The sequence below is a fragment of the Gobio gobio genome (assembly GCF_949357685.1).
Source record: "Gobio gobio genome assembly, chromosome: 6".
Classification (NCBI taxonomy): Eukaryota; Metazoa; Chordata; class Actinopteri; order Cypriniformes; family Gobionidae; genus Gobio; species Gobio gobio.
The window spans coordinates 25,709,573-25,781,661 of record NC_137102.1 but is presented as its reverse complement, the minus strand read 5'-3'; the positions used below and the strand labels follow the sequence as shown (position 1 = coordinate 25,781,661).

Below are 72,089 nucleotides of genomic sequence, written 5' to 3'. Positions count from 1 at the left end.
AAGGAGGAGGAAACTGAGGAGGACGAGGATTAAACAGAATTGGAGGATTTTTTTTTTTATAACTTCAAACCAAACGAGACAGGAATGGTTAAACTTTGGAGCGGTAAGGTGTCTGTTGCCTTTTGTTATGAATCAATAACCTAATTATCACCGTGTATGGTTAAGTGTTTACAATGCACTACCGGTAGCCGGTAGACACTGGAATTTAGCCTGAATTGCCGGTATTTGTTGTTAATGTTCTGTATGCATACCATAATGTTATGGTAACTGTACGTTTTCAATAAATGAACCTAGTATTTTATAGGTTGAAATAGACGCAAAATCTCATTTTTAGTCATTCTACTGGTAGTTTGATTTGCTCAAATAGAAATTGAGGCCTGCCTCTAATTCTGGCCTCCTTCCAATAAAGGCCTGGACCGCGATGCGCTTGAGTAAAATAAAGGCCCGGGCCTATATTAGAGGATTTACGGTAAACAAGATGTTTATTTGGTATTTAACAGGCTAAATTGGCTTTTGGCTAATGAAAACAAGTCCGCAATCTGAAATTAACGGGAAATTGAATTGGAAATTAAAAGGCTGAAAGGTGAAATTAAAGGCAAGAACTGCATATTCTGCAATCCAAACAAAGATGTTACTTAAATCAGCATTTGTTTTTAAATTCAGTGTAAAGAAAGTCTTTACCAGTGAAATTCAATAAAACAAAGTATATAATTGTTCCAAAATTATAAATCAAATAACGTTTAGTGCAACGAAAAAAACTAAGATGCTACAGCAGGTGCTTTTTAAATCAAATTAAGTCAATGTAATTTTAAGGTAAAATAAAAGGTAACACTTTAGAATAATGGTCATTAGTTAACATTAGTTAATGTATTAACTAACATGAACTAATTGAACAGTAACATTTGTTACTGTTTTTGTTCATCTTTGTTAACGTTAGTTAATATAAACACAGCTGTTCATGGTTTGTTCATGTTAGTTCACAGTGCATTAACTAACGTTAACAAGATTTTAATAATGCAGTTATCTCTCATTAGTAAATGTTGAAATTAACATTAACAAAGATTAATAAACGCTTTATAAGTGCAGTTCATTATTAGTTAATGTTAACTAATGACCATTATTCTAAAGTGTTACCAAATAAAAAATATCATCCTATAGGCTACAGAACTTATAGTATTTCATTTCTAAAGTGCATGCATGTTCTTCTTTAGGCTACAAAAAGAAGTATTTCGGCTTTTTCACAAGTTAGTCTGTTTCGTTCTCATCCGATCCAACACGTGAGAAGCTGAGCTGAACAAACGCTCACTATCTACACTTGTGCAGGGCACGGAGAGGTAAGCTCGCACAACTTCAGCTCGCGCAGGAAAGCGGCTCTTCATTCCCTTCAGCGCATCTCGTCTCTTCCCTCAGTTCTCCAGGTTCCGTTTGTAACACAAGTGACATGTTCGCGAATGATTGCAATATAGGCGTATGTGCACGCGGGCGCACTTCCGGATAAATCGGCAGAAAAATACAAAGAAAAACGGTTTTTGGCCAGTCAACCGGTGCATCCCTAGAAGTATATGCTAGTAACTACAACAGTTCACTGAACTGAGACGTTCTGAGAAAACTGATGAGAAGTGAACTCCGGTCCATCCGTCTCTCTGGCAGCAGGCTCGTGCCTGCTCGTGCCTCGTAGACCTCGTTAAACCACGCCCCCTCCGCTACAAGATCTGATACTCATTTCAAATGCAAAGATGTCAGCCAATCACAACAGTGGGCGTTTTTACTGAAGTCTCACAGCAGACACCCCTCTTGAAACAGGGCATTCAAGCCAGAGGGCAAACATCAATATAGAAAAAATGCCTTTTATTTCTAAATTATGACATTTTATGATGTAAAAATCTCACTAACAATATAAGTACACCTCAGGAAACATTGTAAAATAATAGAAAAATGCCATGCCATGGGACCTTTAAAAAACCCTCTAAAGCGAGGGGAGTACAACCTACGTCACCTGCTTCGGGGTGGCCGCCTACCTTTTCATCCAGCGGCCCGCCATTCATGCGAGGGCGTCAGCCATTGACAATGTTTGGGCCTCAGGGGAGCATCTAACCAAACCGTCTTGCAGAAGGTTGCGACGTACAGCTCAACCCGAGCCCTAAAGAAGGTGGAGCAGAAGACATAGAGCAAGGGTGAAAATATCATACAAATATGCAACCCACCGGCCATGCCATCCTCCAGGATGAGGCGGGGGCTGCCAGAAGGTGGTGGCCACACAAGCTCTGAAAGGCGGGGTATAGCAAAACTAAAGTCTAATCGCACACAAGCGAAAGACGCTTAACCCCACCCCACGACCACTGGCAAAGTCGCTATCCCTGCTGCAACACCTACACTGCATTACAAAATAACCCCAGAATGCAGAGAAGGGGGCGGGCCTTGGTCGGACGACTCTGTAATAAGAGGAGGCTGAACCAAGGATGCAGAAAACAAAGCACTGTTCTTATACTTAAAAGACAGGCCCGGGGCGACAATACCTGCCTTTAAAGGAAAGCGCCCCCCAGCCCTAGCGAAGCCTAGGCCAAGTGGTGCGGTGCTAAGCCTGCACTAGATAGTAGTAGTAGTAGTAGTAGTAGTAGTAGTAGTAGTAGTAGTACTTTATTGATCCCAGTTGGGAAATTAAAGTGCGTTAGCAGCAATACATGAAGACAGTAAAAAGTACTCACAATTCACATAAAAACTTACTATACACATATAATAAATAATTATATGTATTTAACTGCATTAAGTACAGTTATGCGACAGATATAGTAACCTAATTTCTAAAATGAAGAGTTAATGGTACTTCGGCACAGGGATGAATTGTAAAGTCTCACAGCAGTAGGCATAGATGACCTCCTGTAGCATTCTCTGTTGCACCGTGGCTGGATCAGTCGGTTGCTGAATGTGCTTCTCATTCCAACAAGCATGTCGTGGAGGGGGTGTGAGGTATTGTTTGTAATGGTCAACAGCTTGGCCATTATTCTCCTCTCTGTAACAACCCCAAACATTTCCAGATCTAATTCAATGACACAGCCTGCCTTCTTAATAAGCTTATTCAGCCTTTTGGCATCTCCAGCTTTAATCCCCGTGCCCCAGCACACTACAGCGTAAAACAGGGCACCAGCAATGACAGACTGATAGAACATGTGAAGCATCTTGCTACACACATTGAAGGACCTGAGTCTTCTCAAGAAATAGAGTCTGCTCTGGCCCTTCTTGTAGATCGCTTCTTTGTTTTTTGTCCAGTCAAGTCTGTCATCTATATGGATCCCTAAATACCGATAGGAGTCCACTATCTCTACATCGCTGCCGTGAATGGAAATAGGTGAGGGATGATCTTTCTTCCTTCTGAAATCGATTACCAGTTATTTTGTTTTAGTTACATTTATTTGTAGATGGTTCACTCCACACCACTTCACAAAGTTGTTGATCAGTGCTCTATATTCCGTCTCTTGCCCACCCTCAATGCAACCAACCACAGCGGAGTCATCTGAAAATTTCTGGAGGTGACATAACTTTGAGTTGTAATTGAAGTCTGAGGTATATAGAGTAAATAGAAATGGAGACAGGACCGTTCCCTGAGGAGCACCCATGTTGCTCACCACCCGCTCAGACACACAGTTCTGCAGTCTCACAAACTGTGGTCTGCCTGTGAGGTAGTCCATGACCCATGAGATTATGGAGGAGTCCACCTGCATAATATCCATTTTCCTTCCCAGTAATGCTGGTTGGATGGTGTTGAAGGCACTGGAGAAGTCAAAAAACATTATTCTCACAGTGCTACCAGCCCTGTCCAGATGTGAATAGACCCTCTGCAGCATGTAGATGATAGCATCGTCCACACCCACCCGTGGTTGGTAGGCAAATTGTAAGGGGTCTCGCACTGAATCAACTAGACTACAGATCTACTCAGGGCTCGGGAAAGAAATATTATCACCCCTTACATAAAAACAGCGACCATTCCAAAGCCATTCCAAAGCCCCACAAGGCTGGGCGCAGATCTCACTACAGCTCATGCATTAGTGCTTACCTGGTTGTGGATACTTTACACTTTAAGCTAGGAAAACACAACTAGCCCCAGCGCGTCACAAGCCCGCGGGCAAGAGCAGCAACTTCAACTACTCACATAGATGAGAGAGATAACACGGAGAGTTATTCTCTACTAGCTAAAACTAGGTCTACTAGCACGCGGCTATTCTCTACTAGCTAAAATATAGCATTTAAGCACCAACATATAATGTTGCAAAAAAGATTGTTCTTAGCTACTCACGGGAAGCTGCAGGCCCTGCGGTGTCCGACCATGTTCCATAATCCCCAAACCCTCTCATGAGAGCGAAAGAGGGTCCTGAAAAATATAAAATAATGTTTCGCCCTTCTCAAGGGGGACTCCCCCACTCGCTCCTCCGGTGCTTCAAATTTTGAAAAACCAGCCATCATGCTAGTGTCAACCACCATCCTGAGGGGGCGCTCTCACAGACCAGCCAGGCGGGGCCTAGAATATCATCATCACGGGCCCACCCCAGGCTGATGTAAGAAATGCCTGGGGAGAAGAAGAAGTAGAGAAGTGAGGGTCAATGCAATTCTTACTTCAAGAAGGAGACCCATCATCAATGCTTTTTTTTTTTTGACTGCGATTGTGATATAGAACTCCTACTTCCCCCGGGAGTCCACCTCTGTGCGCCCCACCCTTGACTGCGGGGCCACTGAGAGGCGATGCTGGCCCTCGGGCCCCGTCTTCGGTTCTTGGACCGTGACACCTCCCGCCTGCCAGGGACCCGGATCTCAGTGGTATGCAGGTCCTCAGACGCTGCCGAATGCACCTCAGCATGCCAATAGGTTTGCTTCGAAACATCATTTTGAAGAATTAGATGGCAGGGTTGGAGCTCTCAGTATCCTCGCCCACCCAGATACGAGACACATACCCATATTCTCTTATCCTCCCAACGTCAGTGATATACCACTGATGTCAGTGAACAAGCCGAATATGGGTTATTCCATGCCCTCTCTATCTAAATAGGAACTTGAAGATCAAGAAGGAATGAAAAAGCCCAACTGAGCCAATGATTATGGACGGGGAGAGACCAATCGCTTAATCTAACACGAGCGATCTCTCCTCTAACGCACCATCATGGCAGCCGCAGGCTTTATATAACATTCAAAGGCTCATGTTTATATAACATATATGAATTATAACATTCAAAGGCTCCGCATACACAGTCGGGATGGCCGAGAAGATTAATCTCCCTTCTCACCGCCATCCCTAGAGCACTTGCAGTTAAGTCCCGTCAGCCGCCTCAGCGAGCTCTATCCAAGAAACCCGTGACACGCGTCCGCGCATGGCATGAGCGGCATGAGCGGGACCGCATCATCAGTCTCGGATGCCAAACGCTCTTCACCCAAATTTCAACCCAAATCACTAAACACTGTCAACACAACTCGCTGTGCAGTCTCTGCTCCTTATCTTCATCCAGACGGCGAGAAAAACATGACGACAGCGTAGGCAAACCCGGCATTGCGATGTTCATCACGGTGCTGAATAATATCTTGTACGGCCATAAAAATGTATTTTGAATTTGATGCAAGTAGATTAAAACAAAGGCCAGTAACATGCATAATGTATGCCTATCTGAGTGTGGTATAACTTATTAGCAAATAATAAAAATTGCATTAGAAGATAATTTTTTTTTAAATCGTTTAGTTATAATTTAATTAATTTAAGGACTGACACAATTTGTATAGTAAACCACTGTTTAATAAAAAAAGCTATTTTAAATGTAGTTTTCTCTCCCCTGCTGTACCGAACTGTGACTTCAAAACCGAGGTGCATACCAAACCGTCAGTTTTGTTTACCATTACACCCCTAGTACATTGTATTTATTTAAAGCATTGACAGGTAAATTTGATTTATGTATTTTACTGGCGTCAAAATCAGGCATGTATAAATGTCAGGAAATGTTCTTGTCAATATTGAACACCGAAGACGCCAAAAATTGGGACAAATGGTTGGAACCCCTGTTGTTCGCTGTGAGGGAGGTCCCCCAAGCCTCCACGGGGTTTTCCCCCTTCGAGCTACTGTATGGACGTCAGCCCCGAGGGGTCCTTGATGTCATGCGGGAGGTTTGGGAGGAGGGACCGTCGGAAAGTAAGAACGAAATTCAGTATGTCCTGGACCTGAGAGCAAAACTCCACACCTTGGGGCGGCTATCAATGGAGAATTTGCTACAGGCCCAGGACACACAAAGCCGGCTGTACAACAGGGGAACCCGACTGCGAGAATTTACACCGGGAGAGAAGGTACTTGTGTTATTGCCCACGTCCAGTTCAAAGTTACTCGCCAAGTGGCAAGGACCGTTTGAGGTCACACGACGAGTGGGGGATCTCAATTATGAGGTGGTACGAACGGATAGGAACGGAGCACATCAGATTTACCATCTCAATCTCCTAAAAAAATGGAATGAGGCGGAGTCAGTGTTGCTGGCGACGGTAGTCACCAACGAGGATGATCTCGGGCCAGAGGCGAACCTCAAAGGCCGATCAGTCGCGCTGGCCCCGGGGGAAGATCACCTCTCGCCCTCCCAGCTCACTGACGTTGCTAAATTGCAAGCAGATTTTGCGGATGTGTTTTCGTCCCTGCCCGGTCGGACCAATCTCATACAGCACCATATTGAGACCGAGCCGGGCGTGGTAATTCGCAGCCGGCCATATAGGTTACCGGAGCACAAAAAGAAGGTGGTCCAAACAGAATTAGAGGCGATGCTGGACTTGGGAATAATAGAAGAGTCCCACAGCGATTGGGCGAGCCCGATAGTTTTGGTTCCTAAAACGGACGGCTCTGTGCAATTCTGTGTGGATTATCGCAAGGTGAATTCCGTGTCGAAATTCGACGCTTATCCAATGCCGAGGATTGATTAGTTGCTTGATCGGCTTGGTTCGGCTCGTTTTTATTCGACGCTGGATTTAACAAAAGGATATTGGCAGATCCCCTTAACTCCCTTATCCAAAGAAAAAACTGCTTTCACAACGCCGTTCGGATTACACCAATTCGTCACGCTTCCGTTCGGGTTGTTCGGGGCACCCGCCACCTTTCAGCGACTGATGGACCGAATCCTTCGGCCGCACACTGCATATGCCGCTGCTTACTTGGATGATATAATCATCTATAGTAATGATTGGCAGCGGCATATGCAGCATCTGCGGGCAGTGCTGAACTCGCTGAGAGGGGCGGGGCTGACGGCCAACCCGAAGAAGTGTGCGGTTGGGCGGGTGGAGGTCAAGTATCTGGGCTTCCACTTAGGGCACGGGCAGGTGCGTCCCCAAATTAACAAGACTGCAGCTATTGCAACCTGCCCGCGTCCAAAGACCAAAAAGGAGGTGAGGCAGTTCCTGGGGCTGGCGGGATATTATAGAAGGTTTGTACCTAAATATTCGGACCTCACCAGCCCGCTGACTGACCTCACTAAAAAAGAGGCACCAGATACGGTCCAGTGGTCGGAGCCGTGCCAGCAGGCTTTTACCCAAGTTAAGGCTGCTCTGTGTGGCGGGCCGCTCTTGCATTCTCCTGATTTCTCTCTGTCATTTCTGTTGCAGACAGACGCGTCGGACAGGGGGCTGGGTGCGGTCCTGTCTCAGGAGGTGGAGGGTGAGGAGCGGCCGGTGCTGTACGTGAGTCGAAAGCTCTCCAAGAGGGAGACCAAGTACAGCACCATCGAAAAGGAGTGTCTGGCGATTCGATGGGCCGTTCTCACCCTCCGTTATTATCTCCTGGGGCGGGAGTTCACCCTCTGTTCGGACCACGCCCCCTTGCAGTGGCTCCACCGCATGAAGGATACCAACGCCCGGATCACCCGTTGGTATCTAGCTTTACAGCCTTTTAAGTTCAAGGTGGTCCACAGGCCGGGTGCACAGATGGCTGTGGCTGACTTCCTCTCCAGGGGGAGGGGGGGAGGAGGCTGCAGGCCGGATGGCTCCCCGGCCTGGAGCGGGCGGTGGGGGTATGTGGCGAGGAGGGCGTGGTTTTGCGGGGTCTGCACAGACGGAGAGAGTGAGGAGACGAGCGGTGAGAAAGTAGGTCAAGTGCATAACAATGAACACCTGTGTTTGATTGCAGTGATTGGCGCGGAGAGACCGGATAAAGCCGCTCCCAAACAGAGTGAGAGGGAGAGAGAGAGCTGGAAGGACACGGACGTGAGAGACGAGCTGCAGAGAGGAACTGCCGGAAACAAACCGTTGAGAAACCGAGAATCAAGTTTTGAGTTAAAGCCGTGCAAGGTGCACGCACGTTTAGTGAACTGAAGTTATATACAAATAAATATTGAGATCCGTGTCCAAACCAGCCGACCCCTTGCCTTCTTCCTCTCACACACACGAACCATATCACATATATATATGCAAGCTAATAGTGAGGCGTGACCATATAGCTTTTCTCTGCCTTGCTAGTGAGATATAAAACTCAGTAACAATATTAACACTAAAACATAAATAATATATAATTTATTCATGTTACGTATCAAGTCAACTGAACCCTAATAACTTTACCGAATGCACGGAGCATATTTGCAATGTGCAAAACGACAAACATGACATTTGAACGTCCACATTATTGAGTACTGTTCGTTTTACAAGAGAATTTTTAAAACATCTTTATTCATATTTATTGCATGCTTGTAAATAATTATATGTGCTCCAAAATAGGAAATGAAAACTAAAATATACTCACCGTTTGGAGCCCCTTGAAGTCCATTATATGGAGAAATATCCTGGAATATTTTCATCAAAAACCTTAATTTCTTTTTGACTGCAGAAAGAAAGACATTGACATCTTGGATGACATGGGGGTGAGTAAATTATCAGCAAAAGTTTATTTAAAAGTGAACTAATCTTTTAAGGTAAAGGGTTTTGTGAAAAATATACAGTCTACACACATAGTGCAATATGTGTGTAGACTGTATATTTTTCACAAAACCCTTTACCTTACTGAACGGCATTATAGAGAAAATTGTGCCTTATGAGATCAATGCACTGTACTGTCATTCATAAAAGGACATCATATCTATTATGAAACAGCGTGTACAGTCATAACTCCACTGAAATCTCCATGCTAAGCAAGCGTTCACAATATAAAATCCATCTGCAGTTTTTACACGTTTTTAAACGTATTACATATGAGAAATATTGATATTCCGTCGATTTTGTATAAAATAATCATCAATCCTATTGTTTTCAATAACTGCGCACGCAGCACGATTCTACTATGGAAAAGGCATACGCGGTCAGGGCAGTTAGTCTCGTGTGTAAAACAAACCCACACATATATGATTAAAGGGTTAGTTCACCCAAAAATGAAAATTCTGTCATTAATTACTCACCCTCATGTCGTTCGACACCCGTAACCTCCGTTCATATTCGGAACACAAATGAAGATATTTTTGTTGAAAGCTGATGGCTGATAAAGGCTTCAGATAGGCCTCAATTGGCATTCAGTACATTTACACTCCCAAGACCCATAAAAGGCACTTTAAACGTCGTTACAAAGTCCATCTCACCACCATGACTCTACAATAATTTTACGATGCGACGACAATAGTTTTTGTGCGCAAAAAAAATCAAAATAACACCTTTATCCAACTTGTTATTGTCTTCCGTGTGTGCCTCCACGACGCATGCGCGAGAATATGACGTAGCGCCAGCGTTTCGGGAATCCATGAAATGCACGCTTTAGTCCCATTTGAGCACTACGCAGAAACCTAAAGTACGATCAATGTAGAATTCAACAGCTTAGATACGAGCGTCTTCCTCTGCTTGTAAACAAATCGCTTCTGGGTCATGTGTCCGAACGCCGGATCTGCATCATATTCTCGCGCATGCGTCGTGGAGGCACACACGGAAGACAAGAACAAGTTGGATAAAGGTGTTATTTTGATTTTTTTTTTTGCGCACAAAAACTATTGTCGTCACATTGTAAAATTATTATAGAGTCACTGTGGTGAGATGGACTTTGTAACTACGTTTTAAGTGCCTTTTATGCGTCTTGGGAGTGTAAATGTACTGAATGCCAATGGAGGCCTATCTGAAGCCTTTCTCAGCCATCAGCTTTCAACAAAAATATCTTCATTTGTGTTCCGAATATGAACGGAGGTCTTACGGGTGTCAAACGACATGAGGGTGAGTAATTAATGACATCATTTAAATTTTTGGGTGAACTAACCCTTTAATGTGTACCATGCTTTTTTATTTTGCTACTTCGCCATTTTGTTTTTACACATTTCTCATATTTGTGTTATTGCTACTATTTGTGTTATTGACCTTCCAGTAATAAAAAAAAAGACTTATTGTGGGAGTATTTTTGTATTTTCAAAATACTAATTACTTGTATTTTATTTAAATAAATTTTTCACATCAGTATTTTGTATTTTATTTTGTTACATTTCATGAGCCAGTATTTGTAGTTTGTAACAAAATAGTTTTTGATGTATTTGTGCCCTATGGGCGCCACCATTATGTGTTTACAACACAGCACCAGGGAACCGAAGCCTGCTGTATTTACAACACAAGATCACCCACTTCTCCTGATATATGTGACATTACGTGAGGGAACAGCCTAGACTGATCGTACGCGTCAAAGGGTAGAAAAATATTGTGTTATTTGATCGGTAATGTTATCACGGGCCATTATATGTTTACAACACTGATATCTTGCTGTTATATATATTAGTTATATATATTAGTATGCAATTACAAACTATGTTTAGTTTTTGCTAATATTTTTGTGGTTGTGTAATGTAATTTGAAGTGTATGAAACCTAAAATAAGTCTCTCACTCACTCAGTCTTCTGCTCAGCGCCAGTCAGCGTGCTAAATCAGATTTGAAATTTTGAATTTGGCAGTTGATCACTGGGCGTTCTAATCACACCAGTGTGATCATAAGTGTCAAAGGGTTAAACTCTGCAGCTCGTGACAACACATTGATGTCCTAAGACAGTGGTTCTCAAATGGGGGTACACGTACCCCTGGGGGTACGTGAAGGCACTCCAGGGGGTACTTGAGATTTTAAAATATAGCCTACATATATTTAAAAAGTAGCATCCATGCAAAAATCATTTAAAAATAATTATTTCATAAATATTTGGGGAAAATATAAGTATAAGTTCCTAAAATGAATTTTATAATTCAGTAGGCTATTCAATTTCATTATCCTAAAAACCCAGAGTCTCCCCCATACCAGGATAGTTTGACCCAACCTGTCATATGCCGCCTGGCATCACCTGTACATCACTGGGATCAACAATAGGGTGACCGTTTCCCGGAGACAGTCCCGGTTTTTAAAGTTCTGTCCCCGACTGGAGTTGTCCCCGGAAATGTCCCCGTTTTACACCTCGCTCCAAACCACGCAGATAGCGCACAAACCAACATACAGCTGCTACGCTGACTCTACTTGGTAGCGCGCTACTAACTACTTCATGAAGAACGTTTAAAAACAATGCATCATGAAGCTTCGAAAGCATTATGAATCAGCGAGTCGAATCATGATTCTGATCGCGTGTCAAACCGGCAAACTGCTGAAATACGTGACTTTGGCGATCCAAACCGCTGAATCGACTGATTCATAATATTTCGAAGCTTCATGATGCCTTGTTTTGAAATCGGTCATCACTATATAAGTCGTTATTTAGTTTTTTTTTTTGCGCACAAAAACTATTATCGTCGCTTTATAAAGTTATTGTAGAACCACTGTAGTGAGATGGACTTTGTAACGACGTCTTTAGTACCTTTTATGGGTCTTGAGAGTGTACAGTGCATTGTGCCAATGGAGGCCTTTCTGAGCCATCGGATTTCAGCTAAAATATCTTAATTTGTGTTCCGAAGATGAACGGAGGTCTTACGGGTGTCGAACGACATGAGGGTAAGTAATTAATGACAGAATTTTGATTTTTGGGTGAACTAACCCTTTAAGTTGAATTTCAAAAGAACACTGAACACAAAAGAAGATATTTTGAAGAATGTCAGTAACCAAACAGTTGATGGTCCCATTGACTTCCATAGTATTTGTTTCCCTTGCCAAAGAAGGCAAGTGAACCAGGACTGACTCTGCTGCCCACTTAAAAAGAAATACATGTGCATGATTTTGCCAAGTAAGACGTGTTCCTGGATCAACATATTTTGTCGATCCTGAAACAACATTCCTGTCCTAACCTATCCCTATCCCTACCCCTAAACCTAACCCTACCGATAAACAATTAAGAATGGTGTAGAAGCACCTAACCCATGTTTGTAAGCCTATAAACTTGACACAAACTCTAAACTTGTCCATCAAATCTGATTGGTTGATTGGAATGTTGATCCAGGAACATGTTCTACTTGGTGAAATCACATTCACCGCTGAGTGATCTACTATTTTATTGTCTTTGTGTCTTGTAGATACTGCACTGCTGCATTATACAACAGTTAGATCCTGTCCAGTAACATTTTTGGACAAGCAGCATTCATATTTCATATCACTGGACATTTTCAATGTTTGTATTGTCGTGATTTTGACTATTCTTTTCTAGTTAAGTCTCATTCCTAAATTCATAAAACTCTACATAGACATCAGAATGAGACTTTTTAAACTCTAGACACTAAATAGCACTCCTGCATTCAGGACATACTGTTCTTGATTCTTAATCATATCTTCTGTTCTTTTGATGTTTCCATTTTTCCCATTGGTTGGGTTGGCTGACAGAAACACTGGAACTTTCCAGCAACAGATTGGTGGCTATATCATAGATCTCGATCCATCCCCAGCCCACCTGATGTTAATAATGGGGCTCTTTTTTATTTTGATGACATGTTGTTGTCATCCATAATCAATCAAAACTCAACCACACCCCTCATATCCTGCGTGAAAACCACTTAAAGGGGCATTAGCCTACTATAATGCAATACTAGCTCATACAAATGACCGGAGACATATGAGGTCTTTCACATCTGTCCCCATTCAGTCTAGCTAGGGACATTATTAAGATTTGTGGCCTTCTCGGTTTGCTAAAATGACCACTTTGAAACTCTTATGAATTAATGTCAGCCATGGTTGTTTCCCAGGTAGTGTTATTTATGTAAAATAGCTGAACAAACCAAATTCAATATTAACACCGCTCTTTAAATCCATTTTTCCATTAAATCAGATTTTTAGATGCATGCAGGTTATACTGTCAAATTTAAACGGTTACTTCAGTGATTTAGCATTAAAACCAGCAGCCATATCACCCTGCAGCCCAAGACTGGTTTCCCACTGAAGCTAAGCAGGGCTGAGCCTGGTCAGTACCTGGATGGGAGACCAACTGGGAAAACCAGGTAGCTGCTGGTAGAGGTGTTAGTGAGGCCAGCAGGGGGCGCTCACCCTGTGGTCTGTGTGGGTCCTAACACCCCAGTATAGTGATTGGGACACTATACTGTAACAAGCACCGTCCTTCGGATGAGACGTTAAACCGAGGTCCTGACTCTCTGTGGTCATTAAAAATCCCAGGATGTCCTTCGATAAAAGAGTAGGGGTGTAACCCCGGCATCCTGGCCAAATTTGCCCATTGGCCTCTGTCCATCATGGCCTCCTAATCATCCCCATATACAGATTGGCTTCATCACTCTGTCTCCTCTCCACCAATCAGCTGGTGTGTGGTGTGTGGTGGGCGTTCTGGCGCAATATGGCTGCCGTCGCATCATCCAGGTGGATGCTGCACATTGGTGGTGGTTGAGGAGATTCCCCCTTCTATATGTAAAGCGCTTTGAGTGCCTAGAAAAGCGCTATATAAATGTAACAAATTATTATTATTATTATTATTATTATTATTATTATTATTATTATTATTATTATTATTATTATTATTATTATTATTATTATTAAAAAAGTGAGTGTTTAAACTTTTCAATGAATTCCTATGAAAGTTAAACTTCCATGATCTGATAAAAATGATTGTATTACTATGAATATCAAAACGACGGTGGGGGCGGTGTCGCGGTGGGCAAGAGATGTAACCAGTAGCCGTGGATTTGGGAGTGGCCTCGTAGGACAGCGAAGCAAGTGCATTCTGGAAGTTGTTGTCTTTCATCCACATGAGACAAAAATACATTTTCTGTCTTTTCTCAGTCTAGAAGGCACCAAATTCAAAAATAATTTCACATTTCTACTACATAAATGACCCAGTTTAAATACACATTCATCTTCCCAGCACTGAAGTACCCCTTTAAGATTCATACTTATACAGCTGACTTGCAAGTGGTCTGTACACACAGACGTAGGGGAGAGCGGGGCACAACCTAACGCTTTTTGACTTTCTCAGTTTGTGTAAATCCACTTGGGGTTCAGAGTATTTATTTTTTCCCACATTAATTGCACACATGTATAGTACAATTATGTGGTTTTGTTTCATTAATACAGTGTATACTTTTTTCTTGATTTACCCTGAAAGAATGGAAGTGAAATGTGACAACATGCCCCGTAGGTGGGGTACATTGTAACATGTGAGGGGCACATTGTAACATGACCAAATGACAGCTTAAAATGTTATCTGATATAATAAAAAAATATCCAAGACAAACTAAAATATTTTGTCAACAAGTTACAATTATTAAATTTTTTAAATAAAATAATGGCATTTTTTAATCATTAAAAATATACTCATTTTTGAGTTTGACAACACTCAGTTTCAGTCAATCTCATGTCAATCTTGAGTACCTACAGAGTAGTATTGCATCCTTCATATCTCCGAAAAGTCTTTAGTTTTATCATATTTATAAAAGAAAGACTCGCTGTACCGAGTCTTTCCGAAAAAAACAGAGCGGCTGGAGGCATATCATGTGGGAGGAGCTAAAGAATGACGAGCTCGCGCAGCTATTGCGTTGAGAGTATCTGAAAGCTGTGACATCCTTAAACGCGGAAAAAAATGTTATCCTAAATAAACCATGACTGTCAATCAGATTTAGCCATACATATATGATCCAGAATCAGATCTAAAGGCTGAAATTGAACAGGAGAAGCAGCAACGACGACTACAGCAGGACGTCTCTATGGTAGTATGTACTGGAACTTATATATGCTTAGTGGCTTGTCATGCGCGAGTTTTACAACATTTGTGAGTGTTTACTCATGGTTTATGAGGACATGATTAGTGGTTTATGGACTATTATGTTACGCTTGCTACTTCTAACATTAAATCACATGTGATCACGCCCCCTTGTCCCTCCTTTATATTAATTCAAGTGGAGGTGACGTATTTCCTGTTCGAGAGTGAAGCTCCACTCACCCATAGTCTGCAGCCAGATGCTTCTCGAAACTTGTGAGAAACTGGAAGGAGTATTTTTGGCATAGAAATACTCCATCAAACGTCCAACTTAATTTTTGAAACGTTATCCATGTTTAGCATGGGAATCCTGGCTGTATCAATATTACCATTATTAATAATATTACTATTATTATTATCATTTCTATTACAACTTCTACTAATATCATTACTATTAATGGCTGTATCAATATTAACATTATTATTATTATTACTACTGTTATTTTTTTTGTCCTCTTCCTGATCCTTTAACCTCCCCCCAATTCCGGATGAAATGAGTATATTTGTTCATATGTTTATCATTACTACTACTGCTAATACTATTATTACTATTTATCATTTCTTATTAATTTGATTTATCATTATTATTATTGTTGTTATTATTATTACTATTATTATTAATATTGCTATTACTTTTGCTGTTGTCACCTTCCTCATACCCCATTTTCCTTTTTTTGGGGGGGGGGATACTATTACTATCTTCATCATTATTATTGTCATTTAAAATTATAATTATTTATTTATTCATTTATTTTTTTACTCTGATTATGTCTGTTGTACTTCCCTACATGCTCCTTTATTCAAATATTTTTCCATTCCCACACCCAGTTACACTTACAGTTACACACACACACAATCAAACAGGCGTCGTGTTTTACCATCCAACAGGGGACCTATTTAGGTTGCTTCAGTGATGTTAATTATTTTTTAATTGAACAAACTTACTTCATTTACCATTTTTTATTCACAATTCACAATTCCATGTCCATTTCCACTCAAGGTGTTCATGCTAAATTGAAGCTGTGGCTGCATGTGCATTTTTTTGTGATTTCATACCCAAAAGGACACTGGTCCCGTTAGATAGTACAGTGTGACGCCTGTCTGCTTGCCTTTAAACTTAACTATATATTGCATTCTGACTATCTCTGAATGTAACCGCAATATTTCCAATAACAATAAACACCAATACTTGCCATAAAGAGACACTGTATAATGATTTTGGAGGTGGTGTGTTGATTATTAAATTGAAAATCATCAGTTGGTTCAACAACTAAAGTGTCAATGTTAAAGTCATTCAGTTCACATAATTTAATTGAGACGAATGAACATTATTATGCAAGTCACCATAAAATTGCATTTAGGTTGGATACACATGTGCCTCTAAATTGGTCAAATATTATCCAGATGTGGAATGATGTATAATAAATAATTTCTGGTAGCTTACATACTGATCTTATATTTAATCAAAACATTTGAATATTTTGTTTATATAGTAATTGTCTGCTTTAGCTTTACAGTGAAATGAAGATAATTTAATACATTTTGGTAACACTTTACAATAAGGTTTCATTAATTAACAAATGTTAACTAACATGAACTAACCATGAGTAATACATTTGTTACTGTATTTGTTAATCTTTGTTAACGTTAGTTAATATAAATCCAGCTGTTCATGATTTGTTAATGTTACATCACAGTGCATTAACTAATGCTAACATGATTTTAATAAAGTATTAGTAAATCTTGAAATTAACAAAGATAAATAAATGCTTTTTAATGCAGTACATAATGTAGTTATTGTAATGTCTATAATTGGCCTAATGGTTAAAGAAAATGTTTCCTTTAGTAAGTAGCCAGTTATAAACAGCAGCTTCTAATAAACAGAGCCTCTGGGACAGAAGGCCGGGCCCTTACAGTTCCTGCTACAGCCTACAGGGGAGCTGCTGAGTATGACCTTAAACACACACGTAGGTCCCCACTTGGTCAAAAGTTTTAAAAAAATTGTGTTTTTACTTGATTTTAAGAGGCTTTAAACACACGCACCTGTAGGTCCCCACTTGGTCAAAAGTTTAAAAATATCATCAGAGTGTTTTTGTTTTTGTTTTGTTTTTGCTTGATTTTAACATGATATAAAGCATGACCAACAGGGGACCTGAAAAATGTCCCCTCTTGGCTCGGCGGTCCCCTGTTGGTGGGTGTGTAACGACCTGCTAGATAGGTAGACAAGTACACACACACACACACACACACACACACACACACACACACACACACACACACACACACACACACACACACACACACACACACACACACACACACACACTTATGTTGGGTTTTCATGTTTTATGGGGACTTTCCATAGGCGTAATGGTTTTTATACCGTACATACTGTATATTCTGTCCCCTTACACTGCCCCTGCCCCTAAACCTACCCATCACAGGAGACATTCTGCATTTTTACATTTTCAAAAAACATCACTTAGTCTGATTTATAAGATGTTTTCCTCATGGGGACCTAAAAATGTCCCCACAAGGACGAGGATTTCGGATATTGCCATCTTTGTGGGGACATTTTGTCTCCATAACGTAGGGATTACCAGTCCACACACACACACACACACACACACACACACACACACACACACACACACACACACACACACACACACACACACACACACACACACACACACACACACACACACACACACACACACACACACACATATTATTTTTAATGTCTTTTCTAAATCTGTAAATGTTTTAATACAGTGAACCACCCCCATCTTGTGGTGGGCATGAAATGTACGCTGTCCAATAGATGTAGGCCTACCTTTAAATTTTTTTTTATAGATCTACACTCTAAAAAAAAAGGTTCTATATGGCACCAAAAATGGTTCTTGGCTCGTAATCATAGGGGAACCTTTTTTAGTGCTATAGAGCACCAATTTTGGTGCTTCAGTGGTTCTTCAGCGGTTCTCCAGAGGTTCTTCAGCGGTTCTTTGACTAAGGTGCTATATAGCACCTCTGAAGAACTGCTGAAGAACCACTTAAGCACCAAAATTGGTGCTCTATAGCACTAAAAAAGGTTCCCCTATGATTACGAGCCAAGAACCATTTTTGGTGCCATATAGAACCTTTTTTTTTTTTTGAGTGTATTCTTTCTTTTTTTGTTTTTTTTTTCTTGCACAAAATTTGTGATACAAAGAGAAATGTAGAAAGATATCAATTAAAATTCTATGTGAGACAAATAAAACATTAATTAGGCTTAATGTCTTCAAATGTCCACAAAATCTGACGGTGGCCCAATTTAACGTCCGTTGCCAGAAGGAAGTCACCGTCCGTGTCAGCCATTTCAGTGTCCCGCCTACCTGAGACCCATTTTTAGCCCTTCATTGATCAGTGATTGGCAGGTGAGAAAGAAGAATGAAGGCAGGATGAATGGTGCCTAGCCTACTAGTCAACAAGCATCACTGGCTAGTGAGTCAGAGCGCATGCGCAGTGCTTACGCTCTGGATGCTGCTCAATATAGAAAAGCAAGCTGCCTGTTCGCCAAAGTAACGATTTAAAGGAGAAGAAATGTCTCGAAATAGTGCATCAGATATGCAAGATGGAATTAGGATTGCCAGCCAAATGACAAAATGTGCGGACGCCGATGCTTCTCCGCGCTCCGATCGTTTCATCTTCGGTCCAAAATGCCACTTGCTTAACTGACATACGAGGATAGAGACATAAACAGTCATTGATAAAGGCATATAAAGCAAATCTACAAATATGAACGTTACATTGCTTAAAAAGCGAAGGCTGGACTATGTGTATGCGGTGCTGTTTTGGCTCCATCACGCTGTGTGGATGTGCTGTTCAGCGGCCGAAGAGTATCATTTTAGCGTTGAGGTAAGACTGGCCCAACATCAGCATCTTCTGCTTTTGTGTTGAGAATACGCGTCCTGCTTTTACCAAGCCCTACAAAAACAGGATATATTGCAGGTCATAAATAAATCAGAACAGCACAAAATCACGTTGAATCACTTGGTGGATCTGCACCATGTGCCGTCTGAATATGTGCTATGGAAGGCTATATACAGCTGTTCTGTTCTATTCTAGTCTAATCTGTACTCAGGAGTAAACAGGGATGCAATTCTATTCTGTTATCCAGTATACCTAGTGTAGTAAACAGAAATGCTGTGCTGTTATGTGCTAGTCTAGTCTGGTTTACCCTATTCAATTATTCGGTGTAGGCTACTAGGTAGACAAGAATGCAACTATATTCTGTTGTATTCCATAATTCTGTACGTAAAGTAAAAAGGAATTTTCTGTTCTATTCTGTACACCGAATCACAGAAGATAGACTAGAATGGAATAGAATTGCATTTCAGTTTACTTTGTATTACAGAATATAATATATTAACATATAATTCCTGTTTATATTTTATTAGAAAAGAACAGAAAAATATAGTTCCTGTCTACTTTGTATACTGAATTATAGAATAGCAAAGTATAGCCTTTCATCCCTGTCTACTTAGTACACCAAAATACAGAGTAGAACAAATGAGATTAGATTAAATTAGAATGGAATAGATTGATTATATTCTTTAATACAAGGTAACCAGGACGCATGTTATTTTATTATATTCTGTATTAAAAAGTAAACTGAAATGCTATTCTATTCCATTCTAGTCCATTCTATTCTGTGATTCGGTGTACTGAACATAATTCTATTCTATTTATTCTGTACTACAAAGTAAACTGAAATGCTATTCTATTCTAGTCTACCCGATCCGGTGTACTGAACAGAATAGAATATGATGGAATAGAATACAATTCCTATCTATACAATACACTGAAATGCAGAATAGAATTAAGTAGATTTGACTAAACTAGAATAGAACACAATGACACAATTCTATAATACCATTCTTAATAATAAATTGGCAAGAATTATATTCTAGTTTAACCTATTCTGCAATTGTGCACCAAGAAGACATGAATTCTATTCTATTATGTAATTTTATAATACAGTTCCTATCTATGCAATTCACTGAAATGCAGAATAGAATTAAGTGGATTTGACTAAACTAGAATATAATACAATGACAAACTGTATAATACAGTTTTAATAAATTGACAAGAATTATATTCTATACTAGTTTGACCTATTCTGCAATTGTGCACCAAGTAGACAGCAATTCTATTCTATTCTTTTCTATTCTTTTCTATTCTATTCTATTCTATTCTATTCTATTCTATTCTATTCTATTCTATTCTATTCTATTCTATTCTATTCTATTCTATTCTATTCTATTCTATTCTATTCTATTCTATTCTGTGTCTGATGGACAGAAATGGCATCTGAAGTATACCTTTAAACATGCTTCATGCTTAGTCGTACACTGTTATGCAATTTAATGCATAAACTCCTAACACTGCACACTCACAGACCTGAGGCATGAGTATGAGTATGAGTATGAGTATGTGTGTGTGTGTGTGTGTGTGTGTGTGTGTGTGTGTGTGTGTGTGTGTGTGTGTGTGTGTGTGTGTGTGTGTGTGTGTGTGTGTGTGTGTGTGTGTGTGTGTGTGTGTGTGTGTGTGTGTGTGTGTGTGTGTGTGTGTGTGTGTGTGTGTGTGTGTGTGTGTGTGTGTGTGTGTGTGTGAGTGAGTGAGAGAGAGAGAGAGAGAGAGAGAGAGAGAGAGAGAGGGAGAGGGAGATCAGGAACAATCAGAGCTATTGCTCCTTCCTCCAGTCCAAATCCATTCACTCAGAGATGACAATCACACGCCTCTAACTGGCCATGTGACAATCAATGGTGTGATGGAGAAAGCAAGACCTTGATTCACTCAGTGCTACTCAAGTGCAGACTCTTATGATAATGTGAAGTACATAAAGATTATGCAAGTTGCTTTGAAAATCTCCCCCGAACTCTTTTGGGCTGAAATGGGCGCAAATGTGATGTTTAGTGCTGCTGGCAGCGCTGGTTGACATTGAGAGAATTTGTCACCCGCCTGGTTCTGTTTGGCTGGGAGGCGAGAGATGTAGAGGGCGTTGTGCCAGTGGATCATCTCGTGGTGGACATGGTATTGTCATGATAATATTGATGCTGTTTTGGAACATGCTTTATTGATGAAACTGTCCTTGACAAAAGTACAACAATACCAGTGGGACAGAACCATCAAAATGCTAAATGAACGGTCACTTTCTCAGTAACTAGAACCCCTTTCTTCTTCTCAGCTCTCTGCCACCCATGTAGCTCATGTGTGGGTTTTTTTGCTGGCAGGGCTGCAGTGGTTGGCAGCAGTTGTGAGTTGAGTGCACAGGTCAGTGGTCTTTGGGGAAGAGAGAGATTGTGTGTGAGAGAGATGAGTAATGACTGCTCGGAGGGGGGACTTCTGATCCCGAACTAGGAATAGACTAGAGAGCTCAAGGTTCAAGGATTCAGTGGAGAAATCAAGATTGGGCCCCCAGGGCTTTAATTACACACGTCTTTCGCATACAGGTGCAAATGTGCTTAGCTTAGTGCTATGTTGGTAATGACATTTCATGTAGCTCTGGCTCTATATGTGATTAATAGAGTGTCATGGGTTGTTGCTACATGCTATTGACCACTTAGATAATGTAAACTGGTTTAAATAAGGGGTGTGCGTTTTGTAGATGATAAGTGGACATAAACACAGACCCTTGATCAATTTAAATGAAGCTTTAAATGCATTTGAATCTGTCATGATGTCACAAAGGGGTAATAAAAACAGTGATCAGACTTTATGATTTTAATGATAAAAAGGATGAAAATAAAAAAGGATCCATAGACTTAAAGGGAAATTCTGGGTTCATTACAAGCTCAAGCAACTAAAATTAATGTTGACTTATTCCTCCTTTTCATTAAAAAGGACAACTATTTGGGTTGCTGTGAAGTATCAACACACTCTCATGGCAATTCGTAACTATTGTACATTTTGAGGGATTGGTGTTGAATTTGTACAATCTCAGTCAATTTCATACGAGCTACGCCCCACTGAGGGTTTGGTTTAGGGGTGGACCTTCATGCTTACTGTCATATGTTTTTGTAGAAATCAAGTTGTACAAATCCATTCAAATTCACCACCAATTTGCCATAAATAGCTATTCTTATTCTGTGATTCAGTGTACTGAGCATAATTATATTCTATTCTTTTATGTAAGATAAAGTAAACTGAAATTCTATTCTATTCAAGTATATTCGATTTGTTGTACTGAATAGAATACAATATAATGGAATATAATACAATTCCTATCTATGCAATAAACTGAAATGCACAATAGAATTATTGTGAGCCAGTTGTCAGGGTTAGGGTGAGAGATGAGACGAGGACTCGATACAGAGATTTTATTAATAATAAAAACAAAACAAAAACTTTCCCTGTGGGGGAAAAAACATGACCGGTAGCTGGATTGGGCTGGACAGGACAAGGCAGGACAAGGAAGAGTATAATGGGGCAAATTATCCAATAATCAGATAACAAGATGGGCAGGGCAAGACAATAGACAGGAGAGCACATGGCACAAAGAAACATACATGACAAGCCATGTGCTCACACCAAACATGACAAAAACAAGAGCACATGGCCAGTGAACAATCACAAGACATGTGCTCAAACAAAACAGGACACTAACACACAGCCAATGAGAGCTTTCACAGACTTTGTCTACATTTGTTACTCCTACTTTTAAGTTCATTCTGAGTTACTTTCACCAAAATAACCACAGAAGTATGACTAGGCATTCAAAAATGCTAAAATGTAGTTTATTGCTGTTCATTATACATCCAGTGGAGGGTGATGTGGTGTAGCATAATGATTGCGTAGGAAGGCTCATGCCGCAATACAATAAGTAACAATCGCTGTCAGAATCACAAAAGTAGGCAAACGACCAAAGTCTGGTAAAATACGATATAGATACAAAGCACAATAGAGCTAGAGCCCACTATATTGAAACCTATAGCCTAAGACACACAACCTCTTTTTCTTTTAGTTTCTAATCTTTTCTTTTAATTAAAGTCCACAGCATATCTGGCATATCTTCCACAACATAATCAGCCACAAGTCTCTTCTCGGGGTTCAAGCAGTTTGGCAGGCAGAGAGAAACTTAATTTCTGTTGCTTTGTCTTGCCCGCATTCTCATCCGCCACATTCTGTCTCTTCTCAGACCCTGCTCTTGCAGTTAGCTTAGTGTTAGCGTGGCACCGGTCCAGGTGTTTCTTCAAGTTACTCATGCTATTTATCGATGTAGAGGGTTCCCTTGGTGTCGCACATAGATTGTACTTGACTTAACTATTCCTTTCTTGTCCTTTTCTCTGACGAACTGAACCTAATGGGAGTATGTCCATCTCACAAATGTAGAATCTCAACCATCGAATTCCAGCAACAGGAAATAGACTTACTATTTTACCTGCGGAATTACTGTAATATAATTACTTTTGTAATGCGTTACTCCCAACAGTGTCAGTGTGTTGAAACCAGACTGTCCTCAAAAAATAACCGACTCTATAGGTAGTTTTTTAAGCACCTTATTACGACCTTTATTCACGATTTAAAGACATGCGCCCTCTAGCTGGTGCAAAAATAATGACAGTGTCGTGTTATGTCTGTCGTCATGAAATGACGTATGACTGTCGTTACCAATCAAAATGCAATGTGTGGACTTTTTACCACCATTTGTCATATTTCCATTTAGCAAAAATATTTTTTTATTAACAACTACAAGCACTCCTCCCCTAAACCTACTCAGTGATTTATAGTGCATATACACTTTATGAGCACATGCGTTCCCTGGAATCGAGCCCACGATTGCATGATCACATGATTACATGATGTTGTATTTTGCAATGCTCTATCAATTGAGCTACGCAAAACCCGGAATATGACGCAAATAAAAGGAAACAAAGCATTCAAATGAAAATGTCCTGTTCTCGATAGGGGCACAACTTTAGTAAATGCTCCTATGGGTCGTATTTCATTAATTAAAATGAACGTGTCCTGTTGTCGATAGGGGCACAACTTTAGTAAATGCTCCTATGGGTCGTATTTCAGGGAAGTGACAAACAACCTATATAGGCGTATTGGTTGGAGTACATGTTGGTTGAAACCTGTGGTTATGGTAAAAGGAGTGATATTTCTTAAACACCAATCACAACACACTGATCCAGCCAATCAATCAGACCACATTTGTGCTTTTCAGAAGGAGGGGCTTCATAGAGGCCAGAACTAAACAGGGGGGCATTTCCCGGAACCCAAATGCATCGTTAACCAACTATGGTCGCAAGTTCTGTTGTTACCAACATAGTTCAACAATTTGCCGTTTACCGAAACTAGTTCCAATGAACATTCGCAAACAGCATCGCAAACATACATGGTTGGACTCAAGCTGTGGTTAGAAGCATTGTTAAATGACTTAAAGGTGCTGTATGTAAGAATGAAAGTGGTTGAAATGTGGTATAAATATTGTTTTCCCCGTCCCCTCCTCCTCAAACTTGACGCTCACGTGGGTTGCCAGTTTGAGGGCACGCAACAGGAACGAACACAATTGACAATGGAAGGCAAGGAGACTTACACACTGCAAGCTGATGAGTTGATTTATTCGCATTTTAATGTGCTTCCATTTATAGAGATATTTAGATGGATGCCAAGGCTTTTTAGGCCGGGTAGAATCTGCGATCTCTGACCCAGTTTGTTTGCTGGCTTCCTTGGCAGAAATACGCTGCGATTTCTGGCAACTGGCAACCTGTGATGTCGAAATACTATTGAGTAAACTGGCAACGAACGTTATCGCACAGACCAAAACAAACAGATATTCCGACACAGAACGTACATTTCAAAGTAAAATAACTGGCTGTAGTATTGTTTTTCTAAGAAACGAGTATGCAAACTTAGCATGTTTCCTAAATATCTGCAAACATATTATGGTATTTTTATGCTTTAGTACAGTCAAAAACTTACATACAGCACCTTTAAATATATCATGCTTTTGGGCACAATAAGCAAGCCATACATTCATTAAATTCTATATCTTTCATCCAATTTAAATGTATACATTCAATCTATGTTTTAGGGCCCTATCTTGCACCCAGCGCAATTGACTTTGTACACCGACGCATGTGTCATTCCTATTTTGCACCCGCGCAAAGCGCGCTTTTCCCTCCACAGAATCACGTCGCTAAACTAGTGAATGAACTTGCGCTACCTGGGCGGTTCAGCGCAAAAAAGGAGGCGTGTTCCGGCGCAAACAATCCCTGGTGCTATTTTGCTGTTCCATTAAACAATTGCGCCACTGACCAGAAAAAACCTAGTCTAAAGTCAGTGGCGCGTTGCGCGTTGTTCATTATGCTATTTTAAGGGCGCATGCTTGACCATAATGTATAGCGTGCACAACGCGCATACACTTTGCTCATCATAAATCATAAATTGTTACACTAAAAAAATATTAACACATGAGATGACGGAAATCATTGTGGTGTGCCACGAAGATGTGAAAAAATAGGCATAAATCTAGCTTACAAATGATTCAGGCTAATTGTAATAATTAAGGATAAGACCTGTTTGCCCAATAGTGGCAAGACATATATGTATATAAGGACATCTGACAAATTGGTTTGTCCGTCAAGAACCAGGAAAAAAAATCGACTGAAAAACTGAAAAAACTGAAAGACTGGAAAAAAAAAGACTGTGAAATCACCTTTACCATAATGTACAACATTAGAACTTCACTTCTCTGTCTTTCACTGCTCTTACTAGAACATCAGTCTCCTCGGCTGTGAACCGCTCCTGGCGTGCGCCTGGTAAATACGCCATAATAATAGCAATCCATAATGGAACTTGCGCACCTGCTTTTAAAGGGAATGTTGGATGACGCTCGGATTGGTTTATTCACGTTACGCCCAAACCACACCTATGAATAATGAAGCTACTTCAGACCAACCCATTTTAGATTTGCGCCGGGCGCAAGAGCCATTTATCCCGCAAGGAAAATAGCAACAGCGCCGAGACCCGCCCACAAAGTTACTTGCGCTTCGCGCGTTGACACTTGCGTTTCAGATCGTTAAAATAGGGCCCTATGTGTGTCAACAATCAAAGGAACTCCGGACTATGACATATGAGGGAACCAGAGATCAATCAAAGATCTATTAAAGCAAAATTACATGAAACAAAAAACAGTGAAGTAGTTATTGGGTGCCAGGTCCGTTACAGCAGCATCTGGGGATCTCCAAAAGATGAATTAGCAGACGTTATTCTGCATGTGACATCACTAATGACAGTCCTATATTGTTGAACCATGTGGTTCAAATGGCAGAGTTGCGACCATGTTACTACGATGTATCCAATGGTTGTTAATCAGCGGGTTAAATCATTGTAGAGGAAACGCACCCCAGAGCGTTAAAATATGTGAAAAATCAAGCATGAAAACCTATTCTAGTAGACCCTAAAGACAAAATCACGACTTTGAAAAAGGGCATAATAGGTACCCTTTAAAAACCACTTAGAAACTAAATCTTGGCAACCACCTACAACAACTTAGCGTCACGGATGTGAGAATAGAGTGTAAATAAACCAATTTTCACAGTATCACGTGGGCCTGAAACCTGTCTCATAATGCGCACCATACACACACTCATGTGCTTACAGCTGATTAAAGACATAGAAAGCAGATAAAGGGGCTTATTTGGCTCAGCAGGAAGTTGCGAAAAGAAAAGGGGAAGGAGGGAGAGATAGAGAAAAGCAAGAGAGAGGTAGAGGAGATTAGTATATTCCTGGCCGCTGGTTAGTGGGCAAACTATGTATTCTTGAGGTTTTTACATTAGTTCTGCCGCTGACCCCTAGGAAACTGATGGTGTTGTTGGAAAAAAAATAGTTGTTGGAAAATATGACATCTAATTTGCACAAAGAATGATTTGCCTGGAAACAGTAGCACATTTTTGGATCTGCAACTGCATTTCGACATACTGAATCCCGTAATTGACTTCATTGATTGGCTTTTGCTGCAAGATGCAAATGGGAGAGAGAGAACGAAAGTGAGAATGAGCTACAGAGAGAGACAAGTGAGAAAATTCTGCAGTGAAAAGAGAAGAAAGACATGCTCCCTTAAGCAGAAACAGATGAAGTTGGTCTCTGAGCAGTTCTGTTCATGCAAAGCATATAGTAGGGTATAGAGTAAAATGTTTAAAGAGAAATTAATGTAAAAAATGCTACAGAAGAAAAACCTGTCAGTCGTCTAACTACAAGTGGTAACACTTTATTTTAAGGTTAAATATTACAACATGTACTTACTATAGTAATAACAGTAAATTATGCATAATTACTAACCCTAAACCAAATCCTAATCGTAACTCTATAGTAAGTACACGTAGTTGATTAATATTACTCAGTACTTATTTGAGTAATTACAATGTAACTATGTCACCTTAAAATAAAGTGTAACCCTATGGGACCTATTTTAACAATCTGAGCACATGGTCTGAAACGCATTGCGCAGGTGCACTTAGGGTCCGAATCCAATTTTGCTAGTTTAACGACAGAAAAAAGATGTTACCTTACCACAGTAAAAAAAATAAAAGACAATACAGGCAATTTTACTACAAAATACAAAGGATATTTTGAAAGGTATGTAAATTACAGTGAACATTGTAGTCACATTAAAATTATTATATTTTATCACTTAAAGACATAAAACTGGGAACAATAAAATATACAATACAGTTAAAAGACACCCCATATTGACTATAACATTTTTTGCACCATAAATGTAACAAAAACTTTTTCGCTGCAGCATTGCAGATATAAATGACAAAACAGACTCTTTGAATGTGACTGTACTTCTAGAATATGTATATCACACACTCTCATCTCTCCTGTATTTATGATGGGGTTTTCATCTTAGTTGATACATTCTAGGGTCTTCATAATGTACACCGTTGTTCCAACGTGCTCCAGAAGGATGTTTTCATCATCATCTCGTCATGCCCTTTTTCTGTCTGTCTCTGCCATCTGGTATAAATGTGGCAGCAGCTTCTGGGTAATGATAATTTTCATGTTGTCATGGTAGGGCGAGATATGCGACAGGATGCACACCACCAGCTCCAAATGACTAAGCACTTTAAACATCAAGAAAACCTGTCTTGAGCTGCAGGCTTGCTTTTGAAATCAAACCTTAAAGTTCTGCTTGCATATGCATTATCAGCTTTAGCCCTTCACAAAGATTCACATCATCTCTTTGTTTAGCACCTCTTCTGTCAGTGGGTAATATTCACTCTTGGCAGATTCTGTCAAACAGAGATAATTCAGGTTCTTTTAATGCATGATCATGTAATTAAGAAAGCCTGTATTATTGTAAACACTATAGACAAATCCTGGAGAGATCATTTGGCTCATTTGGATTCAATTAGTATCACTGTCTACTGTTAAAAAATAATAATGCTCCATCAGCTTGCAGTGTTGAGTGAATCAAGGCAATTAGGCAAGTGGGTGATAGCTATAGACAAAAAATAAATGATACAGTTTTCTCCCCAACACAACGGCTGACAAATTTCTACCAGTATGATTTGGAAAGTATGTAAGAAGCTTTATTTCAACTGCAGCTAAAATATGTTTCATTAAAAAGTGTAAAACAAAATCCTACATTCACCCAGAATTAATAATGTTAGACAACCAGAGAAATTGAAGGGCTTAAGGGGTTATGAACTGGCTTTTTTTTTTTAAATGTATACTGTTGTCTTAGGTCAAGTTATGACGTTCGCTTGGTTTTTACATTCAAAAACATCATAATGAATAAGTAATAGGCTATTTTCTGCCTTGGTTTTGAGGCTCTCTGAAGAAACGCTCGGTTTCTATGGGCATGCCACACTGAAGACTTGGAAGTAAACGCCCACGGCTAGGATTGGATAAGATTTGTATATTTAATGAGCTTCAGCTCCCCTCAGTACATGTGGAAATTGTTTTGAAAGCATGTGGGGAAATCCTCACAGGGCTCGCAAAATATCTTTATCAAACAAACACAATGATTCATCTCTCATCCACCCGTGATTGATTGGAATGTTATTTATTTATTACTTGGCCGGCCCGATCAGTGAATATAACCACGAACCTCACACACACGCACGCAATAGAAAGGAATGTTATTTCACTATTAAAGATAGCCCGTTGGCAGGCCAGGCTTACGTTTTGGTAGCCTGTCTGAAAAACACATAGCCCCGGGACATTGGGCTTTGCTTGGCCAATAACATTACAAGTCCGAGTCTGATCACAAATCAACCAATAACACCTCAAATAAAGGATTCTCCAGCCTGTGACAGCGTGCTAAGGAATGTTCAGTTAGACACGTACACATAATAAACACGATCTGTAAAAATAGAATACTATCACATATAAAAAAAAAATAATCACTCACAGTGTGTTTGCACCATTCCTGTCAGATCCAATATAGAAGGCACAGCATTGTGTTTTAATCTCAATCTGTCTACAAATCTAGTCTCAACCTATATCTTGTTTACAAACGATTCCGCAGTGAAATGAAGCAAACAAACTCGCAATGTCTTACGCATGTGAGCTGGAACCGGCATGTTTATTGCTCACTAGCGTGATCCATTTAGCTCCACGAGTCAGTGGGCGGGCGGGCTTGAGGTGGCGTTTCAGTATTCGATGACGTCAAGGGTCGACATATTCTGAGATCGAGTGTTTTTCTGGGCCTGGTGTCAATAAAAGCTTTTCTTTGACTAACAAGGAAGTTTTCAGCTCCGAAACCTACAGGATATTCTTATATCACGATGAAATTTTATATATCAAAGGCTCAAAGGAAAGTTGATTTCTCAATTCATGACCCCTTTAATACACAGGGAGTAATGAGGTAACTCAAAAAACAACAGGTGAGGGTAATCAGTAACTGTAGAAACAAACAAGGATCAAGAACACAGGCAAACAGGCACAGAAAGAACCAGGGTACGTTTACACGACAATGATGTACTAAAAATGGAAAAGTTTGACAAGTCGACAGTGTTGTCCCCATTCACACGGATCAGTGAAAACGACTAATAATGCTGTTATTCATGCCAGGCCAGTAGTTGGCAATGTATTTTTGTAAAGAAACACTACATGCCTATAGATTGAACACATAATGTGCATGAGCATGACATCATTGTTTTCACAAATTCACGTTTTTTTGTAGTTTACACGCAGACAATAACAGTATTGTTTTCAAAAACTTTCAAAAGTTTACGTTTTCAGGCCATCAAAACGCCATTATTTTGTAAATGAACAGCCAAAACATGTAGATCATAAATACTCTGAACCACAAGTGGATTTACACAAACTGAGAAAGTCAGGTTGTGCCCCACTCTTCCCTATACAATTTAAACTGGAATTGTTTTTGTTTTTGAGAAATTGGATGAAATTCCTTTGGTTGGGGATGTTGGAACACTGTTGGACCGCAGAGAATATGTTAATTATACGATCATGTTTGCTTGATGCTTAATTTTTCATTTAATGTTTTCATTATTGCTTTATTTATGCATAAACATTAGTGCGAGAGTGCCTGTGTGTTTACCCACAGAGCAATTCTGGTTTTATTTGACACACATTGAGTATATTAATGTGGCAGATTTTTTTTCTTCTTCTTCATTGACATCTTTAGTGCGCATCAGTTTGGCTGAGCTCTGTATTTATAACTTCACAAGAGAGTGATTACAACACCCGGAGGATGACAAAGTTGCTTCTATCTATGACTCTTTATCACCATGGTTACACCCTGCCATCCCAGACCCCTGCGGCTCTATAGCACATCTGTGTTTTCTTCATATAAATTAGTAATCAGCTCTTGTGTTTGTTAGAGACGCAGGGTCTGATTAGTGCTGGAGAATCAATTTGGCTCTCAACCGCTTTTGCTCTCATAATGAGAACTAGGCCTGCAATATGTCCTTTACAAGGTACAACACTAAGATTGTATTAAATATATGTCTTATGTATCTCTTTCTCTCACATGTATATATCATATGTTTACATATACAGACATTCATACTGACTTATTGATTGAAGTGGCAGCAGAGCACTGAAACGTTTAGTTTGCCCTTTATTTATGGATTGTTCCAAAGCATATTTGACCTCAAGTACATTATCTTAAAAGCTCTTTCCAGCATAATGTTGTTTGGAATTAAATGATCTTCACATGTACCTTCTGAAAATACCATGCTCGAATCGCTACTCTCATAGGACGCATTGCAACAGGCCATTACGGTTCATTTCAACAACAAAGAGAGTTCATAAAATGTTCTTTTGCTCACATGTTTTCTAGTTGTGCCTTTTGCTAAATTCACTACATTTGAACCTACTAGTCTTACTATTTCTGCTATATGGGTATGGTAAATGTATTAAGAGCATGCTAGCATGCAGTTCTGTACATTTCAAAATTAGCATCTCTGGAAGGTCAGCGTGTTACATGTTAAAACTGATGATGTAACTGTAACTGTGAAAGTTTGTGGCCATTGTTTAACATCTAAAAAAGAGCAACCCAAAAATGTTCACATCTCTGTTATGATAGGGGTCATGGAAAGCAGAAAATAAACAATGCTAAGTGCTAATAACAAAATGCAGCTAACAATGTAATGCTTATAGCAACAAAAGTAAAAGAGAGGAAAGACGCTATATAAATTTATTGTTGACATGTTGAGATTAAATGCAATTAGTTGAATTTAAGAGCGTTTTTTTTACATACTTACGACTTATTATATGTAATTTCACATTTATTTCTATTGTCTTTGAAATATGGTTACAGTTTACTGCCAAATGTAATGAGCCTTTGTGATAAAAATGTGCTTTAATTTAATTTCAGTTGAAATGTCATACATTTAAATGTATTTGTAAATTCGCATTTGAAATGATCAAGTTGCAATTTAGAACATTTAAAATATATTAACTTTAAATGTAATATCAAATATAACGACAGTTAAAATTATAATTTGCTCTAGTATGTAACTTCTTTAAAGCATAACAAAAGATTAAAACATAATTACTTGAAATATTCTTTAAAATAAAACATTTAACATTATTATTACAAAGTGTACTTACTGTAAGTGTGTTAAGAAACAAGGTTACACTTTATTTTAAGGTGTCATTGTTACAGTGTAATTATATATTTAAGTACTGAGTAATGTTAATTTAACTACACGTACTTACTATAGGGTTAGGGTAGGATTTGGGTTTGGTTTAGGGTTAGTTGCATGTAATTATGCATATTTTTTTTACTGTTATTACTATGGTAAGTACATGTAACGTGTAACAAGGACACTGTAAAATAAAGTGTTACTGTGGCCTTTTATTTCTATAGTATTATATTATCAGCAAGTACAGTTTTTTTAAATATACTTCTAAGAATTAAAGTACACTACAAGTGCACATTCAATACAATTAAGCACACTTCTTTTTCACAAGGTTATGGGTAATACATATACAATATTTAGCCCAGTATTTGTCTTATATGTTTGCCTGTTAAATTGCACTTCTGATGTGGTTTATGCAAATACAATATTGTAAATATTCCTATTCCTTTATAATCATGTCAGTTAGCTATTAGTTGGGCCTGTGCCATGTTTGATTTAAAGGACATTTTGTTACTTTTGTGTGATAAACAATTTTGCTATTTTGTTGGTCACCAATATACAATCTTGGTCCTCAAGCAAAACCATTTGAGAACCATGGGTAAAATTGAGCCCTAAACATGTAGGCTTCCTTCCAAGCCTTGTGAGAGCATGTTTAGCTTCTTATTCGTTGTTTTGTTGTTGAAGCTACAGCTGATCCTTGGGGTTTAGCTGAGGACATATTATCAGGTTATGTTTGTTCTGTCTCTTACAGGCGTGGTTACAGAGGTATGGCTACCTCCACCATACGCAACCTAACATGGCCGTCCTGCGATCAGCCCAAACCATGCATTCTGCTATTGCTGCCATGCAGCACAAGTACGGACTAAACATCACAGGGACTCTAGACAAGGACACTGTAGAGTGAGTACTGCTAAGCACACACACATACAGTAAAGTGTCCCCTGTTACACTGAAGCAACACACTATAACAAAACACCCTTTGTAATAAGTACACTTTAGCACATACACTCTTAAAAAGAGAAAATAATATGGAAGTAATATCATGTATTGTTGAAAGTACTGACAAGCACTAAATTATAGTTAAAAAAAACTAAAATATACTTTAAATGTAATTTTTTATTTAAACTTGCACTGTATGTAATGTATTTAAATATATTTCTAATTACACATTTCCTATGATGAAGATGCAGTTTAGTACATTTAAACAAATATATTAACTTTATATGTAATATTGAAAAACAGTTCAAATTATAATCAAGTACTTCACGTTACTTCTTTACAAATGCTATAGGATGTTAGTCAACACACCAAGCATACTTGTTTTAAGCATGACAAAATATTATTAAAACTTTTAGTTTAACATTATTACAAAGTGCACTTTTAGTATGTCGTGTGTGGACACAAATGAGTTTTCTGGAAATGAGTCATCAATTAAACTTTTATCTCTGATGTTTAGCTTGGACACCACATGCCATTTTCCAATCCAAATTTTTTGAGAACATTTTCTACTGCTTGTGTAAGTTATTTGAGGAGAACAACACAGTGTGATATAGCATAAACACTCTCTGTTTGACCTTCAAGTCAATTTAATTCTGCCTCTAAACAACAGTGGTATATTGATAATAAAGACTAGATAATAGATCTCTAATAAAGATCTTGTTTTTCACATTCAGTTGCTAATTAACGTAAGCTGTTATTGTGAAATTTCATCTCTTATGTAACTAGCAGTAAAAAAAAAGAAAGATTATTATGAATGACAACAGCAGGTTTCAAGAGCAATTTTTTATGAAGCTACAGATTTTGATGACTATAATTTGGTGCTGAATGTCTGTGATATTGACATTGTCACATTCTTGTCTCGATCTGTTCTGTCTAGTCTTAGTTTTCATTGTAATTTTTTGGTGTATTCCTAATCACTCATCTATTGTCATAGTTTCTAATTAAGTACTCACCTGTTCCCAGTTCCTTTGATTGGTCAATGTGTATGTAAGCCCTTTGTTCCCTTTGTTCTGTGTTCAGTCTTGTTTATGTTAGTGTGGTTCTTCTAAAGTTACTCCTGTGATCTCCTGTGGGGTCTTTGTTACCTTTTTTGATTTTGTAATAGAGTTTGTTGTTATGGGAAGAAGGAGGCGGGAACCGACGAACATTTTAAATACTTTAATCAATACTTTACCCTCACGGACGACTGCCGCGCACACACATAACAAAACGTAAACAAAACACAACATAAAGTCCAGGCCTGGTCCTCTCTCGTTCCTTCACTAGTATCACTCATCCTTATATGCTTCGTGCTCCCTCATGACTCAGGACTCAAGGTTCTCAATCACGCGCACCGGTCTCGCTCACTCCTCCCACGTCTCTCGCTCGTCAACCTCGCCACAGATTTATTAAACACCGTTTTTGTTGCCTTTGTGCGCTCATTAAAGCCACAGCATGACCAGACAAGAAATGGATCTTCCTGCGTTCAGAGTTTAGAGCAGGAAGATAAAACCCTCAAGAACCACTCAAGTGACTTTAGGTCTTACCACCTTTCCCGACTGCTCCATGTGTATTTTTCCTGACCAGCTTATATGAGCGGTATAAGGCACGTCTGCCTGGTGATTGTTCTCGAGGGAAATTTGCTGCTTTTGTGGAGTTAGTGCTGGCTCATGGATGAGGCCAACGCCAGCCTCAATCCCGACTCAGAGACCAGCCAGCCACCAACAGCACCCAACACGAACATTATGCCTGAGCTCACCCCAGACACGGAGCCCGAGGCCAAAAGTATGTCTGACCAGGTGCGTGAGCCAGCAACATCGTCAGTACCTGTGGGTGTAATTGTGGAGTTTGAGGGAATGTAAATTAGCCCTGCCTATAATCCCATTGCTGAGGGTGAGCTGTGCAAGGTTTCTGTGTTATTGTTTAAGAAAGAAGGATTTTCCCATAGTCCCCGTCCCCACTGGTCCCACCCAGCTCCAAGTCTCATTCGGAAATGATGGTCCCTCCATGCCTCCCTCTCCCGCCTCCTCTACCTAAGCCAACAAGTCCTTCGGCCCCACCTCCGCAAGCTCCCATCGGTTTTTCTGCATCTCCTCTTTTTACTCCACTCTGCTGCACAGATCCACCTCAAGTCTTCCGGTCGGCAGCTCCGCCTTGGCACGTGGATCCCCTGTATCAACCTCGGGCTGCTGAGCCCAACACTCCACCTTGGCCCGTTGACCAGTCGGCTCCACCTTGGGACGGTCTACCTCGCGTTTCCACTGGGCTCCCTTGCCCCTCTGGCTCTACCTTGGTCAGTTGTTGCTCTCCTTGCGCTACAGAAATCCGGGCCTTCGACTAGGCCTCGTCCCTCCACCCCTTCGGCTCTGTCGGGCTCCACCTTGGACGTCAGTCACACCGGTTCCACCTCAGTCCTCCGGCACCCTGGCTCCATTTCAGCTGCTCATCGCTGTTGTTTTCCATAGGTCCTGGAGGCCAAATATCCTGGCTCCACCACTGGTGGTTGGACCGCCAACTACACCCTGGCTTCTCCCACCATCGGTTTCGCCAGTTCTCCTGGCTGGGCTTTGGGTTCCCACCTGGTTCCTCCTGCATTCATCTCCTACCAGGCTCCTTCTGCCACGATCGCTTCCCAGGTTTCTGCCTCTGTCATCTCCTCCCTGGCTCCTCCTTTGTCTTGGGTTGTCCTGTCTGCCAATTCTGCTTCCTCTGGCTAAGCCCCATTCTCCTCGTGTTGTAGTTTGCAGCGTGAGGATTCAACTTCTAGGGGTTTAGGAGTAATGTCACGTTCTGTTCTGTCTAGTCTTAGTTTTCATTGTCATTTTTTGGTTTAGTCCTAACCACTCATAGTTTCTAATTAAGTACTCACCTGTTCCCAGTTTCTTCCCTGTGTATTTAAGCCCTTTGTTCCCTTTGTTCTGTGTTCAGTCTTGTTTATGTTAGTGTGGTTGTGCTAAACGTATTCCTGTGATCTCCTGCATGGTCTTTGTTACCTTTTTGAATTTATTAGACTTTGAATTTATTAAAGACTTGACAGACATGTTTTTGTGCGTTAAATATTTATATGAATCTCCAGCACTATAATGCATTGACTTCAATATAGAAAAAAAATTATAATACATTTTTTTTAATAAATAAATAAATAAATAAATATATATATATATATATATATATATATATATATATATATATATATATATATATATATATATATATATATATATATATATATATATATATATATATATATATATATATATATATATATATATATATATATATATATATATATATATATATATATATATATATATATATATATATATATATAGCCTACACATAAACAACAACAGAGTAAACACAAGAACACTGATACATTTTAAGTATTCTGATGAATGAACACAGAACTGGCTATTTTTAAATCCATTTACTCTTTTATAGTCATACCTTAAAGTGGCAACTTTAGCTAACCTGTCATTTAATTTTTTTGATGAAGGGCAGAAATTACCTAACTCTTCTTCCCTTCTCCTCTAGCTGGATGAAGAGACCCAGATGTGGGGTACCAGACCAGCTTGAGGGCATATCTGGATCCCGCAGGAAGAAGCGCTATGCACTAACTGGACAGAAGTGGCAACGCACACACATCACATACAGGTTAGACAGAGACATGATGTCTCTGTTAGTGTGAATGATCTAACAATTTGATCTTCAAATATAGCACAGACATTAACAGATTGAGCTAAAAATAGTGAAATAAAAAAGCTCTAAATGTATAACATCACTCTAAATAAGTTGTCTAAAATGTATAGTATAGCTATTGTACATGATTATTTTATTATATATTTATTTTCCATAATATTATGTAAAACAAAAGTTAAGGGGATAGATCACCCAAAAATGTAAATTATTTAATCATTTAATGACCTTCATGTTGTTCCAAGTGCATATGATGTTCTGTTGGCACTTTACAATAAGGCCCCATTAGTTAACATTAAGTAATGCATTACACTAACAAACATTGAATAACAAACAGCAATACATTTGTTGTAGTCTTTATGAATATTTGTTAACTTTAGTTAATAACAATCCAACATATTATCTAAGGTTCATTAAATAATAGAAACGTAAATAAAACCATATATTTATTTTCCATTATATTATTGCAGGATTTTAATGCATATTTCTATGTTACAATTATTATCCAATATGCATGGACAGTCTTACTTTTCAGGAAAGGGAAACTTTTTAGTTTTTTTTAAATAATTAAACACTGACGGTGCATTCGAAATCGCATACCGTCTGGGTAAATATAAATTCAAATGTACCGTAATAAAAGTATATTCTATAGTATGAATGTAATCCAGACTTACTTTATCCACCATGTTGTTAGTGTAATTTGACCTACCAGCATCAGCCGTTACTATTTTGCATGACAGTTTATGCTACAAAAGAAGTGATATCGCCATCTACAGGGCATTGAAGGTACTAAATCTTGTACGTTTTGCCCTTACTCACTCAAACTTGTAAACAAGGCTACTTTACGCAAATGCGAGTGCTCGTGTATGCTCAATTTTTTTCTGTCATTTGGCTAAAAATCTCATGTTATAAAAGATGAAGTTCTACAAACAAACTGTGTGTGGCAGTTCACTCACAATAGATGTGGGGTGGCGTTATGAGGATTTATTGACAGTTTGAGAATCCAATGGAGTTACGAGGTTTAGTCACAAGCTCTTTTTAATACATTTCATTGGTTAAATATTTGTAAAACCCACAAACAGATAGAAAGAGTGACCAATAGTTATAGTTTATGAAGAAAAAACAAAAACAAAATATGTAGACATTTCCAGAATAGTTTTCATCAGGAAGCACTTAAAATAGGTGGACTGTAACTTTAAGTCAAGTTTAGGCTAAAAGGTTTGGTTACACTTTTTAGACTCTTCTTTCTTTCAGTGCATTTCACTTTGGTTGTAGACGTTTTGTGTAAATACTGGCCTAGATGTCCACAGAGATCTGATATTTAGTTGAGATTAGGAACAGTTTACTGAACTTTGATCAACCAACACATAGGATGTTGGAACAGCAGACGTCCCTCAAATCGCCCCATCTCTGCCATCCTACAGTGTATGCTGCACTGCAATGAAGACACAGCCAAGCATATAATAACCTCCAGCATTCACTCTTTAACCTTCAAGAAACATATTTGAATTCCCTGAAGATTACCTTCCAAAGGGCTTGGAGGAAATAGAGTGTTCTCTCACCTCAATTTAGACTTTCCCGGTTACAGCGGGTGATAACGGAAATGATTTATTCAAATCCTGCTTTTTTTAATTGATGGGCCACCTATGCAAATGGAATGTAAATGAAGACAGGCTTGGCAGTGAGTGACTGGCCTCTATAGAGAAAAGTCAGCTGAGATTTTCAGGGCCTCTCAGTCTGTTAGAGCAAGATAAAGACTTCAATGTGGGGAATTCAGCAAAGATGCAAGTCTAAGGGCAGTCCGTGAAATTCACTTTGGAAATGAAAATGCTCTCTCTTTTCTGTGAAATTAACAAATCATAATGGTGAGGGTATTTTTCTATGACATTTGATAGTGGTGGATTTCGTTCAGAGGGAAGGTTTTGATGTTAATATCTGATTAAGCTGGGGTGGAAAAGAAATTCTCACACAGACAGAATCTCAAAACACCCCATTAATAGCACACATGAAACAAAGATTTGCTAAAGATAATAGAGACACTCTAGTAGGGACAAACTCTCCCTGGTAACACAAGAAACTGCAACATAACCCTTTACATTTCCCAATATTATGTTTAATGCAAATTTAACCATTTAGTAATACAAACAAATTAACAAAAAAATACTATAAACTAACTGTATAAACTAACTAAAATAAATTAACCAAAATTAGCCCCAACCCCATGTTCTTTTATAGCAGATTCACTGTCAACAAACAACAGTGAGTTGAAACAGTCAGTAATACAATAAAAAAGAACAACAAAAAAAAGTATACAAATGAATACATTTATCCTACTAGGCCTACTAATAATAGCCTACTACCTATACAGAAATCGAATGTAATAAAAAATAAAAAAAATAAGATACATAAATAAAACACTGTAGTCTTCACAATATGATTTACATATACATTGATTCTTATTAGTTAGTAAAGTTATTCAGTGAAGAGCAGTGAATGATTTCTTTTGTTGTTTGATTAACATTAAAGCCCCTTTCACCGCGCGTTGATCCCAGAAAATTGCCATACAATTGCTAGAGTGCCTTATGTGTGAATGCAAACACATGCTGGGATGGGGACCTGGTAACATTGCTGGGATCAGTCCCAGAACGCAGCCTGTGTGAACAAAAGGCAGGATCGATGGCATAAGGGGTATAGTGGTGACACTGAAGCTGAGATTGTTCGCCAGCTTAGTGGAACTGTAAACTGTAAACTGTAAACTGCTAGTTTATGATCCATGATCAAAAAAATGCATGAGTGTGCTTTCTCGAGAGAGAGGGAAATCGCAGATCATAAGCAAACTTAAGATGCTGCGGAGACATTACACGTCACGTTGATGTCACGTGTCTTTACGGGAGGTTTGTGAACGCACAAACAGATTCCAGAAAATCACTGGCAGTGTGAATGAACCAAAATCATCAACTGGGGACACATTATCAGTGTATTTTCCGGCACGAGGACACTAAAGACCGTGGCCTCTATAGCGTCTGTGGCTAGTGTGCCTCTTAAGGCCTGGAGAGTGAGATTTACCCACACAACCAGGACGCCCCTTTTCAGAAGTGATGGGGACAGAAATGTCAGGTGTAATACCAGTTTTTTTTTTTCTGACCCTTGTCTATTTGACAGATTTAAGTGACCTCATCTCATATCAAATACACTGCTGAACAATAACCACTAATATGTAGGCTATAATATTTTCCCTACATTTTATGCCAATTTTATGATTGGTTTATGTACTACAAACACTTGTGCATTAAGTCCCCATGGATTTTATGTATAAAATAAAACAAAATAAAAGAAATAAAAACAGTAGGTTTTGTTTTAGTACCTATCAAACGTTTGGAAAATTACAATTATTAAATGTTTTTGAAAGAAGTCTTCTGCTCGCCAAGGCTGCATTTATTTAATAAACAATGCAGTAAAAAGGCAATACAGTGAAATATTATCCCAATGTAAAGCAGCTGTTATGTGAATATGGTAAAAAAAATATTTGTAATTTATTTCTGTGATCAAAGCTGAATTTTCAGCATAATTACTCCAGTCTTCGGTGTCACATGATCCTTCAGAAATCATTCTAATATGATGATCTGATGCTCAAGAAACATTTCTGATCATTATCAATTATGAAAACAGTTGTGCTGCTTCATATTTGTGGAACAAGGATATCGCATTTTTCTTCAATATCGCACAGCCCCAGTGGATGCTGTCTTCAGCGTCCTTGTTAACGTGCCTGCCTCCCGCGCAGGACACGCCGGTTCGAATCCCGCAAGGAGCGGGTCGACTAGGACCAATTAGACCCGGTAAAAGTGTGGGGGACGAATGTACATTTTAATAAAAGTGTGGGGAACACGTCCCGCGTAATCTACGCCCATGCACACAGCTCTTACTAGCTAGACTCATTCACCTTACATCTCACTCCAATTCAGGTCACGACACCAAGGAGATCACCTTTCTACTCGCACCACTCCGAGCGGAATTTGAATCAGTGTCTCCAGCATTGGAGGCGGGCACGTTAACAAGAATGCTAAAGACTCTAGTCTAGAGGCCAGGGGAGTGAGGTCTACCTGCACAGCTTTTACTAGCCGGCCTCGCTCCCATCCGTGTCACAGCACCAATTGTAACCCCTCCAGTTCTACTAGATCCGCTCCGAGCAAGATTCAAACATCTCTGGCAGGGGAGGTGGATGCGCTAACAAGGATGCTAAAGAGAGCAGCCCTAGTGTCAGTCACTGTAGTGCACCTCTTTAGGCCAGGGGAGTTTAAACTCGCACAGCACTTACTAGCTAGCCTCCGTTACACTAGCTTTAAAGATTTTTTACTCAATTTATGGAAAAATGTGTCGAATCAGCTTTAATTCGGTCTGTGCTTTCAACAAACATATGATAAGCTTTATAAATTCAAAAGTAAACATGATGTATTCTTCTGGATCCAAGCATTTGAAGCTAAACTCAATTGTAGTATTGTATGGACGCTTGTTTCCTCTATATCTCATTTTTCTCAGAATTTCTCAGAATTTTCTCAGCAAATATATATTTCTCAATTTGGTCTTTATTTCTTGCAATTATAAGTTTATAGTCTCAGCCTCAGACATCACGCCCACAGACTGTTAGCTGAACGTCTGATGCATATGGGACACTTATCTGGAAACACTTTGTCATTTGATTAGGTGTTTCTCAATGTCAAGGATCCTTCCTCTGCAGCACTGGTCCTTCCAAGTCACTTCCTTCAGAGGCTAGGCGAGGCTCCTCCATTGTGTGAGCTGTCTCTTTAATACCGCACGGTTTATACACGTTGCTGCTGATTGGGCTGACATTTTTGACACACCCACCAAAGGAGATAAAACGCATCTCAAACCTGTTGCACACCGTTGCACACCGTTTCCAGGAAACATGACTTTCAACCGGAAACCGTAGCAAAACTTTGTGCACCGGTTTGAGCTTTGAACGTGCCCCAGACCTTCTGCTGAAAAAAAAGATCTTGCAATTGCGAGATTATGAGATAAATGTCACAATCACCTTTTAATTTTTTTTATTCCATGGTGGAAACAAGCTTCCATAATATTGCGCATTACTGATGTAAAACAATATTTTGGCAGACTTTACACTAACCAACTTAAATTTGTCTTACTCATGTATCAGTTAATTGTTAATTTTTGTCATGTCAACTTTTAAAACAGTTTGTCTGACAAAATGGAAGTTGAAATTGTAAACAATTTTAAATCACAAGTAAATATATTTTTTAGATCCTTTTATGAAGTAAAGGGGATAGTTCAGCCAAAAATTTTTTATTCTGTAATCATTTAATCACCTTCATGCTGTTCCAAATTAAGTCTTTATTTTTGCTGGCTTGATCAACTCCACTGCTAAATAATGCTTTTTCTGTTTGTTTTTCTAGCATTAAAAATGTGACTCCTAAAGTGGGAGCACGAGAAACACATGAGGCCATTCGCCGGGCGTTTGACGTGTGGCAAGGCGTCACGCCGCTACGCTTTGAGGCGGTGCCCTACAGCGCTTTGGAGAGCGGCAAACGCGACGTCGACATCACCATCATCTTTGCCTCTGGTTTCCATGGTGACAGCTCTCCTTTTGATGGAGAAGGAGGCTTCCTGGCACATGCTTATTTCCCAGGGCCAGGCATAGGGGGTGACACACACTTTGACTCAGATGAACCCTGGACGCTGGGCAACCCAAACCATGATGGTGAGAGAACGGCAGGTTAGGCCACATTTTCAATTTCAACATTAACTACCAAATAAAGTTGCCGTTTCAGCAGGAATGCGAATGTGACAGAGCAGCTAAATCGTTAATGACCTCTGGAGACTTTCACAAGCACCACTGAAAAATACATTACTTTAGGATGTGTAATAGCTACAACCAACAGCAATTCTGCAAAACAAGACTCACTTAAAGTAATTAGTGCTATAATTTACATGCTGAAATTGGTGTTTTTAACAAACTGTGCTGTTTGTAGCTTTTTAAATATTAAGGGGAGAATTCCCTTAACCGCTGCACCACCTGTACATGGTATCTCAGCGTCGTATTTTCCAACCAGCTTAAATAGACAATAAATGTGCAGAAGCCATCAGTACAGTGTGTCATTTGCTAACACCAATAAAATGTGAAGTGTTAACATTAGTTGATGCATAGCAGCATGGGTATCATGAACAACACTTTCACTGTAAAAAAAAAAATAGTTGAGCTAACATAAAAAAATAAGGCAACTTATCGCATTCAACTTACTCAACTATTCCACTCCAGTTAAAATCAACTTAAATACTTTTGTTCATCTAATGAGTAGCCTACCAGGTAATCTTTTGAATTAAAACATTTGTGTAAAGAAAACAACAACAAAAACAAAAAAACAAATTGAGCCAACTTGAAAAAATAAGGCAACCTATCGCACACAACTTTTTAAGTTAACAATTATTTCGCTCCAGTTAAAGTCAACTTTAAAAACTTTTGTTCATGAAATTAGTAGCAGGCCGTCTTTTGAACTAGAAACTTCTTGTCAAGGCAACTAAACAATGTTTAGCATTTAGCGATACAAGCAGCTACAATCCTTGTTAACAACTATTGTTTGCAACATGTTTAGAGCATTCTTGTTTAGTTCACTCAAGATAATAAACAAATAATCTTTGTTCAAGCTATTTACATTTGTTAGAAGAAAATGTTGCTAACAAAAGCTTTTTTTTTTGTTGAGCTTACTTAGATTCTCAAGCTTTAATCCAAAACTTGTCCAAAGGTTGTCCCAACTTTACAAATTGAGTTATTTGAAGAAACGTCTCGGTTACGTATGTAACCCTCGTTCCCTGAAGGAGGGAACGGAGACGTACGTCGGAACTGACCGACGAATTGGGATCTGTTTCCAGAGACCGACCTACTTCGAGTGATTAAAACGAGCCAATGGACATTGGCATGCGGTTCACACATTCCACGCACCGCCCCGCAGCGCGGGTATAAATACGGAAGTGGAATACCGCATCATTGCTTTTCAACTGAGGAGCCGAGATAAGTGACTCGGCCTTCAGCTGAAGCACAGCACCTGGCGACGGGACGTATGTCTCCGTTCCCTCCTTCAGGGAACGAGGGTTACATACGTAACCGAGACGTTCTCTTTCAGTCGGTCACGTTCGACGTACGTCGGAACTGACCGACGAATTGGGATCCCTACCAACACGCCAGGAGGCTGGCCCTTCCAGCATCCTGCCTGAGCTCGCTGGACCACTCCTATGTTAGAGTGTGAGTCAGGGCTCCGGGCAGGGAAGGACAGTCACTGCTGTTCCTGCAAGACCCACTCAGTGTGACTATTGGATAACGCTGGGAAAGCGTGCCCATCTCGGGAGATGGTACGCTGCGGAGCCACGTCCTTCAATGGAAGGAGAGGTGGAATACACATAAGGACTAACCTAACAGGGTAGTGCAACAAATGGCAGTCTCTGGAGTGGACCCAACCTGGTTCCAGTGGGGGAAGAACATACCCAGAGACGACAGAGGAAGCTCTGTAGAGGGAAAGACACGGGGCTAGCCGAGTAGGGTAGCTGGTACCGTGGAGAATACACATATGGGGTAGCCGTGAGGGGACCGCAACATATGGAACCCAGGCTACACACACGTTCCACAAGCATATGGGTGCAGGCCTGGCATCAGACGGCCGCCACGTCTGACACCAAAGGGGTGACGGAGGAACTCACAGGGTTAGCCGTTTCCGGGGAACACAACTGGAGCATAATAGACGCACGTATCCGGCCCAGAGGGCGGGAGTGGCGTATGCAAGCCGACACTAGAACGGGCACTTATCGATGCTGCCCACTGGGGGCGAGACAAGATACCAGCTCTACACGGAGGCTATAAAATCTAGCGAACGTGTTAGGTGTCGCCCAGCCCGCAGCTCTACATATATCTGTCAGCGAGGCGCCTTGAGCCAACGCCCAGGAAGAAGCAACACTCCTTGTTGAGTGTGCTCGCAACCCGAACGGGCAAGGTACGTCTTGGGACTGGTAAGCCAAGACAATGGCATCCACTATCCAGTGGGCCAACCTCAGCTTGGAGACAGCCTTTCCCTTCTGCTGGCCTCCGTAACAGATGAAGTTGCTGTGAGGATCTGAAGCTCTGAGTCCGGTCAACGTAAGCGCGAAGAGCGCGGACGGGACATAAAGCTAGGGCTGGGTCTGCCTCCTCCGAAGGCAGTGCTTGCAGGCTCACCACCTGGTCCCGTAAGGGAGTGGTAGGAACCTTGGGCACGTATCCAGGCCGGGGTCTCAGGACAACGTGAGAGTTGGCCGGCCCGAATTCTAGGCACGATTCGTCGACCGAGAGTGCATGCAGGTCCCCTACCCTCTTGATTGAAGCCAATGCAATCAGGAGAACTGTCTTCATGGACAGGATTTTTAGCTCAACAGACTGCAAAGGTTCAAATGGAGGACCCTGAAGTGCTTTGAGCACCAGGGCTAAGTCCAAAGAGGGTAACGAGGTAGAACGAGGAGGATTTAGTCTCCTCGCACCTCTGAGGAACCTGACGATTAAGTCATGCTTACCTAAGGATTTACCGTCTACTGCATCGTGATACACCGCTATTGCTGCGACGTATACTTTGAGGGTGGAGGGAGACAGCCTTTGCTCCAGCCCATCCTGCAGGAAGGAAAGCACAACGTTAATCGAACACTTCGGGGGTCTTCCCGGTGGGAAGAGCACCACTCGACGAACAGGTTCCACTTCAGAGAGTAGAGGCGCCTCATAGAGGGGGCTCTAGCTGAAGCGATGGTGTCTACCACTGCTTGTGGTAGGCCACCTAGAACCTCCGCGTCCCGTCCAGGAACCAGACATGGAGATTCCAGAGGTCTGGACGCGGGTGCCATAGAGTGCCCTGCCCCTGAGAAAGCAGGTCCTTCCTCAGGGGGATCGGCCAGGGAGGGGCTGTCGCGAGGAGTGTGAGTTCTGGGAACCAGGTCCGGTTGGGCCAGTAGGGCGCAACTAACAAGACCTGCTCCTCGTCCTCCCTGACCTTGCACAGTGTCTGTGCGAGAAGGCTCACTGGGGGAAACGCATATTTGCGTAGGTCCCGGAGCCAGCTGTGCGCCAGTGCATCTGTGCCTAAGGTACCTCCGGTCAGGGAGTAGTACCACTGGCAATGGGTTGAGTCCGGAGAAGCGAACAGGTCTACCTGTGCAACTCTGAAGTGGTCCCATATCAGCTGGACGCTCCGGGGGTGGAGTCGCCATTTGCCCGGAGGTGTCGACTGGCGAGAGAGCTCGTCGGCTGTCTGGTTCAGCGCACCTGGGATGTGAATGGCACGAAGTGACCTCACAAACTTCTGACTCCACAGGAGAAGATGGCGGGCGAGCCGGAGCATGCAACGGGAGCGTAGACCACCCTGACGGTTGATGTACGCATCGGCCGCAGTGCTGTCCGAATGGACCAGTACGTGCTTGCCCCGAAGCGACTTCTTGAACCGGGCCAGGGCAAGACGTACCGCCAGTAACTCTAGGCAATTGATATGCCAACGCAGTTGGGGCCCCGTCCACAGACCCAAAACTGCGTGCCCGTTGTACGTGCCTCGACACCTGTTCTAGGGACACTCCGGCCAGGAGAAACGAGGGGTCTGACCACGGACTGAAGGTTTGGTGACAGTAAGGAGTAACTAAGACCCGGTACTGACCGCTCTGCCACGCCCATCTCGGGACTCGGTCGTGCAACCAGCGTTGAAACGGTCTCATATGAAGCAATCCGAGCGGCGTTACCGCGGCTGCAGATGCCATATGCCCCAGGAGCCTCTGAAAGAATTTCAGTGGGACCGCTGTCCTGCCTTTGAACGTATTCAAGCAGTTCAACACTGACCGGGCGCGCTCTGGAGTGAGGTGCGCTGTCCGGCTGACCGAATCCAGCTCCATACCGAGATAAGAGATCCTCTGTGCGGGGCAGAGTTTGCTCTTCTCTCGGTTGACCCGAAGTCCCAACGGGCTGAGGTGACTGAGCACCATGTCCCTGTGTTCGCACAACTGCTCCCGAGACTGGGCGAGTATAAGCCAGTCGTCGCGATAGTTGAGTATGCGAACGCCGCGTTCTCTGAGCGGAACAATGGCTGCCTCGACGACCTTCGTGAAGACGCGAGGCGACAGGGACAGCCTGAAGGGCAAGACTTTGTACTGATATGCCTTCCCCTCGAACGCAAAGCGTAGGAACGGTCTGTGTTGAGGAAGGATAGAGACATGAAAGTACGCGTCCTTCAGGTCGATCGCTGCGAACCAATCTCGGGGATGGATGCATTGGAAAATGCGTTTCTGCGTTAACATTTTGAACGGGAGCTTGTGCAGGGCCCGATTAAGAATGTGCTGGTCCAAGATTGGCCTTAACCCACCCCCTTTCTTGGGTACAATGAAGTAGGGGCTGTAGAACCCCAACCTCATATCGGCAGGAGGAACCGGCTCGATCGCGCCCTCGCCAGCAGGGCATCGATCTCGGACCGCAAGACATGGGCATCGCTGCTCTGCACAGAGGTGAAGAGGATGCCCCTGTACTTGGGAGGCCGGCGTGCGAATTGAATCGCATAGCCGAGTCTGATGGTACGGATGAGCCAGCGAGACGGCCTGGGGAGACCTAACCAGGCCCCCAGAGACCGAACTAGCGGGACCAACGGCACCACAGACGTACCCGGGGTGAGGCAGCGAGGTGGAGTATTCAGACCCGACTCGGGAGGCCCGGAGGCGGCCCGGAGTGTTGCCTGAATACTCCAGGTGGGGCAGAGAGTGGGTGAGAAGGCCCGGGGGGCGTCCTCGGTGCCCAATCTGCTGCCCCCTGGCGAGGGGTGAGAGGGGAGGAAAGGAGTGGCAAGGCCCTGGGGCGTCGCACACTGCCAACCTGTCCCTCTCGGGGCTCAGGGAGGGAAGAAACTGCTCTGAGAATGTGGGTACCGCTGGACTCCGGGGAGCCAGCGGCAGGACCGAAACCAAAAAAAAATATTCTCCCCCCGGTCCTCCTCCGGGGGAGGGAGGGGTGCGGACACCGTCTCCCCGAGCAATTCCTCTCTCGCTGGGCTGCCCGTTTCAGGGTCGCTTGCCCTTGTGCTTGCTAGCAGGCTCGCGGGACCCTGGACGGGTTGGGCGCCTCCCTTGCGCCCGGCCACCTGCTGCCTGGGTGGAGGCGGACGCAGGGTGGCGCCCTCGGCGACAAGCAGATGGAGGTGCTGCATGAGGGTAGTTTCTGGGGCCCCAGAAAAGAAACTAGATCGGGGAATAAGCGAAGGGACTCAACCCCGTTTGAGGTTTCACAGTCTCAACCGCGCATCAGAGCGCCGAGTGACGCGCTGGGTTGCCGTGACAACACCCGCTATCAGCCGGCGCGAGACGGCACACGGCGCGCTGAACGCTCAAGCCCTTACGAGAAAGGTGAGACGAACAACGCGCCGACGTGACCATGCTCTCCTGAGAGAGCATGGATCACCCACGAAAGCAATCTCACATGTTTATATGCGAGAGAGATCGTGGCCGTCAAATGAGGACAGGAAACAACCGCATCCAGAAACACACGGTTTGAGTGACATCTTGAAAAAGACGCAGGGTCAAACCGTGTTGCTCTTTTAGAAGAAAATGCTCTTTTAGAAGTGCTGAAGCACTCAGGGAGATGGCCGCGGCTCACAGCAGTCCGATTGCAAGCCTGCGTGTGAGAACTCAAAGAACGGAAACGCCCAGCCAACCAACACAGGAACAAGTGTATGTTGCAGCGGCCACTCGCTGACTCGCGCCGTCACACCAGCACCCAGGTAAGACAGCGATCCTCCTCGAGACTTGTCTAAACACTCTTCGTAGAAACAGCTTGATACAGCAAACCGTTCGGCTCCGAAGTTAAAAAGCAATGATGCGGTATTCCACTTCCGTATTTATACCCGCGCTGCGGGGCGGTGCGTGGAATGTGTGAACCACATGCCAATGTCCATTGGCTCGTTTTAATCACTCAAAGTAGGTCGGTCTCTGGAAACAGATCCCAATTCGTCGGTCAGTTCCGATGTACGTCGAACGTGACCGACTGAAAGGGAACAATTGTACATTCAACAATGTTGTGCCAGTTGCCAGCATGCATTGCAGCTTGAAATAAATTTCCCAGCTTGATTTATGCAGATGCAGTTATTTAGCTATCATATGTTTCAGAGTTAAAATAGTTGATTATCACCATGTTTGAGATTTGTGTGTTGAGGTGTTGAGCTATGTTCTTCTCATTGCAACTTATTTTTCAAGTTGGCTTAACTTGTTTTTTTAGTTGACTTGACAATAAGTTATTATTGAACAAAAGATTAGATGAACAAAGGTATTTGATTTGATTTTAACTGGAGCGAATTAGTTGCGTTAACTAAAAAAGTTGAATGTGTGGTTGCCTTATTTTTTTTAAGTTAGCTCAACTTTATTTTATTTTTTACATTGTATTTTTTTTTACTTGTTTGTGTGTAAATATGTGGATGGATGGATGATATCTGTTAAACCCACTTAAGATGTGTTGCTGTCAGTCTTGACCAGGACCCTCTTGTAAAAGAGATTCTTAATGTCAATGTGCTTCTTTTCCTGGTAAAATAAAGGTTATAACATATCCATATTTATGGTGATTGGCAGGGAAATGGTAAACTGGATTCTACTGAAATTATCGGTTTCTAATAACTTTTCTAATGACCGTGGCAGTAAATGTTGGTCAAATATCCAGACATACAGCGATCAGGCATAACATTATGACAGGTGAAGTGAATAACACTGATTATCTCTTCATCACGGCACCTGTTAGTGGGTGGGATATATTAAGCTGCAAGTGAAAATGTTGTCCTCAAAGTTGATACAGGAAAAATTTAATCATAAGGATCCAAAACTGCAGCTATTGTGGGGTGTTCCTGGTCTGCAGTGGTCAGTATCTATCCAAAGTGGTCCAAGGAAGGAATAGTGGTGAACTGGCGACAGGGTCATGGACGACCAAGGATCATTGATGCATGTGGGATGCGAAGGCTGGTCTGTGTGGTCCGATCAAACAGACTAGCTACTGTAGCTCAAATTGCTCAAGAAGTTAATGCTGGTTCTGATAGAAAGGTGTCAGAATACACAGTGTATTGGAGTTTGTTGCATATGGGGCTGCATAGCCGTAGACCAGTCAGGGTATCCATGCTGACCTTTGTCCACCGCCGAAAGTGCCAACAGTGGGCATGTGAGCATCAGAACTGGACCACGGAGCAATGGAAGAAGGTGTCCTGGTCTGATGAATCACATTTTCTTTTACATCACGTGGATGGCCGGGTGCGTGTGCGTCGCTTACCTGGACACATGCACTATGGGAAGAAGGCAAGCTGGCAGAGGCAGTGTGATGCTTTTGCTCTGCTTGGCTCCTGTCATCCATGTGGATGTTACTTTGGAGACCGTAATACACCCTTTCACAAAAACGGTATTCTTTCAGCAGGACAATGCACCCTGCCACAAAGGAGCACAACAACGAGTTTGAGGTGTTGAATTTGTCTCCAAATTCCCCAGATCTCAATCCAATCGAGCATCTGTGGGATGTGCTGACCAAACAAGTCCGATCCATGGAGGCTCCACCTCACAACTTACAGGACTTAAAGGATCCGCTGTTAACATCTTGGTGCCAGATACCACAGCACACCTTCAGGGGTCTAGTGGAGTCCATGCCTCGAAGGGTCAGGGCTGTTTTTCAGCAAAAGGGGGACCAACACAGTATTAGGTCATAATGTTATGCCTGATCAGTGTATATCCATGTGATGTAGTTTTGGCACTTATAGAGTCTATTCTAGCAGTTGTGGAATGGAGTTGCACTGTCCTAAAACCTCAAACTGGCCTGCGTGAAGGGGAATTATGCCATGCAAATTGTGTTCAGCACATTTTTGAGCATTGTATGATTTACATATTTCCTTTAGTGAATCAGTTGCTAAAACTAGGCAAGTAAACAATGCTATCATTGGTCGCGATTGATTCTCAAGGGATTCTTCCCTGAATAAGTCTGTGTGTGTGCCTGTTCATGTTTGTGTGCATGTCAGGTGTCAGCTTTGTTTGATATGTAGTATTTGCGTTACGGTTGCGCCCATTAAATGAGAGGTAATCAGATCCATCTCTTCACTGCGAGCCGCACTTAGAGGCACTCAGCTTTAATTACCTGGGCCGACTGGATGCAGAGAGCTTTTAAGATGCTCATCTCCTTTCACAAAATTTCTCGGTCGAGACAGTAATGAATGGCTGCAAATACATTCGCTACTGGCATTTTTACTGCCGTCTGCACTCTTCGGCTGTTTGTTTTGCTGCCGTCTCTGATGTTACACGCGCCCGGCATAATAGCTTCCCGTGGTTTCAGGGTTCATTAGAGACACCACAGTCTATATGGACAACACTGTGTGGTTTTCTTTATGTTAAGGCTGATTGCCATCAGCATGTCAAATTGAATAAGCAGCAATTAGGGGATTATTTTTGATGATTAATTTAGAAAGCCTCCACAACATTTACTCACTTACCAGATCTGTTCTGTGAGGAGTCCACAGATGACCCTTCACACTAAAGTAAAAAAAAGTAGACAACTACTCTATTGGTCACACTTTATATTAGGTGGCCTTAACTACTAACATTAAACACCTACAAGACTATAGCCAGGTTTCCACCGAAATTTCCTGGAAAAATTTATCCCAGGAACATTTTTCACAGGAATTTTTCACCCTGGACCTGTTGCTGTCTGCGTTTCCATTGCGGTCTAAAGTACCGTGAAGGTTAGGCAAATTAGTCCGGGACATTGGACTGCCCGTGACTTTCCAGTTCCCGCTTGATTTTGTCCTTCGCATATAAGCTTAATAAAGCCTAAACCTCGTTGTCGGTCCATCTGTGGTATTTTTTCAACTCCATTGTTGATTCAAATAGCAAAGAACTCTTACTGCAGACTTTTACAAAGGGTGGTTGAAATAAAATTATGCATGAAGTCAGCCCATCAAAATGCTACGTGAACTCAACTAATCAGCATATTCAGCACCCAAGTCGAACCCCCAAAATTTCCTGAACTTTTAAAAAGTACTACCTCGCAAGCACAGACTTTCTGAGGGTGACATTTTTACCCTGAACTTCATTTAGACCTTGGTCCCTGCGGTCAAAACATAGAGTACCACCCCAAAGTCCCTAGTTCCTGGAGAAAGTTCCTGCAGTGGAAATGCAGCTTATGTATTTACTTTGTAACATACTGTTCTGAAAAATTCACTCATATAGTTGGAGGAATGTTAGGTTTAGGATTAGGGGTTAGAGTTAAGTTTTGGTGTAAGGGTTTGGGTTAAGGTTAGAGGTAGCTTTGTGTGAGGAACAGATCCGGCATTTTGGTCTGTTCAGATATGTTGTTTCTTTATTGCACAATTAGAATAGTTGTTAGGGGAATAATATATTTTAGAATACTATACTTAAAGGATTAGTTCACCCAAAAATGAAATTACTGTCATTAATGACTCACCTTCATGTCGTTCCAAACCTGTAAGACTTGCATCTTCAGAACACAAATTAACATTAAGGTTGAACCACTGTAGTCACATGGACTATTTAAATGATGTCTTTACTAGCTTTCTGGGCCTTGAAAGTGGTTATGTTACTATTTCTTTTTGACAGAAGAAAGAAAGACATGAACATCTTGAATGAGATGGGGGTGAGTAAATTAAAAGGAAATTTTCATTTTGAAGTGAACTAATCCTTTGACAGAATTTTCATTTTGGGGTAACTAACCCTTTAAGTGCCAATTGACCTATCGGTAAGCCCAGCCCCCCTTAGTTACTGTTGCAAACAAACGGAGTTGCTATATCTTACAATGTACATCTGTCAGTGTGAAAACCTTATCCCAAGATGTTTTTGGACACAGAATGTAGCGTATACCCCGTCCGAGTGATGGCCAAACTTTACTGATGGTTTATGAAGTTTATTACATAGTTTTTCACTCAAAAAAATCATCGTAAGAGCTGAACAAACAAACAAAGCATAAGTGCGCATTAAGGTCTCATTCCCAAACTCTCTCTCTCTAGCCCTCTCTCCGTGGCATTACCATTAACATACACAGCAAATTACACAAAAACACTCACAGTAAACAAACATATGTATACACAGACTTTATGCTTTTCGGGGGTGCAGTTAACTGATAACTGGTGAACTTTGTATCTGCAAAACAACTCCAATAAACTGCGTGCTAGCGCTCCCTTTCACTACCCGTAGACTATAACACCCATCAAAATAGGAGTCCTCCTTATAAGACAGAAAATGCAGACCTTTAAACATATCTAAACTCACAGAAATAAAATGGGAATAAAATAAATATGGTGAGAGACCAATTTGGAAGCAATGGTTTACAGATCTCAATGCAAACGGGAGCCTCTTTTTACGATCGCAGATGATAACATCCAGGATCAACATTGTACATGTACCGCAGGGTAAGATTACATAAATTCACATTTAATCAGCAGTTTAATATGGAGAGATGCACGGAAATGTAGACCTTTGTGTTTCTGACCTACACCGTTGCTTGAGAACAGTTAGTTATAATTAGTCGATTTGTACGTAGCAGGGAATTACTAACTTTAATAGTAACTTAATTAGAGTATGACAACCAGAAAATCCTCTCAGGATCCCTGGCATCAGTGTTGCAGTACCTCAGGCACGACGTTTACCATTTTTGTAGCATTAACACCATCAAACCGATGACAGCTTCGGATTTTCCAATGTTTCTCTATGGCACTGAAACCTAAAGATGTCTGAGTTCCGGTCCCAGCGCAACTGATACTCAACTGCCATTGGCTCATCGGCGTTCGATGGGAGGGGATAGGTCAGTTGAGTGTAATGTTTTCGGACAGATTAATTGCTTGTTGAAGGGGTCATGAACTGCGTTGTTTTATTGTTTTATAAAAATGTCAATATTGTTTTGATTGACAGCTGCAGCGCATGCTGCTCCAATGATTGCTAAGGGAGTTTTCTTTGATGCTTTCTTTATAGAATTTAATCACTGTTAAATAACAGATTATTTTCATCCTACTAAAAGAAACAACGCAAGTTGACGTTTAGTCACTGGTTTGATTTACTGACACACAGACAAAGAACATCTGACTGTACATGAATCATTACATTTCAGATCAGGCATTAGAATTAACACAGTTACTTAGATGTTGCATTACTGTTGAGCCCAGGCAATGCACAATATTTTGTAATCCTCAACGGCATGTTTATTGCTTGGTAGCTCTGTCTGGTTTAACACCACATAGGCCTATTCTATTGCATGTCATGCGAATCGGTGGGCGGGGCTAAACAGGCAGTGATGACCTTCTTCTGCAGAGGCGGTGCTTGCCTCCCTTTGATGTCATAGATCCCCACTTTGAAAAACCTGTCGTTTGCTAGGCCTGGTGTCAACAAAAGCTTTTATTGAACTAACAAGGAAGTTTTCAGTTCTGAAACTTACAGGATATTCTTATAGTATGATGACCTCTTATATGTCAAAAGCTCAAGGGAAATTTGATTTCTCAGTTCAGATTCATATTAAATGTAAGTAGATGAACTTAAGAGTGCTTTTGACTGTACATCTGACCCACTTACTGTAAGAAGGACTTAAATTCATCTTTATATGTAATTTTATATTTACGTATATTGTCTTTGAAATATGGCGATGTACTGCCAAAATTTTAAATTTCCTTTAATGTAATTTCGATTGAAACTTGAGTCATGCATTTCAATTAATTTGTAATTACACATTTGTAATGATGAAGTTGCAATTTAGTACATTTAAAATATATTAACTTATACATGCAATATCGAATAGCACACTAAAATTGAAATTATAATTATGATATACATGCGCTTTAGTATGTTAGGCAACACCTCAACAAAAGTGTACTTTAGCATAAATGTTTGACATTATTACAAAGGGCCCTATTTTAACGATCTGAAACGCAAGTGTCAAAGCGTGAAGCGCAAGTAACTTTGTGGGCGGGTCTCGGCGCTGTTGCTATTTTCCCGGCGGGATAAATGGCTCTTGCGCCCGGCGCAAATCTAAAATGGGTTGGTCTGAAGTAGCTTCATTATTCATAGGTGTGGTTTGGGCGTAACGTAAATAAACCAATCAGAGCGTCATCCAACATTCCCTGTAAAAGCAGGTGCGCAAGTTCCATTATGGATTGCTATTATTATGGCATATTTACCAGGCGCACGCCAGGAGCGGTTCACAGCCGAGGAGACTGATGTTCTTGTAAGAGCAGTGAAAGACAGAGAAGTTGTGTTGTATGGGGATGAGAGAAACCCACCCAAAATAGCGTCGGTTAAACAGGCGTGGGAGGAAATAGCCACAATTGTTTCATCAGCTGGCATCCCCAGGACGTCGCACCAGTGCCGCAAGCGCTACAATGACATCAGAAGACGGGGAAAGTCCAAGCTTGCCAGCATCAATCGGGCACGCCGTGGTACGGGAGGTGGATCTGCCTCTACTCAGGACCTGACGCCAGCAGAGGACATCGCTGCGTCCACCCTCACCGATTTTTTTTCCTGGTTCTTGACGGACAAACCAATTTGTTAGATGTCCTTATATACATATAGCCTATGTCTTGCCAGAAGTTGCCACTATTGGGCAAACAGGTCTCCTTAATTATTTGACTACAATTAGCCTGAATAATTTGTAAGCTAGATTTATGCCTATTTTTTCACATCTTCGTGGCACACCACAATGATTTCCGTCATCTCATGTGTTAATATTTTTTAGTGTAACAATTTATGATTTGCAAAAATAACTGTTGCATCTGTGTAGATTACATGAGCAAAGTGAATGCGCGTTGTGCACGCTATACATTATGGTCAAGCATGCGCCCTTAAAATAGCATAATGAACAACGCGCAACGCGCCACTGACTTTAGACTAGGTTTTTTCTGGTCAGTGGCGCAATTGTTTAATGGAACAGCAAAATAGCACCAGGGATTGTTTGTGCCTGAACACGCCTCCTTTTTTGCGCTGAACCGCCCAGGGAGCGCAAGTTCATTCACTAGTTTAGCGACGTGCTTCTGTGGAGGGAAAAGCGCGCTTTGCGCGGGTGCAAAATAGGAATGACACATGCGTCGGTGTACAAAGTCAATTGCGCTGGGTGCAAGATAGGGCCCAATGTGTGTTTCTTTAAGTACACTTAAAAAGCCTTTTATTTTATTTATATTATCTGCCAGTAATTTTTTTTTAATACTTTTAATATTTGACATACATTACAAGTGAACATTCAAGACATTACTTTTGCTGAGAATGATATCTTGCATAACATTTTCATTCATCATTATTTGAGGAAGGAAGATATTTCCAGTTTTGTTGTATGATATAAAGCAATGTGGGATCTGTTTTGCGTTCTGTTTCAAAAGCTACTGTTTCTGTCATGCCCACTCACCGTACACTTGCACATTACAACAATAAGATGGATCTCAGGACAAGCACTTGAGTAGTGAGTCATAATGCCAGATGCTTTTCATAAATATGAACACAAGTACAACAAAATAAACAAAGCAAATCCTGTGTGTAGTATTTTCACTGTTGTTTTGTCCTCCTTAGGTAATGACCTGTTCCTTGTGGCGGTCCATGAGCTTGGTCATGCTTTGGGACTGGAACATTCTAATGATCCTACGGCTATAATGGCTCCATTCTATCAGTATATGGACACTGAGAGCTTCAAACTGCCTCATGATGATCTCCAGGGTATCCAGAAAATATATGGTGCGTTTAAACCTCCTTTACTATAATCCACGAGATTCTACAAAACTGTATTACTATTACAGTTTTGTTTTTTTTTTTTGTTTTTTACTATTACTAGGACATTTCTCAATACTTAAGTCCTAGCGAATGTAAAACAACAACAACAACAACAACAACATCAACAAAAAAACTATAATATTGGTCATACTTAGGGTTAAGGATTTGAATAAAACTCTACCCCTAAAAAGTTAATGAAATTAGCTTTCTAAGCAAGTAATATTTGAACGTTGACTTTGCCGGTGGTAAAACGGACAACAATAAAGCCGAGCTATATCTTGTTGCCCCGGTTATTATAGAAACATGGTAAATAAGGGACAATGACAATTATGCCCTTTTTGTGATATATTGATTTATTCAAATAAATATTAAAAAAGGAATTTATACATACAAAGACATACCTTTTTCTTTGATAACCATGTTTCACCATTCTGATGTCATACTGAAGAAAAAATATGTATCTTATGTACCTTATGTTGTATTATTATTTCTTAGAAAAAATACAATTTTAACAAACTTATTCACTACTTGTTATTATTTTGGGGGAAAATCCAAAATAATGATATCACAGCTTTTGCAGACCACCATGACTGTGTCAAGGTCAATAAATCTATTAAAATATCTGATATTTGACCAGGTAAGGCAATGTTAGTTAAGACTGTAAAATTATATGTCGGCGAAAGTGCCCTAATACTTGAGATATTTAAAAATGAATCATTTATGATATTTGTAAAAAAGAATGTATTAATACTTTTTACCTAGAAAAATATATATTTTAAAATATGTATTTTATGATAACTAAACTGTTACACAGTTCATGTTCAAGGAAGGAGGCAGGAACCGACAGATGTTAAATGTAAACTTTAATGACAAATAAACTTAAACAACAAAACGAAAGTAAGTTTCAGTTGCCTCACGGCTGAATGCCGCATGTAAACACAGTAAAACAAAAACATAATGTCCCAGGCCTGGTCCTATCTCGACCTTCGCTGTCGTCACTCATTCTTTAATTGTTCATGAGCTCGTACATGGGACTTGAGACCTGTGTGTAGCACACTAAGCACAGGTGATGTTTTTTAATATTGGCTCCGCTCCCACGGCTCTCGGCCTCGCCTGCTTGTCACACAAACTTTTTTCAAAACAATGGCTGTCTGAAATTGCCCCCTATACCCTTAAATAGCGAGTATACAACTGATGTACGCTCAACGGCTAGAGAATACCCATAATGCATTGTGAGGGTCATGCCAAATTAATTCCCGCATCTCGCCAGAAGATGGTGCCTGCAGCTGAATCATCCATCCATTTTAAAAACTGCTGGTAAAATTTGGCCACAGTGTAATGTCATACAGGTATACATTCCTTTTTTAATTTATTAAATGGTTTAATTAGGGTTTATACATGCTGGTTTCCATTACAGAGTTTAAGGTAAATCTTTTCATTACTACTGGTGCCGCTAATTTTCTACGTTTTAAATGATTTTTAAACAGCAAGCAGAAACTATGCAAAATCTGCAGCCCTTCTGGTGCACTCGGTGTCCGAATTCACTCACTTGTTTTCATTTACTCTCTCAAGTGGACTATATTAGTGGAGTAATGTGGGGAATAGTGAATGAGTGTATAGGGGGTGATTTCAAACACAGCTAAAGATTAAGATGTGAACACTCACATGTATTGAAAGCTTATTGTTTACGATGTATTATGAATTGAATTCTTCATTACTTCTGCAGGTCCTCCAGACAAAAACCCTCAGCCAACACGATTGCTCACAACTGCTACCCCTCCCCGCCTGCACCCACCAACTGACCCTCGAAAGCACGACCGCCAGGGTCGCCCTCATCGCCCTCCGCAGAAGTCCAAACCTGCCCATCCCAACTCCAAACCCAACATCTGTGACGGAGGTTTCAACACTCTGGCAATCCTACGACAGGAGCTGTTTGTCTTCAAGGTATAAATAATGAACAGCTTCACTGAGAATTAGTGCCGTATAAATAGTGCGTTTTCTAACACCAGTGTGCTCTTATTAGGATCAGTGGTTCTGGAGGGTGCGAGATAATTCTGTGGTGCCTGGATACCCGATGCAAATTAGCTACTTCTGGAGAGGTCTGCCTCCCAAGATCGATGCTGTCTACGAAAACAGCGAGGGGAAGTTTGTCTTCTTCAAAGGTAAGACGTTTTTCCTTCTGACTTTTAAATCTTACAGCCTAAATGTCGACATGAATATGTGAGGCCTCAGTTTTCAGGATCTATTAAAGGGATAGTTCGCCCAAAAATGAAAATTCTGCCATCATTTACTCATGTTGTTCCAAACCTGCATGAGTTTCTATGTTCTGGAGAACACAAAAGAATATATTTTGAATGTTGGTATCCAGACAATTGATGGTCCCCATTGACTTCCATAGTATTTTTTTTCCTAGTATGGCAGTCAATGGGTACTGTCAACTGTTTGGATACCAACATTCAAAATACTTTCTTTTGTCTTCAACAGAAGAAAGAAACTCATACAGGTTTGGAACAACTTGAGGGCAAATGATGTAAATGATGAAGTAAATGATGGCAGAATTTTCATTTTTGGGTGAACTGTTCCTTCAAAACTATAGAAGCTTGTTTCTGCCAAGGTAATTGCGACTTTTTATTTCATTTATATATTACATTTTTCTTCGCGGGTTTTACTTTTTTCTCAGAGTTCAGTTTATATCTTGAAATTCAGAATTTATAACTCACAGTTGCGAGTTTATATCCCATAAGTCTGAGAAATAACTGCAATTCTAAGAAATAATGTCGAAAATTCTGAAAGTCAGAAAAAAAATCTGACTTTTTCTCACAATTGCGAGAAATCTGAGATATAAACTCACAATTGAGAACTTTTTTTTTTTTTACTTTTTTATTCCATGGTAGAAAGCTTTCTTATAAAGCAGCCATAATTCACCCTTAGTTGGGAGTTTGATTCACAGGCAATCTGACCAATCATAACTCAGAATCCGCCATTTTGTCCGACAAACAAAACAGACAGGAGAGCTAGCAGATCAATGTTGGTGGACTTGAACTTTAAAAATGGTGTGCATTTATGTTTTTCCGCATGAGAGTGCCATGGCTTGTCGGACAAAAACGGGGGCAGGTCTTTGCGAAGGGTCAATTGTCAACAGTTTTATTATTATTAATTATTATTATTATTATAAGAAGAAGATGCATTTTTGTTAAACACTTTTCCATTTCTCCGTATTTCTGAAGGCAACCGGTTCTGGGTGTTTAAGGATACGACTCTGCAGCCCACATATCCTCAGGACATTTCTCTTTTTGGCAATGGAATGCCTACGCAGAGCATTGAAACAGCTGTTTGGTGGGAAGATGTGGCCAAAACATACTTCTTCAAAGGGGATAGGTCAGTTTTATAGCTTCCAGTCACAGTGTACAATGAGACCCAATGGACCCCGCCTTCACTAGATTGTTCCATTACGTCCGAGACCGATTCTTCTTTCTCTGTCTGCTGTTACAGGTATTGGAGGTACAATGAGGACATGAGGACCATGGACCCTGGATATCCAAAACCTATTACTGTGTGGAAAGGCATCCCAGACTCGCCGCAGGGAGCCTTTGTGGACAAAGCCAATGGTAAGACATCGAAATGATCCCAGCTAACTGTGCAGTGCCTTGTAATAATACTGGAAATCAAAATGAATCATTTTAAGTGCCATAATTGTGTTTTCAGGTCCTGGCGGGTTACACATGCTCAGATAAATGGAGCTGTAACTTTTTATGTAGTTGATGAAAGTTTGAGTGTGCTTTATATACAGTACATAAATATTTTTGTCTTGCATAACTAAATCCACTCATTAAGATTTCTAAAACCGGGGACATTTCATAGTTCAATAATTATTATTATAATTATTAATTATTATGATGATTGCAGGTCAAACTAACCCTAACTGGTTTTAATACAATTCACCAAAAATCACTCAATAATAAATACCAAATACTAACCATATACTACAGTAATTACAGCTTTTTAACTTTTCAAATGTTATTTTATACAACCCCAAATCAGAAAAAGTTGGGAGAGTATGGAAAACGCAAAAAAAAAGAAGAAGTGATTTCTAAATTTACTTTGACTTGTATTTCATTGCAGACAATATGAACAAAAATATTTCATGTGTGTGTGTGTGTGTGTGTGTGTGGCAGTTACTGCACCTTGAATGTGGAACTTTTAAATATTTAAACGTTTTATACAAACAGCCATAGTTAGTATGTGAGTAGTACCTTATAACCATAATGCTCTACTCTCATCCGGGGTTCAGTTCTTCATGCTAAAGCAGTGTTCAAGAAAACTGGGACAGTACCCACAAAGTCTGGTCACCTTACCCCAGATATAAATATTTAGTTGAGCCACCTGAATGTAGCCTTGTCTTTTGGAAATGCTATACAACTCTTTCCATCTTAGAATCCCCTCAGAGATGCAGGGTTTACGTAATTGGCTCACTCTGAGGTGCTGAACTTCAGAGTTTGTGTTGGTGTCAGCTGCCAGAAGAAAATAAGTTTCTCAAAACTTGTGTATGATGTCTGTAGTCTGTGTATTGTGTCCTCACCTGATCTCTGAGCTCCTTCAGTGTGATAATTGGCCTCACTGTGGCTTCTCTCAACAATCTCTTCTACTTCTACTTCTACTTCCTCATAATTGAACCAATAGTGCCAAATGGGACCTTCAAACATTGTTTTGTAGATTTTTCCTAGTTTATACCTTTGTTTTACTTTATTTGGAATGGTTTGATATACCCCAAAGGAATTATATGTCATGTTTAACCACTATCTACATAGTATAAGCCAGCGGCAAATTCCCAAAGGACTGGCCGAGATGAAGCTGTTCTCAGTGGGTACTTGAGCACTGAGCGGCCGCTGGCGGTCTGGAGCTTGCACCTGCGAAAGCTTCTAAACAAATTGTAAAACAGCTGCTATGTTTATTTATGAATCACATATTTGAGGTCTAAATAACTACATTCTTGCCTAAAAAAAACTCAGTAACACTAGAATAACGCAATAACGCTATGAAGCATTAGTTAAGCATTAGTAAATAGTTAATTCATCATTTATAAAGCATTAGTAGACATTAATAAGCAGTTTATAAATACAGTAAATGCTTTATTCTTGATTTATAAGCATATCTAGTATGTGTTTAATAATTGTATTTCCATAATTAATTATCAATTTATCATTTATAAATTATATATTACATTTAGGGCTGTCATACGATAATTTAAAAAAAATCGAATTAATTACACAATGTGGCGATTAATTAATGGAATTAATCACAAATTAATCGCACGTCAAATTTGGCTGAGAAATTACTCCCAAAAGATCAAATAGTAAAAAATCAAATAGACATTACAAAAAGCATTACAGAAATATTTTTGGGTAAACTATACTTTTAAATGTTTGTTTTTATTCATATGAAATTATAGGCCTACTCTAAATAAGAAACTGCCAGTAGGTGGAGGTAAATGTTGTCATTCATTCATTCGATGGATTCATTCAGGAGTTAAATAAATAGCTCTCTTTATGAAAATGGTAAATGTAAATGGTTCTCTTTATGGTCCATTGAATCATTGGTTCACCCGATTTGTTCAAAGCGCGGATTCAGAAATTAAATGCTGTGTATTGCTCGGAATTGGAGACAAACAGGTCTGCTTTGTCTTTATATTTTAATTTGCAAAACAGACTAAAACCAACACAATGTTGTCTAAAACAACACAAATATTAACTTTTTTTAATTTTTATTAAACTGTTGTATAAGATCAGTATCACTTGTGCTATTCTGGACAGAAAAATAGAATTTGTGTGATATTGCACTTGTTATTGCTTATAGGCCTACTGTATATCATGATGTAAATGAGGGCGTTTTCACACGGGCAGTTTAGTTTGAAATGCGGCACGGTTTAAATGAAAAATTGGTAATGTGAAAGCTTTCATGCTAGCTCAGCTGAGCTCAAGGGTACCGAATTCGAGAAGGAGGTATTCGCGCATAGCACTGGCGGGAACACTCACGCTCAGACGTGGACCACAGCAAACGTGCCCAGTGTAAAAACGCCCTGAGACTAAAACTCAAACAGGGGCATTTTTGCCTCATATCTTGAATTTGATGGCCATTCTAACTACATTCTATAGACTTCATAACACAGTGAGTTGTTGCCCTGCTTCATATTCTTCATCAATCAACTGTATGAAATGTAAGATGACCTAAGCAGGTCTGGGGCAGAGCAAGTGCGTTATATGCGTTAATAATTTTAACACGTTGTTTTTTACCATAACTAAGTAATCCAATTAACACGTTAAATCGACTGCCCTAATTGCATTTTTTACAAACCAATTATTTAGGAGTTGTCATTGGTTCATAAGATCGTTTAGAAAGTGTAAACGATTAATACATCTAAATGTGCATTTATACATATTATTTAGACATATATAAACAGTTACTCAGTGTGTTAAAACATGCTTTATTAACATGTGAATACATGTTAATAAAGAATTTATTAACACGCTGAGTAACTATTTCTGTAATTCATGATTACTGTAATTCATGATTAATTCAGGTAGTTATAAAACATTTAGTAGTTGTCAGTGAACTATATGTGTGAGCTCATCTAAAGTGAGGACTATTTATGCCTCGTACAAAAGAGATTTAAAGGCTCAGTTTTCTTCTAAACAGAAAAAGGAAACAAACACAACACAGAGTGATGCAGAACGTATAAATATTTATTTCAAAATGCAAAAATTGAACTGTACAACTGGTAACTTGATAAAAATTTTAAAAGATACCTCTTCAGTGTCAGAAAATAAAATTCCTGTACACCTCCAGAAAACACAACTGCAGTAAAATTAAACTAAGCATCTGCAATCTGATGTAAAAAAATACATTTCTGTAAAGTGTAAACATTGCTGAATAAAACATTACCACTGGATTACACTGGATTACAGGAGGGCCAAAATACAACAAAAACATTTTTTATAAACAATAATAATATAATAAATTATTTTGCAGTGTGAAAACTACCTCAGTACTAACGTTAAAACATTAGAGAACAGCAGTGCAGAAGATGATGGAGCCTTTAAATCTCCTTTGTAAAAGCTTTACGAGGCATAAATAGTCCTCACTTTAGATGAGCTCACACAAATAGTTCACTGACAACTACTAAATGTTTTATAACTACCTGAATTAATCATAAATTACAGTAGGAATACATATTATTAAAGCATTTATTAACACATGAAGTAACTATTTCCATATAATAAGATGTATAAATGCATATTTAGATAGTTTATTAATCATTGACTTACACTTTCTAAATGATCTTATGAACCACTGACAACTCCTAAATAACTGGTTTGTAAATAATGTAATACTTAAAGGGTTAGTTCACTTCAAAATGGAAATGTCCTAATATTTTACTCACCCCCATCTCATCCAAGATGTTCGTGTCTTTCTTTCTTCCGTCAAAAATAAATTCAGTTTTTTGAGGAAATATTCCAGTATTTTTCCTTCCATGGCAACCAAAATGTTGAAGGTCCAAATTAATGCAGTTTCAAAGGGCTTTGAAGGGCTTCGAAGGGCTTCAGAGGCTCTGCGCGATCCCAGATGAGGAATAGGGTCTTATCTAGCAAAACCATCTGCCATCCGTCGAAAAGGTCTTGCCTGCTTGATATACCCCAAATGAATTATACCTCATGTTTGAACACTATCTACATAAGAGCCAGCGACAAATTACCAAAGGACTCCCTGAGATAAAGTTGTTCTCTGTGTGTACATGAGCGCTGAACGGCCACTGATGGCCTGGAGCTCACATCTGTGAAAGCGTCTAAACAAACTGTAAAACAGGCTCTATTTATATATGTTGCATATTTGAGGTCTAAATAACTACATTCTTGCCTAAAAAAACTCTTAAAACTAAATTTTCATGACACAACAACAGTAGTATTTTTAAAAAAAGATGGTGGATTTGCTCGACCACCATGACAGTCGTCACAAACGGTGTGATACAAACGGTGAAATGGTCCCAGTGCTGGAGGAATATCGCAAGGCTGGAAAAGGCTTTATTATAGTGACAAATAATTGACTTCTAATTACCCAAAGTCACTGTACACGGAATTATTGAATTGGGTGAAATTTCTTAGAATAACATATGGTTCTATTTTTCATTATGTGTGGTTCAATATGAGCTGTCTTCCTTATTCCCTAAGGATACACATACTTCTACAAGGGGAAGGAGTACTGGAAGTTCAACAACCAGCGGCTAAGAGTGGAGCCAGGCTACCCTAGGTCTATCCTGCGGGATTTTATGGGCTGCGACGGTTTGCCCGCCGACCCTGACTGGGACTGGAGCTCCCCACAAGAAGAGGAACCGCCGCAATATGACCATGACGACGACGTTGATATCGTGCTCAAGCTGGAGAGCAGTGGTGGAGCAGAGAAGGCGGTGGCCATTGCCATTCCCTGCGTTCTGGCCCTGTGCATGATGGTTCTGCTTTACACAGTGTTCCGCTTCAAGAGGAAGGACACGCAGCGCCACATACTGTACTGCAAGCGATCCATGCAGGAGTGGGTCTGAGAAATGAAGGTCCCACTCCCACTGCTAAAACTATTTCCGTCTTAGAAATACCCTCAAAGGTCAAAGTAATTGGCAGAAGTGAAGGACGACATAAATGAACAGCATGCCAACTTCCTTCTCCCACTGTCACCCAAGGTGGCAATGTGTTGTTTTTGTATGGTTTTGGAACTCTGTGTGGGCGGTTCCCGGAGTCCTATGCTGGAGTAAACTGTTACTCTACAACAAACCATAATCAACTTTTCAATTGACTCAAGAATTATTTATCTTCAGACTGCTGATCTCGATACTCCATAACATGCGAATTCACCTGTCATCCCGAAATACTTGCTTGTGTTGAAAAACTGATACCCAAACCAAATATGCCCTTAGTGTCCAAAGAGGATTGCTTCATTCACATGGGCTATCCTGAGATGACTGGATTATAGATCATTATTTGAGTTCCATTCATCTGCAGAATATATGGGATCTGTTTGCTTGGAAATCAGAAAGACCTTGACATATAACATTGGGGCTACATGCAATATTTCGTCTAATGCCTTAATCACATATTGAGTTTATTTTTCTGTATGTTAGTGTACATGTGCCTGTGTGAATGTGACCCCTTTCCATTTCTTCCCTTGTTCATCACCGTTCTTTTGCTGACCGATGGAAACGTGCAGTACGATTTAAAGTGCTGCTTACTGTTGAAAAGTTTAATTGCAAACGAGTGTATGGCTACTGTCCATGTTCTGTACTGCTGCTTTTTTTCCAGACTTCTAGCTGCGGCATAGATAATTAGACTTTTGGTTAAGTGCTTCCAATCAAATCGTAGAGAATTTATTAAGCGGAAGGATGCTGTTTAGCAGAAATTCCTAAATGAACCTTCCTGATGCTCTTAAGAATCAATAGATTATCAACAAAACACCATGAAAACGTTAAAGCTACATAAAAAACACTGATATAAGCTAAGTTTGCTATATTTGAAATACTTGTGCTTGCAAGGCAGCAAGAGAATAGTACTAAGGTTTTGGGTAAGTTTAGCTTTGTGCTTTGGTTCAGAGAATGAAATGCTGCATCAGAGCCACTTATGAATCTTCTGTTGGCCTTGACTGAAAAACACCCCTCAATGTTAGATTGTTTTTGCAGTGAAAAGTCCACTTCAGTTTAGACGGGAGTGCTTAGCATATGTGAACAGCAAGGCGATTCAAGACGCTAAAGATCTTTGTTGTGTGCTGTGCTATTTCTTAACAGAAGTTATTACTTATTACATTTCTTTGTATCTTTTAAACTAGAGTTATCAGGGTTTTTCCTACATTGAACATTTTTTGGCGGCCGCCAAAACAAATTTTTGCCCCGCCAAAGCCTTATTTGATCAGTTATTGTGATGAGTGATGTAGATCTACTGCGCTTGTGATCGGCGCATGTAACTGATGACAGAGAGAACGAGCGGAGAGCCCTTCCCCGCGCGCACGCTCTCGGTCTTCAAAATAAGCACCGTTTTAGCATTCTAATATATCACATATCACGTTAATCAAAAGGTCGGAAGACCGAATCCATGTTGCACGTGGATTCGGACATTTTTGTCCTTGAACTACCGCTGGATGTGAATTGCGCTCAAAAACGCTAACTCTTCACCGACCAGCTGACATAAACCATACTTTCAATAAACGGGAAACAAATCCAGTTATGAAGTGTTTTCTGTGTGTTGACAAATCTTTCGCGATGTTCTAACAGACGGGATTCACACACAAAGCGTCTGCTGGTGTCCGATTCGCGACCTAATGACTCCTTTGAACCGAATCATTTTAACGACTGGTTAGAACAACTGAACTGTCCAACACTGAACTCACGAATCAGTTCAATCATTTACTCAGAACATCTGAAATGAGAACACAAGTGTGCTCACCCAATTTAGCAAGAGTGGATAGTAAGAATTAGTTTGAATTATCCACAGTCTTTCAGCTTATTTCTGTTGACAATGTGTAGTAAATAAATAGCCTAAAATCATTTAGTTTAGACTGGAGTGAGGTGAAACCAGAACAAAGTTATTAGCTAGCTGATAATTTTAAAGAAATTGTATATGGCAGAAAATTAGGCTATTTGTTATTTTTTTAATACTATTTTTTTAATATTGATATGGTTATATACCAAAACAATTATTTGTAAATAGTGTAAAAATGAGGAACAAAAGAAACAAAAATCAAGGTATCGAAATAAGATAAGCAAAAATTACAAACTGTTTCTTTGAATTTATTTTAAATTTATTGTCAGTATTGCGATCGCAGATCACGTGGGTAGGGTACTTTTTACTGTGTATGTGTGGATGACCATGTCTGTCAGCCACCACCGAAGACCATTTTTGACCCAGGAAAAACCCTGGTTATGAGTATCTCTTAACTCACTCACATAAGTGCTTGTTTGTGGTTTCCAGTAGTTTGTTTGCTGTTGTTGTTTTGTTTCTTCTGATTCTTTTTCAGACAGTGTTGCCACCTTGTACACCATCTAATTAGTGTAAAAATGTCTAGGCACATGTGCGAGGTGTGTACAGCAGTGTTGTGGGTAATGGATTACAAGTAATGTGAGTTACATAATCAGATTACTTTTTCAAGTAACAAGTAACACTTAAATTTACAATTAAATATCTTAGTAACTTTTTCAATATATTTAAGATGATGTAGTTACATTGTACTTAGACAAAGAAGTACTAACTAAAAAAAATTAACTACATTTACTTACTATAAAGTTACAATTAGGGTTTGGTTAAGTTACTTGTAATTACTGATATTACTATAGCAAGTACATTTAGTAACATGTAACTACGTCACTTTAAAATAAAATAAAATAATAAAAAGTGTAACTTTCCCCAACACTGGCGTACAGTATGCACATACTATACCGATGATGAATTTTAAGCCACGCACACTGTACGTATAATTTCATTTATACATAAAAAAACTGAAGTATATTTTAGGCTTAACAATAATGGATCCATATTTAATTGGACACAAATCAAAAAGATGAATGCTTAATGTTGATCATTCAGCCGTTATAATATGTTCAAGACATTTGGAAAGAAAACTTAAACATTTTTATAATCTTTTTTTTTTTTTTTTATTAAGGTCAAAATAAATTTGCCTCCATATTATACTGACTAAGGTATATAATGTTAAATAGATGGCAAGAACAAGCCAATCAGGATGCAGGATGCCTATTAATGCAGAAAACAGACCAATCCATTTTACTACACAAATCACTGTCAGACAAACATTAGTTTTCAAACATTAACATTTTGATTCTGTAAAGCTTATAAAAAATAAGTAAGAGTAATGTATGGTCAGCCAGACATCATAATTTTGTGATAACAAATGGCTGACCCACTTTTCCCACTTTTCCACAGCTAAAATAAAGAAACATTTTCATGAAATAAATAAATATGTGGACAGAAAAATATTTATTTTAGTTATAATTATTTTATACATTTACAAATTAACATTTTTATAAATGTATATTATCCTGTAGCTTCTGCTAAGAAAACAAAGTCCATTACAATACAGAACTTAATCTCGCAACAAGATGAAAACTGTAACAATATTGCAGCTAGATTAAAATTAAAATCAATTTTCACTGCAATCTAACTGCAATCGATAACTGATGCAAGATGACCAGCTGTTTGTGTGAAACGAGAAAGCGCATCCACAGTGTGATAAAAATATAGTGCATTTTTGGTTACCCAAATGAGCTCTCTGATATGCAGTGTTGCCATACAACGGTGAATATTAGGAAATATCTGACTCCGAATGCTGTGATTCATCCATCAGAAAAGAAGAATAAAAAGAGAAGTTTGTTACAGTGCTGCCTTGCAAACACCCAATGTTTACCTGATAAAGTCCACGCTTGAGTGTCGTAAAATGCTCTTTTCAGGCGTGGGTTTGAGTAAAATAGCATTTGTTGCGCAGCCAAAGTGAACTAAGACACTACATTCAGAGAACTAGCTTAACTGCTTCTTTCTGTTTAAAAAAATGCTGATTTTGTGGTCATATTTGCTAGCATGATCATTCTCAGAGCATATCTGTGACTGAACACATCAAATGTTGCCATTTGATATTCCTTTTGAGTGTTTCTTGGAAATGGTGAATATCGTCATATGTCTTGTTTTATATTTCGTTTTATGAATGGATCTATAATGGACTATGGTGTTTCTCACCATGCCATCAGCATCAGCCTTCCAGTTGCACAATACTGAGATGGGCACATGAATTTCCATGTGTGAGCTATTGTTTTCATTGTTAACAGAAGAACATCTCAAGAATATGCCCCATTCTACCTTTGAGGTCACTGAGTATTGGATGTGTATCTGAACATGCTGTATATATATCTCATGTAGTGTCTTTGTTACGGATATGAAAGGCAAATTATGCAGTACATCAATAATAAGATATTATCTAAGATGTGGCGTGTGAATCATTCTTGTGAACTCTAATGAAGAAGTTAACAAAATGTACCAGGCAACCATAAGACATTAACATGTAATTTATCACTGAGATTGATGAAAGGTTGTTTGGATGATATAATTAAACAATTATATATTAAATAATATTGTTGACTCGTGAAAATATTGTCTCTCTAATATTACAACTTCATATTGTAAGGGGGGGCTTGGGGTCGGTACATTTTATTATGTTTTTTAGTCTCTTCTGCTCACCAAAGCTGCATGTATTTGATCAAAAATACAGTAAAAACAGTAATATTGTGAAATATTACAGTTTAAAATTATCAAATTTCTTATTATCAACGTTAAATACAGTTGTGCTGTTTAATAATCTTGTGGAAACTGGAATACATTTTACCCCCAAAGAACAGCATTTGTTCTATTATTATTTGTATATTATTTTTAGTGCTGGGCAATCGATTAATCGCGATTAATCATAAAATAAAAGTTTGTGTTTACATAATATATGTGTGCGTACGGTGTATAATTGTTATGTATATATAAATACACACTCCATGTTTATATTTCAGAAATATTTGCATGTATATACTGTTATATATATATATATATATATATTTATAAAATGTATCGTATATATAAAATATTTATATTTATATATAATTATAACATATTTTATTCTTAAATATATACATGTATGTGTGTGTGTGTATTTATATATACATAATAATTATACACAGTACACACACATATATTATGTAAACACAAATTTTTATTTTGGATGCGATTAATTGATTGCCCATCATTAATTATTTGATTTATTTATATATACATTAATATACTATAAACATTGACTATTGACATATTTATTTCTAACTTTTGAGCAGGATATTTTTATTCATCTTGGTGCAGAGCAAACAGAGCAAATTCACTCATTCTAAAATAATAACTAGCTACACTGATGGTGTATGTTACTCCACCCCTTTGCTCACCTCACCCTGAAATGAAGCGACTGTAAAAAAGGTCACACTCATGACTTCCATTTAGTGTGAAGAGTCTGTCATTTAAATGAATCTGGTAGAGAGCAAATTGTAGGTGCTGCCTGGGTCACTGCATCTCAGAAGAAAAGAAAGCACTGATGTTCACTCATGCCACTGAGTTTGTGAACTCAAATCATTGACACAATGATCATTCATCTATGTCCGTAACCCTGAAATGCATTTGTAAAGACAATGGGTTTTGAAAATCTCAGTGAATTCAAGTGTGGTACTGTGATTGGATGCTTCCTTCGCAATAAGTCCATGAAATTTCATTCCTGCTAGATATCCGTCAACTGTAAGTGATATCATTGGAAAGTGGAAGCATTTAGGAACAGCAGCAATTCAGCCATACGTAAAGTCACAGAGTGGGGTCATCGAGTGCTGAGGTATATAGTGTGTAAAAGTCACCAATACTCTGCTGAATCCATAGCTGAATAGTTCCAAACTTCCACTGGCATAATATCAGCACAAAAACTATGCGGCAGGAGCTTTATGTAATAGGTTTCCATGGCCGAGCAACTGCATGCAAGCCTCATATCACCAAGTACAATGGCAAGCGTTAGTAATGAAGCACACCACCACAGGAGCAGTTGAAATATTGCCAAATCACTCTTCTCTGTTTGACAGTCTATTAGGTGAATATGGGTTTGGCAGATGCCAGGAAAATGTTACCTGCCTGACTGCATTGTACAAATGCACTCTAAAAAGAAAAAAGTGCTATATGGCACTAAAAGTGGTTCTTGGTCGTAATCATAGGGGAACCACTTTTGGTGCAATATAGCACCATATCTTAACATGTTCTGTATATGGTAGGGGTGCTATATAGCACCTCAGCCAAATAACCAGTGAATAACTGCTGAAGAACCACTGAAGCACCAAGATTGGTGCTATACAGCACTTAAAGAGGTTCCCCTCACTCTAAAAAAAAAGGCTCGTAATCATAGGGGAACCTTTTTTAGTGCTATATAGCACCAATTTTGGTGCTTCAGTGGTTCTTCAGCGGTTCTTCAGAGGTGCTATATAGCACCTTAGTCAAAGAACCGGTGAAGAACCGGTGAAGAACCGCTGAAGAACCTCTGAAGAACCGCTGAAGAACCTCTGAAGCACCAAAATTGGTGCTATATAGCACTAAAAAAGGTTCCCCTATGATTACGAGCCAAGAACCATTTTTGGTGCAATATAGAACCTTTTTTTTTTTAGAGTGTATGATTACGAGCCATGAACCACTTTTAGGGCCCTATCTTGCACCCAGCGCAATTGACTTTGTACACCGACGCATGCGTCATTCCTATTTTGCACCCGCGCAAAGCGCGCTTTTCCCTCCACAGAAGCACGTCGCTAAACTAGTGAATGAAC

The 72,089-nt window shown here is 40.0% G+C and overlaps 1 protein-coding gene across 1 annotated transcript; it reads left to right on the top strand.

Annotated features, from left to right (window-relative positions):
- Nucleotides 1–18,890: 18,890 nt before the first annotated feature.
- On the top strand, nt 18,891–65,267 carry mmp16b (matrix metallopeptidase 16b (membrane-inserted); the record flags this gene model as incomplete). The annotated part of the gene is made up of 10 exons (XM_079820180.1): nt 18,891–19,010; nt 32,976–33,124; nt 36,737–36,856; nt 42,328–42,647; nt 56,480–56,641; nt 58,404–58,621; nt 58,701–58,839; nt 59,905–60,055; nt 60,170–60,285; nt 64,900–65,267. 10 exons carry the CDS (start codon nt 18,891–18,893, stop codon nt 65,265–65,267), a joined length of 1,863 nt encoding a protein of 620 aa, XP_079676306.1.
- Between the last annotated feature and the right edge of the window lie 6,822 nt (nt 65,268–72,089).